The following is a 65,795-nucleotide window of genomic DNA, read 5'->3' on the forward strand; positions in this document are numbered from 1 at the left end:
GACAGATTTATCATAAATTGTTGGGGGCCTTTCAAACTATATTGGAAAATATATGTAATCAAAGTGAGTTTGCGTATAGGATTGAGTTTAGATTGAAATCTCATTTCCTCACGTACTAGATTGAATTGAAAAAAAAAATTGGCAAGTGTGCGTCCAGATAATAGAGAGATCCGGATAAGGGGAGGCTGGATAAGAGAGGCCCGAATGTAGTTAAGGAAGGTAAATTATACACTAAAATTGTTGCATCACAATTTTAAATTCAAAATTCTTAAGCTTGATTGCGCAATCAAAATGATACAGGTGTCATGTGGACAAAAATATTTATAACTTATCTGCATATTTTGATATTTTAAAAATCTGTGAAAAATCATTTGAAATATCCTGGGAATATCCATTGAAACCTTAAAAACCTTGAAAAGAAATTGATAGCCCTGAAGGTTGATGCACTGATAGAAACCAAACAATCACTGGATTATTTTTAATCAATTTCCCGCCCTTCCTACATTTAATTATTACTTTAGAGTTACTATTCTCTAGTGGATAGTACATCTATAAATACTGTAAGACCCCTTTCTCAGTATGCTTTCATGAAATGGTTTCCCTTAAACCAGTTTAAATCGCTTCGCTTGCGTCATTATCACCATCCCCTGAACTGGTGTTTATAAGCTCTTTAACATAAAGTGGTCTTGTTGCTATGGAAATACTCTCAGTATGGACTGTTGTCACATGATTTGTGTGAAATTTGAGGCCGCAGCATAAGCATTCTACACACATAACCATGCTCAATACTTCCATGTGAAGATTGCTTCCCGAAGAACGGAACCTTGTGTCCTCACCTATGTACCAGTTACAAAGCGAGGTGTTTTTTCAAACTGGTTTGGAAGACTATTTAAAATTGCTTTCAAAACCGCTTTGAGCATCCCTGTTACATGTTATAGGTGATTCCGCAGTCAGTCGCATTATACGTGTCTTTTTTAATACTTGGTGCTGTCAGTTTTACAGGGTGAGTCTTTCTGTCAAGTAATAATACTGTCAATTTACAATACGTACAGAATGGTTGTAGGCTGTGTATTGTGGATGCCATGACGTCCCAAAAAGTTAGTCACATTACACAAAAAGGACATGGAAAAAAGGTGACTGAGTTCTTTCAATTCAAAACACTTTTGCCAATTTCAATACCTGCAAAACAAGACATTTGAATTTGGGAAGCAACTTTGAGTTTCTCTTGTGGATAGAAAAACTCCAGTCAGTCACTTTACACTTTGTCCGTCACCAAAAATTTGGCATTTCTTAACCTTTCCCGCAACTTATATTTAAAAATTATATTTTAATTTGATGTAAAATGATGACTTTCAGATTATAAAAATAAAAGTATACATGTATAGCATTTATGAGGCGCTGATTTATGTAGTTTCCTATTCAATGGTGCATTATTACCCTAGTTAAGCTGCAGTTGGTAAAGGTGCTTGGTGCAATCAAGGAATTAATCCTACCGAGTAATTATTCACCTCACCTGAGTTGAGTGCAGCACGATGTGGTAAAATTCTTGCTGAAGGAAAACATGCCATGGCTGAGATTCGAACCCATGTACCTCTCATTAAAAGACTAGAGTTGTAACCACGACGCCCCCCACATTATCCAACTGAAAATTGTAAAAAGAAACAATAGTTTTTTGTTAAATTGAAAATTAAGTTTTAAAATATATGTAGTCCCATGTTTACATTTTTTTGTATGGTTCTGATTCTCCTATAGGAAAAAAAAAATCAGGCTTATTATGATACCCCTTCCATGTATTTATGAACTTTCATACGAGTTTTGATAAAAAAATATTGCTCCAGATTTTAAATAGAGCCAATATAAATTTTGGAAAATGTCCGCTTTTGCTTGGAATGGCCCTTATACTGGGTTCAACTTAAAACTACTTTCCACATTACTAGTTTAAACTAAAAACTACTTTCCACATTACTAGTTTCAACTAAAAACTACTTTCCACATTACTAGTTTCAACTAAAAACTACTTTCCACATTACTAGTTTCAACTAAAAACTACTTTCCACATTACTAGTTTCAATTAGAGACCTCTCTTTAAGAATGTCGAATAATCCGTTCCTTTGATTGGTCAGAATTGAGGTCATGTAAACGACCATGCCCGCAAAAAAACAAACTAAGGTGGTAACCACGGGCAATGACAATACGCCAGACGGTGGCCTGTACTTATAGAGAAAAAGAAGGCATAGTTAACAAGATTTCTGCCCGTTGCCCCCTGACCTGCCCCTTAACGACGGGCATAGCAAAATTTGGCTGAGATCCCCTTTTGATTGCATGCAAAATGTTGCTTTCTGCGGTGATTGCGGTTACCATAAATATCTGCGCGATTTGATCGAAAGTATTAGACAATTCGCGCATTTACGCCCTTATTGCGCAAGTGCGCTCAACGGATATGACTTATCGATGGAACGATGCCGATCTTTGACTTTTGCTTGTTAATTCCTGATAAAACATATGGCATTATAGAAAAGAAGACTAAGTAAATTTAAGGACATAACGGATGTATCAATAATCAAGTCTTGTTGAAGTTGTTCGTTCAATTGCATGCTCGCAAAAGGTGAGTCGGGTGAAACGGTCACTGCACTTTCTGTATATTAAACGTTAATACTCGTTAGACTTAGACAAACGACAACGTTAGGTAATGTTGTCGTGATCTCACGTTCGTTAGCTTAGTCTTAGAAGTTAAGAGTAGACTCTAGATCTAACTAGACCTAGTAATATTAGATCTGATGTAGGCCCTAGTCTAGAGATCTAACGTTAGATCTAAGTTAGACTCTATAAGTCTAATGAAGATTTAAGACTGTTAACGTTAATCTATTCAGACCCTAAATTTGATTCCTAAAATATTATTACGTTAAGTTTAGCGGTATGGACTGCTTTGATATTCGACTTCAAGACCTAATGTCAGGGGCAGGGCTAAGTTAGGGCCTAGATCTAGGCCTAACGTTAGCCTGGGGCCTGCTAGGGCTTTTAGTTTTTTAGGCCTAACTTGTTTAAGATCCAACGTTAGACTAAATCTACATGTAGGCCCTAGACCTACGTTTAATTCGGTTCATAAAATATATATGGACTGCTTTTATATTTGAGACACGGTTTTTCTTTTGGCTCGCGGGTACCACATCGGCCAGTCGCGTTGCGGTCCCCTTGAACCTCTAGAAACAACCATGCCTCTCAAAGCAGTCCATATATCTATACTACTTTCCACATTGCTAGTTTCAACTTAAAACTACATTCCACATAATTACTAGTTTCAGCTAAAAAATTACTTTTCACATTACTGGTTTCAGGTTGTAAATGAGAACGGGTCTAAGTGGAAATTTTGTGCATGTTTCAGAGATAGACAGTCCCAAACCATATGTTCCAAGAATATAATAGGAATTTATATTATTTAGTAGTGAAAATATGGTAAAGTCATATGACACACATTGTCAGTAGAGTTGATAATACATCCAATTTAAAATTCCCATGAGTAAATGTATTATTAATCCCAAGTTTAGTAAATTCATAAGGCCACTTGCAGAAAAAAAAAACTTTCATCTATTTTTAATAGGAGCGTGTTAAAACCTGGATTAAGATGCCACGTGGGAGTGACTTTAAAAAAAATTATTTACCTACTGCTGCTTGACACCAAAAAAGGAATACGTAAAACTGATAAATACAGTTATTAAAAGATTTCATAAAATCTCTTTAAATCTCTTTAATCTTTCTGTTGTTTTCTTTGATTGTTTTACAAAAATTTTACATGAAAATATGCATGATTATATACTGTATAACAAAATAAACTTAACTATAATTGTTGACTTGAGCCCCCATCATCTCTTCTGGTCTGACATGCCCCACTCGGCTCTGGTGGTCAGTCCAGTTCTTGGCCTCCGCAGCTTGCGATGTCTCTTCCACTTGGCCTCCGCAGACAGTGTTGCCCCTTGATGAGTAGCCCCCAGATCAGAGAGATGTGGCTTTGAGGAGTTAGTGGACGAGATCGAGCCCCAAATGATGACATGAATTTTGACAAATCATGTCGGTGGAGAACCGGCAGCAGCTAGGGTCGTTATCTCGTAACCGAGGATGAGGTAGTCCCTCAGTTTTAACATCTGTGGTCTGTTTGAGCTTAGATGGTTCTCCCTGAATTACTGAAATTAATCTCCTAATATACTCTACCGTTACTAGGACTAACTGTAAAATTTCTATAAAGTAGTTCAAAGAATTTCAATAACAGATGAGTGCATAAAGCAACACATTCTTTATAACAAAACACACTTCCTGTGCACTTGCACAGATCTATTCATTAGAGTGAACTGTATAACTATTTAAAACACGTCCACCTGATCTTGTATGTACCCAAAAAGGGGAGGGGGGTATCAAACGTTTTCAACACTTGCTTTTGAAATATTCAAAACATGTGTACATGTATTCTTGTCTATAGGCCTACCCTAACCTGGATCAAGTAAATATTTTAAACACATGTTTAAACTTTAACTGAAACATATCTATAACTGAGTGAATATTTTCACAAAATAGGCTATAAAATTAGAAAGTTGTGATATACATGTATTTAAGTTTCGCTCAAATTCACAAAAGAGTTAGTGCAAATCCTGGTCAGTATACAAATGAAGGGACTGATGACATCACCCACTCACTATTTCTTTTATATTTTTAATATGAAATATTCTTATTTTTTTCATTGTCCTGTGAAACAAGGTAGTATATTCCTCCCTGAACATGTGGATGGTATTACATTTGTTTTTTGTGGTTCAGTCAAGTGTTGGTAACACTATTGCAATCATTATTCCCAGTATAGAGATATTTGATTGATGAGCAATTCACAAGGATCAGCTGTGGAATATGATTGGAATCAAAATGGTTTTTTGTATGATGGACATGTTCACTTTGAAAGCTAAATTGAGTTTATTGATTTGATTGATGAGTCTATAATATCTGGCCAGTGTATGGTCAACTCTAGTTCTGTGGTATGTGTACATTGACTCTTTATAACCTTTTCTCACAGGCAAAATGTCTGTGATTACATACTTGTGTAGATGAAGTTTGGTTTTCACATTATTTAGCAGATGATATACTTGTAGACCCATCTTGAATAACCATGATATTCACATTCTTCAAAATGATCTGGACCAAGTCACTGAATGGTGTATGATTAATAAAATGCAAATAAACAAAATAAAAGACGAAGGTTAGGTGATGCGCATCCCGGTATTCCCTTATTGATACTACAGTGCATCCCCTAAAAAACGAAACATAAAAAAATAGCAATGACTTATCATAACTTAATCACAAATACAATATATGACCCATCATTGTCAAGCTTAGAATCTCCTCTTTCAGCTGGTTTATATATGATTTCTCATCCACACATGAGTGAGTAAAAACAATTTGAACAAAGGATAGCAAAAAGTCATTTGGTGGGGGTATCAAAATTTCACAAAGAAAAATCACATGCCTAAAAAGTTCAATATCTGCTCTTTAATTTGATAGCTAAATCGCAGACAATAGGGCCGTCTGCACCATCCCGAGTTTTCAAATTAGCGCACTATTTCTGATCCGGCAAATTATCCCGATCTGAACAATCTCGAGATTATTTGCAATGGAGACGTAATTATCGCGCTAGTTCGTAGGATTAATCTCGAGATTGCAATCCCAAGTCAACTTGGGATTATTTGCAAAATAGCGCGCTGTTTTACGAATTATCGCGCTAATTTGTAGGTGCAGACGCACTCGGGATTATTTATTCACAGCGTCAGACCATAATGCAGCGATGCCTCGCTCAAGCAGGAATCGCTCTTGCGATGGTGGAGATGGGGTTTCTTGAATCTCGAGATTAATCGCGAAGAGGGCCTATCGGGCTAAAATCTCGAGATTGAGCAAACTCGGGATGGTGCAGCACCGCCTATTGGTCAAGAAACAACAAAGTTATGTTTCTTTGAAACAATGCTAAACAATGCTTGTATTTCCATAATTTTATGAAACAAACATGTTTTCACCAGTTTCCCACCTACAGCACTGTACATGTACTGTAAGCTATCACACGGTTAACAACAGACTTTATGCATGGCTGATCTTTAACAAAATGGAGTGTCGAGTAAGTCTAAAAGCTATCCTGTAAAATCTCTTCATTTCATGATATTATTGGAATTCAAGCCTCATTTAAAATAAATAGAACTCTTAGTTCTTGACTGTTAGGCCTTTCTGTAATTGAGGTATCAAATTAAAGAGCAGATATTGAACTTTTTGAAAATGTGATTTTCTTTATGAAACTCAGATACCGCTTGTCAAGTAACTTTTTGGTTTCCTTCAAATTGTTTTTGCTCATTCATGCATGAATGAGGAATAGATGTACTCTTTATTTTTAATAGATGAAAGAGGAGACTCTAAGCTTTACAATGATAGGTCATTTGTCTATTGAATTTGCAATTAAGGTATGATAAATAAACAATAAATCTTGGTTTCTTTTTTTTTTGTGGGATGCACTGTATAATCAAACCAGTGTCTGAATTCAAATATCTACATGTAGGTGTCGTTTTGAACAATAAGCTGACGTGGCATAACAATGTTGAGTCGTAAAGCAAATCGTATGTTGGATTGTTGGGCTTTGTGTTTCGGTTACTAAATCACTAGCACCTTGGGTTGCAAAATTCCGGGGCAGGGAATTTTTGCAGTGAAAACTTTCCATGGGAATAAACAGGAATTTTGGCAATCATTTGCAATTTTCAGGAATTTTCAAAAAGTTCTGATATTTTCTGATACTTAGGAATTGAAAGTTTTTCGCCAAAGGCAAACATTATGCTAAAACAGACACGGAATTTTAAAATTTCCATGTAAAAGTTGCTTTGCATTTGGAATATACTTAGTTCATGGATGATGAATATATATTGGATATTCTGATCTTGTTGTAGATTATGAGAATCTTTATTGATCATAATAATAATAATAATAAACAGTTCTTGTATAGCGCATATCACGATTATGAATAATGTCTCTATGCGCTTCCAAAGGACTTGGATATTATAATAGCACCATTGTTGTTGTTATTAGCTTTATTATTACATGTATTTCATTATCATTGTGTTATTTATTTCTGCATAACAGAAGTATGAGAACTTGTTGGCGTCGTTGATTTGATGAGTATTACAGATTGCTGGTTCAAGGTCAAAGTTTATTTTAGTTCAATTAACCCTGTTTAATAGGAATAAATATTTTAGAAAGTCAAAAAGGGGCCTAAGCTTTCGATCCTAGCAGAATCTTCGTCGGAGGCAAAATGACAAACATATAAAGTGGAACAACCATAATATAGACCACAAACAAGCTACAGCAACACTTAGAAACAAGAGGTGGTTTCAAACCGCCTCGATCACAAGAATCCCCGTTAAATTATGAGAACTTTTTTAGGCTGAAAAATACCCATTAATTGGACTGCATTCACACCGCCCTGAAACATACCCTTCGGGATAAGTTCCTGAAGTTACGAGCATGCGCAGTATGGTCTGATAAGCAAGCAAGGCGCGAGATTCAAAATCACTAGCCCAGCAGCCACCCACGGCGCCGCACCCAACGACATGCTGGGCTAAAAGTTCCCGTAATTTGCTTTCACATCGCCAAAATACCTGCGACCTTGGAAAAATCCCCGCGAAAGTTCTCGTAATTTCGCCAAGTACCTACTATTTAGCGGGTATTTTCTTTCGGGGAAATTACGCGTAGTTTGCTTTCACATTACCAAAATACCTGGTATTTTCTGATCGGGGTAAATTTCCCGATCAGAGAATACCTGGAACTGACGAACTTCGAGGCGGTCTGAAACCACCTAAAGAGACAAAAGGGGCATTAGTGAGTAGAGAAGACCAATCAGGTTAGTGAAGGGGATGAAAGAAAAGGAGTAGGCAGACACAAAGTATTACTTGGAATTATATATAAATAATTAGAAATGTTATTTTATATAATAGTAATTATTTTCAAATAAAATGTAAATTATATATAAATAATAGTTATTATTTATTAAATAATGAGTATATAACAAATAATTGTTCTATATAATATTGGTACAATCGGCGCCTCATAAATGGATACATACTTGTACATGTATTACTCTATAATTCATGCAATTTAAAGAGTGAAGAATAGATTTATACAAATGGAAAGTTTTTGTGAAAAATTGGAAATTCTCAAATTTCCTGGCAGCTGAAAATTCCTGAAAATTAAAAAAAAAAATTGAAAGTTTCCAGCCCTTTGCAACCCTACTATCACCTCACACAATATTTTCTATAGTCTATAAATCATTTGTAGTCCCAATACTGTAGAAGAATACGGTCAGCCAGTCTGGTATCTGCACATACAACTTCTGATGAATAAAATTCAATCAATACATCTTCGAGCTACATTGTACTAGAATTGCACTCAAGCAAAGGTACCAACAAATATACTATGATCAACTGCAGCTCTTAACCCTAAAATGCCCGATTAATCCGCCGTGCGAAATTTTTTGACCGCACCGCTCACTTACTTTTTACTTTTAAGTCTTGCAAAACTTTGGAGACCAAATTTGCGATACCTGGGTACACGGTTACGAAATTACGCAACATTATGTAAGTGTATGTCAGACCCAAAATTGCTCAAAAACGTGAAATCATGTACAAATCCAATGCAAATTGTGTATTCAGCCAAAATTCATAAATGTATCATTTCTACGTTTACTGATTAGAATTAATTTTGTCTTGTTTATGATCAGAATTAAGTCTGCAACAATTTCCATCAAAAAACAATAAAATACATAAGAAAAAATTTGCGATACCAAATTTTATTTCATTTACATGTGAACAGAATCCTACAAAGAGTTTGTGAATAAAAAATTAGCAATTTCGTGCCATGATAAGTTAATTAGAGCAAATGTTTTATTTCATGCATAAATTAGCATAATTAATTCATTTAAAAAAAAATCTTATTTTCTTGGAAGAATAGATCATACAGCCTTGTTGATTTTATCGCACACTACCACTGTGCAAATTTTCGCGGTGCTCGTGCGATCGATGGCCGAGATCTCAGGGGGGGCCATCATTTTTCTGGGGTGGCCTTGACCTTTAATTGAAATAAATGTTTTCTAAGTGATTCATGTATAATTATATGATAACACTTTCGTACTGGGTTTCTGTACACTGGCGTAGTATAAGTCTTAGGGCATGTTTGCTTCCACTTTTCAGGCCAGAATCAGCGTTTTCATACTTGATTACTTCAAAACACGGTTGCGTCCATAATTACATTAATTTTAAGGTCATATCAGAACGCTGATTGTAAACTTACAAAAAGGTGCATTTCTAAACGTTTTTTGACCAGAATCAGGGTTTCTGGGGGAAGTATAAACAGGACCACAATCGTGAATGTGTTTAAATGACATCATTTGGTACATGCTTCCGGTGAGATGAAAATCAGCAGGCAATACAGTTGCATGGACAGGGAGTTGCCTCCACAGAATTACCTCTCAACTCCCAGGTTGACCAATTTGCATTTGCATAAGAGTTATTATTGAAAAATTTTAAGTACTCTCACCATCACGATGAATGTTGAGGGATTAAACAAAGCGGAACATGAGTTATGATGAGGACACATCACTGAACCAGAAACTCCAGTAGCATAAACAAATTTATGTCTTATTATTTTCTTATATACTTTATTTTGTCTTACTAATATCCTCACCATGGTGGAAATTCTATAGCTATGTCAAGTAGCTGCATGCAATTACTAAAAGATCAGAAATTGTTCAATGTTTAAAATTATGGTCGACCATAAACAACACTCGGAAAAGAAAAACTTTCGTATAATGGCATGCCCAATTTGACCTTGCTGTCCTGCTCAACGAAAAATTACGATGCAAAGCCAGCCGCAGATTGTGATTTCGCTTCTGAAAGTTTAAGCAGAAAAAGCGCTCCCAGAACAACATTTACGATAGCGTTCAGAAACGATGTTTGAAAATGCTGATTCTATGTCTGCAATGGAAGCATAAACACACCCTTAAAAAGGTTGCTTTCTAAGTATGGTTAGTACTAGTATGGATGTACTTTCTTCCTTTGCCTGTTTCACTTTTTCTTTTCCCTTTATTCTCTCTCTCTCTCTCCCACTATCTCCTTTTCTCCCTCTTTGTAACTTTCAGTTTTCTCCTCATTTCCAGTGTGTAGTGAGTGGGTGACATCATCGGCACCTCATTTGCATACCGACCAATATGTGCATATTTTGTGAAATTTTCTTGCTTTTTACACCCAATTTTACTGATATTTTCAATATTCCCCTTGTATGTAATATTTTTATCTTTTTATTCAGACTAGCTTTTTTTAAGGCTTGGTCCCACTGCACTTACGGATGCAAAGAGGTTGTAAAGCGTAAAAAAAATCGTGCCATCCGTTGGAAAACTCTATGCATCCGTTGCAGACCCATTGCATACGTTTTGTTGTATGATCCATCGAGCATCCGTCCAATTTCATCCACGTAAAAAGTTTTGAGTTGCACAAAGCTTTTAGAACGGATGAACTTTAATTCCGCCGTGTACGATATAAATCTGCAACATATACGAGCAACAAACGTCCCATGTCTGTTTATCATCCGTTAAACGTCAGCTGTATCGTCTCTGCATCTTCTGGGTATCCTCGTAATTTGCATCCACTGCAGTTGAACAAAGGAAAGAGGGAAGAAAGATAAGGTACATGTACATGGAACTTGTATACATAGTAGCACAGAAAGAGAAAGGATGTAAAGTGTATGAGTCTCGTACATACAAAGTATTCAAACCCCCGGTAAGGCCTTCGGAACTATCAGCCACGTTCATCCGCTTTCATTCGCTTGGCTTCTGATGAATATCCAAGCTGAATACTACCCACATCCATTCTTTTCCGTTATGTTTTCACTAATTTTTTTTGCTAATTTTTTCCATTTCTGGAGCGGAAAAAAACGGAAAGAGCCATTCCTGACATTTTGATCGTCCGCTGTATCCTTTATGAATATGTTTTGCGTCTATTCACCAGTGGGACCAAGCCTTTATATTAGGATGAACTCCTCCTTTATTGATATCTGATATTAAAGGAAAATATTAGGAACTACATTTTTTTGCTTCATAAATGAGGCCCTTCTCACTACGCTTTCTAAAACTAGTTTACTGGAAACTGATTCAGGAAACCAGTTTGGAAGATCACTTTGCTAGCGTTCCCACTTGATCACACGAAAGTGGTTTTCAAAATCACTTCACGTAAAGCGATCTTGTTGCTATGGAAATGCCCTCAATGGGGTGACACGTTTCGCGCAAAATTCAAAACTGCAGCGTAGGCATTCTGTTGTATGTAGTAGCGCGCTCAAAATGTGCAAAGATCGCTTCCCGAAGAACGGTTGTGTCCTCACTTGCGCTAAAACCAGTTTACCGAGGTGAAGCGATCTTGAAAACTACATCGCATGGTGGTTTTCCAACTGGTTTGAAAGATCGCTTCCAAGACCGCTTCGATCGTTCTCACTACGCGTTTAACTAGTTTCCACAAAACTTGTTCCAGTAAACTAGTTTTAGGAACGTAGTGAGAACGGTGTCTATGGTGATGAAATCGAAAGAGGATATTGATAGTTTGTTTTAAAAATAAGAATGATGGTAATATAGTCACACTTTTTCAAATTGCATATTGAGAGTAGATTATAATGAAACCCTTAAAACAAGTTTGATAGCTTGTATGAAACAGAAACATCAAATGAAAATTTCAATAAAAGGGCTACAAAAAAATAGACAAACAACAAGAAGTTATGAGCATTTTTGTCAAGATCAAAATGCTATAGAGTTTCTCCCACAAGTAAAACGATCACCCCTTTAAACTGCAAATATACCTGAAACATATTGTATGTAGATATTTGCTTGTTTAATGATGGTAGTGTAAACTCTTTGTCCATGGCATATTTTTAAACCCCTAGTGATCTCAACATTAAAATGATCGCAATGAAGCGCTACTGTGAATGCTCAATAGGCATGCTTTTGCCAGTATATGGCCTATAGTTAGCCCATAGTTGGAGCACCCACGCACGTGTGCTGCAAAGCCTGCAATATGTTATGGGTCTCATTCCCTCATTTGATAGTGATCTTAGGGCGTGTTTATGCTTACACTTTTCAGGCCAGAATCGGCGTTTCCATACGTGATTAGTCCAAAACATGGTTGCGTCCATGCTTTCATATAAACAACGTTTCAGAACGCCGATCGTAAACTCACAAAGAGGTACGTTTCAAAACGTTGTTTGACCAGAATCAGGTTTCTGGGGAAGTATAAACAGATACGATCGTAAACGTGTTTAAATGACGTCATTTGGTACACGCTTCCGGTGGGATGAAAATCCGCAGGCAAATACAGTCGCGTGGTTCTAACAGGGATTTACCTCCACGGAATTACCTCTCATCTCCCTGGTTCTAATGACCAATACACATTTGCATGTGAGATTATTAAATTAAGTACTATCACTAGTACTACTCTTCTAATTTGTCATCACGATGAATGTTGAGGGATTTAACATGAGTTATGATGAGAAGACATTGCTGAGCAAGAAGCCCCAGTAGCATTTATGGATGTCTTATTATTCTATTATGCACACCTTAATATTCTTTATTTTGTCTCACTTTTTTCCTCACCATGATAGAAATGCTATGGCTATATGAAGTAGCTCCATGCAATTACTAAAATATCAGAAATTGTTTGATGTCTAAATAATAGTCGATCATAACAACACTCGGAAAAATAAACTTTCGAAAGAGGGCGCGCCCAATTTGACCTCGCTTTTCTGCTCAACGAAAATTACGATGTGACGCCAGCTGGAGATCGTGATTCACCTCTGAAAAGTTAAGCATAAACAGCACTACCAAAACCACGTTTACGATCGGCGTTTTGAAACGACGTTTGAAAGCACTGATTCCGTCTACGCAGTGGAAGCATAAGCACACCCTTAGAGAGCTGATTGAGGTATCGATTTGACCAGAATTATATCATTAATGCATACCGTAAGTAACGGACTATAAACCGCACCCCCAACTTTGGACTTAAAAAAAAAAAAAAAAAAAAAAAATCCTTCTCACATTTACATGCATATTTGAGGTACGAAGAAACAAAAACTAAGTTAAATATTTCAAAGTATTCAAAGAGATTACCGGTATGCGGAAATCTGTTGTTCTTGATCAATTCATCTACAAATGTTAGCAAGAAAGAAAGGTCCCGACAATATTGGCCACTTACACACTCACTCACCTCACAGTCACAGTGTACACTCACAGCACTGCCGTTCTTGTACATTGCAAACTTCGATACGGTACCACTACCAGTACATCTTATCAAATTGTGATCTGTGTCTTTCACATTTCTTGCATCACAACCTCACAATCACTTTCAGAATTTGTGTAGCATTCGATGTCTTACATGTAGCATGAATTTTGGATACGGGATTACAGGAAGGTTCAAGAAACAAAGAAATTTGCATTTTTTCCAGTTGTTTTACGGCTTTGTGCCGTCTCTCTCGTGCACGTGGTGCACGGTGTACATGGTATCTTATGAAAAGCAAACGGGAAAGAAAATATAAGCTGGCGCGAAACGGGACTTTGAGAGGGGTTAAAATGAATACAACGCAAGCTAGCTCTCGGCTCTCGCTCAGCTAGCTGTGACAAATTATTACCGAGAATGCTTGGCGTCTCTTTGAACTTAGCCAGGGAACTTCGCTGCTTTGAATCGAGAATAAAGTCGAAATTAGTGTCATGAAGGTGGGTGCATTTGTTATGGACAGTGTTTGATTAAGATCGTAATAATCACTTCCCATTACCCGCAGCTCATACCCCTCTAAACAACATTGCCCTGGGCGGCTTCGCCCGGCCACTCGATGTGTTGTGAACTGGCAGACTTCTACATGTTCGGGAGGGGTTACGTGGGTCAGCTCAGACCCGTCACCGTGGATAAACCGCACCCCCGACTTTTGCTTATATTCCGCCGAGAAAAAGGTGCGGTTAATAGTTTTTATAATACACCGTTACTTACGGTACACATAGAAAAAACAGCAATTCTATGTTGCATAACGATGTTATACATGATAAGTATGCCCATACGTGTGCGCGCAAAATGTTAAAATGCTTAAAGTGACCTGAAACATATCCAAAATCAATCATGGGCAATTTGTATTTACGCACGCATCATGACCTCTGCATGACCTTTGATGATAAAGTTTAACTTTCTGTAAATATAATTGATGATCTGTTATGATACATGTATGATCAATTAAAGAATTTTTCAAAATGGCGCCTGGATGACGCCATACTAACCTGATGACCTTGAAAAGCTTATTTGGTGTCTCTATTATAGACTTTATACATGACATGTTTTGTCAAAGAAATTGACAAGACAGATTTCTCAAACTTGGCCACAAACATTGGCAACAAACATTGGCCTTAAAAATGAATAATAAAGAAATAATTATTATGACAAACTTGATAGGTGATCTGACATAGACCACCTAATGAAATAACATTCAAAACATATTTGGGGAGGGGGGGCTAACATTTGAGCCAAATTGTTTTTACATTGCATTCCAATTTATAATTTGGACCCGCCCTATAACAGGAATTTCCGCTTCTCTTTTTTAGTTTTCCAGGGCTCTTTAGGGCATTTGATTTCCTCTACTGTAGCAGGGAAAAGATACTGTATATATTTGAAGGGGATGAGAACATTGTACTGAATAAACTCAAGCATACAGTGTACCTATATCATGTATTCCTCTTTCGTTCCAATTTTTTTATTCAGGATTTTATTCCACAGTTTATACATCACTTTGCAACAATCTTCTTGCTTGGTTTCTCATGGGCATGTAACTTCACCAGGATCGGCTGCATTGTTTTACTCACTCATGATGTGGCAGACATATTCCTTGAGGTAAGGCTATTAAATACAAATCATACCAATTCTTTGACTGGTTGCCAACACCACAAGACAGAAGAATAATATTATTATACAAGACATGACATTAGTGATACAGTGAACACGGACTTTCAAAATAGACTTTAAGCCAAAAATCATCCTTCGATTTCAGAATACCTCAAAGGTAAAAGACAGTAGTTGCAGCAAACAATTATTTCATTCATGAGAAAGTTATTACCGGTATGTTGAAATATTTTCATACGTATAGATCTGGTATATTAATGTGAACTTACTTTTGTAAAATCTTAGCCCAAAATCGATAATTCTGATATCACTAACACAGAAAAGTATATGTGGGACAGTTTATTAATATTGCTTTTTAAAAAAATTATTTACTTCGAAAAATACCTGACATTTGATGGAATTCCATGCTTATTTTGCTAATTTCTCAGCAATTAGCACATTTTCTTGCAGAGCTATTTGGCACATATTTTTTTATTTATACATACAAACACTTTGGTGGTAATTAATTGGATTCTGTTTGAACTCATCTTGAGATCGTTACCACAAATGGTATTTAACTTTAAAACCAATTATTTGGTCATGTTTAATAAAAATGCCTCAAAGAGAACTGGAAATATTCAATTTTCATTATGAGGTGAAACCTAGACTAGATTTTACATATCCAGGGTTGAAAAGTATACTATTTTCCATGAATTTGCAATTTAGATCATCTTTTTTCACTCTACTGCCGGGAAAAACAATCCTTTTTGTAATACATTCAAAAATAATACATTCAAAAATATTTTTTTAAAGGGAAGGGGCCACATGCCCCTTTTTTTACCCTCCCCCCTATTTTTCTTGTATCCCTGACTGCAAATATACATGACTGTATTGAACACTAAATTATTGTGCCCAACTTGAAGTGTGTGATCCCTGTACGAAGCCTTTTGGAATAACATAATAGCTTACAGATTTGAGTGATCAATATGAATATGAATAGTGATTCATGTTAATAACGGAGATCTTCTCGTACAGGTGCAGTGCAGTGTAGTAAAATTACAGTACTCATTCTATAGGAAGTACACAAATGCGTACAAAACAATCATGTATGATATGTGAGATTACAGTAGGTGTATATTAAAGGGACATTGGGAACATGTTTTAATGTTTTGCACTCTTTATTACACCTTATATGTACATCATATACCCAAGTAATACAGTATTACAGTATATTAAAGATTGCCCCAAGAGTACAATGTTATTTTTTAATACTAGTAATATCTTCACTAAAAAGTATACAACAGTTAGTATAAATTAAGTAGAATAGTTTAAAATCATGGTCCAAGCCTTTCAATTTTGAGCATTAAAAGCTTGTCACTATTCACCCCCTCCCCCTTCGTCCCTGTAAAAAACAATGACAATGATATTAATATATTTAAGGAGAAATATATTCTGATTTTGCATTGTAAGTGGTAAATAAAATATTTCAAATAAATGAAATGCAAATGATACAGTTAATATATGACGTAATGATGCTTTGTGAAACTATGTGTGAATTGAAATGTCTCAGTTTTATGGGGTTTTCTTTCTCTCTATTATGCATTTAGATATTTTGTTGGGAGGACTTAGCTTTCAAAAGTTTATATGTATGGGAGATTAAACTATGATCAATATATTTTCTGTCCTACAGCTTGCCAAAATATGTAATTATTCAGCATCACATTCTGCAGCTAATGCGTTATTTGGAGTTTTTAGTCTTGTATTTTTCCTCTCGCGGATTTTATTCCTCCCATTTGGGTAAGTGCATTATTGAATTTGTCTTAGTTTAATCTTTCTTGTTTTCTCCCATTTTCTACTCTTGCACTTTTTTCTTTCTTTCTTTCTTTCTTTTTTTCTTTTTTTCTTTCCTTCCTTCTTTTTTCCTTCTTTCCTTCCTTCCATCTCTCTCTGCTTATCTCTCTGTCAACCTATCTGTCCATCCTGCTCTTTCTTCTCCCCCTCCTTTCATGTTGTCTTCCGTTCCCTCTATTTCTATCTCTCGTTCTTTTTTCTGTATCTCTCATCTTCCCTTTATATTCCTGTCTGTCTCTCTCTCCCTCCCTATTCCTAATGGACAATGTACAGATTGGAAAGATGATGAAATACGCTCAGTATGAGGCTGGAGCTAATTGCTTGTTTGCTGTATTCACTACTGCATTCTTTTTATCACGCATAATCTTTCTTCCATTTTGGTATGTATGTTTAACACTTATGCAAGGCCGACACTTGCACGACTTTCGGTCACGATTTTGTCATGGCAAGTTGTGCCATTTGGGACACGAACTGGGAGGCTCCCGCACTGTTCACGACTAGTTCACGACCAGTTTATGAATACTTCACGAATGCGTGCCCATCAGTGTCCACATTGACACGACGAGTTCATGCATACATGCAGTTTGTGCATTCCCCGCATTGGCACGACTAGTTTGCACAATTGTGTCATGCCGACTTTGGCACGCCATATAAAAATGGGCCCCCCCCAAAAAAAAAAGCCCAACCCCTGGTCATTTTTTGATTGGCTGTGGAATGTCAGAGACACAATCATTGCAGGGAAGAGAAGATGCCTGTACCCGGCTGCTGCTCTAGCCATTGTTGAAAAGCAGCAGAGAAGGCTGGAAGAGGAAGAAAAGGCAACCCCACCTCAAAGAAATCCACAAAGGAAAGTGTGGGTCAGGGAATGAATGACCAGAAGGCACGAGTTTGGACAGCATGACAGTCTAATGACCATTTTTTTTTTCGGTTAATTTTTTTTCCATATTCATCTCTTTTTTTTTTCTTGGGGGGAGTGATGGAGGGGAGTTTTGTTGATTTTGTTTTGTTGTCCTTTTTTTTCTTTTCTAGAATTGCGAGTAGTGTCCGGGAAGCCCTGTATATATACCACTGGATCGACATGAGCGCCACTGTCGCGCAGTAGTCCTGAACTGCTTGTTAACTCATCGTGAAATGCTTGTGCCATGTGCAATTTATTCATGAAGAGTGTAAACTAGTCGTGAACTGCTTGAGCATCAATGTGTGAAGTACATGTGTCAGTGGGAAGGCATGGTCACCTAATTCGTGAACACGTCGTGACCTACTTATGAACTCGACGTGAGCCGTTCGTAAACTGTTCGTGACAGTCATGGCATGGCGCGCACTGGCACGCTTCCTCCCTCGTCCCAACGATTTCGCGAACAGTTTGCGCATAGTTCATGATCCCGTCTCTAAATTTTGTCCTGACCAAAATTGTGAACATTTTTAAACTCTTGTCCCAACATGGCATTGGCACGGTTCCGTGGCACGCATTGGCACGACTTTAATCGTGCCAGTGCGCAAATTAGTCTTAAACTGGAGTGAAGTGTGCGTCAACCTGTCGTGCCAGTGCGTGCCACGGAACTTTAACGCTTCAAATAATGTGATCATAAAACCTGTCATTTTGTTTAACACTAATGCTGGGTAGTTGGGTATGTATCTTGTGTTTTTTTTTAAAGGAGGGAGATGTTATTAATTTTAGCTCTTATTATCTTACTATTATAGTTGTATTGATGTAACTCAAAATGACTTCAAATGATTAAATTGATTAACTATTGCCAGCTACTTTTATTGTATTCATTTTTGGGGGGGAGGGGTGGTAATGGTGAATAGATTTGTGATAACTTCCATGTTAACTCACATTTCCCACCCAGGATTGTATAGATCATTTGGTTGTCTGTAAAATAAAGCCAAGGAAGGATGGTGAGGGATCATAGTGTAGTGGTTCTTGTTGATCTGGTATGTCACAATAAGAATAGACCCTGATGAGTCCCCAACCCTTTTCCTTTGCTTATCTTTTATAACTTTTCCCTCCTTATGTATTTTTTTTTATAATGTACACATTGGTATTAACAGTCATGTTGACAATTACCGGGGTAATAAATCATTCAAATGTCACATACCAGCAAATTTTTTCATTTGTATTTTCATATCTTTGTGATTCAGTACATGTATTCAATTCAATTCAATTCATTTATTTTCTCTTTCAATCTTTATACATTTACAATGATAGTTCAAAATACATATTTACAAAATATAACATTTAAATCATTTCTATAATACAATAATACTATGAAATCGAAAGAGGAGACCAACTAAAAAGCAGAGCTTGTAGGGTGAAGGCCCCCTTTCAGAAGTACATTTTATGAATAAATAAATAAGATAAAATAAAGAAATAAACAATATATATATAATGAATAAAAAATAATAATAATAATAATAAAAATAAATGATTCAGTATACACTGTATACAGAAATCATAAAATGATTAAGCATATGGGGACATCCCGATAGACCGCGGGTCCGATAGACCGCGGGTCCGATAGACCGCGGGTCCGATAGTCCGCGGGTCCGATAGACCGCGGGTCCGATAGTCCGCAGTGTGTGTAAAATTATGATCAGATATATCAAATGTCATCGAGAGGTCCAAAGGTCAAATGATACGAGGCCATGGGGTTCTATCAGGTGCGGATCCATGGAGGGCCGAGGGGGAACTGCCTCACCCCCCCCCCCCACCCCCAGCTCAAAAAAAAGAGGGGGGAAGAGGGGAAAAGGGAGAGAATAAAAAAAAAGAGGAAGATGGGAAAAGAAGAGAATAGAAAAGAGGGTAAGAAGGAGAAAGGAAGAGAAGAAAAAGGGGAAAGGAAAGACAAAGAAAAAAGGGAGAAGAAAAGGGGAAAGAAGAGGGAAAAAAGAGGAGGGAAAAAGGAAGAGAAGAAAAGAAAGGAGAAAGGAAAAGGAGGAAAAAGAAGAAAAAAGAGGAACGAAGAGAAGAATATCTAAATAGAGAGGAAGATGGGAAGAAAGATAAGAAAAAAGAGAGAGAGAGGAAGAGGGGAAGAAGAGAAGAAAGAGAGAGAGGGAGGAAGGGGAGAGAGAGAAGAAAAAATATTAAAAGAGAAAAAAGGGAGAAGGAAAGAAAAAGAAAAAGGGAGAAGTAAAGGGGAAAAGATAAAAAAAGTGGAAGAGGGAAAAGAACGGAGTAAGGAAAAAGGGAAAAGAAGAAGAAAAATGAGCGAGAGTAAGTGGGAAGAGAGGAAAAACGAGAAAAGAGGGAAAGAAAAGACAGCAAAAAGAGAAGAAAAGGGGGAAGATGGGGGAAAGAGAAGAAAGGGGGGAAAAGAAGAGGGGGAAAGAAAGAGAGAAAGAAAGAGAAAGGAAGGAAGGGGAATGAGGATAAAAGAAAGAAAAGGAGATGGGAAACGGAAGAGGGAGATGTTGACCTGGGGAGTGTTTCATCAACATTTTCATGCGACAAGTTTTCAGATCTGACATCTTTCTCTGATGTTGATTGGCTGAGAGGTACTGTTACTATGGTAACTGTCGGATGAAATGGGACTTGTCGGATAAAACGTCCGACAAGTCCTTTCATGAAACGCCCCCCTGGACGTCGATTTGATGGCGCCAAAATGACGTTCGAACTATGGGGCGCCGAATTGATGTTCGATCTAGCGGGGCACCAAATTGATGTTCGAACTAGAGGAGCGCTAATTTGAATTTTGACCATAATGCGACAAATACATGTTTCAGAGAGGGGAGGGAGGGCAAAGTTATATTTCACATGATGGGGGCGCCAAGTTTATGTTCAACCGAGGGCGCCAAATTGACCTTGAACTTAGAGGGCTTCATGCAAATTCATTTTCGACCGGGGACGCAACATTGCCTGTTTATAGTAAAATATATGTCCTGCCAAAAAACTTCAATTAATGCGGCTGAATTAAAATATCCCGTTCTTACGATAACAGAAAAAAAAATGTTTTCGAGTTTTAAGTCTGTTTAGCGAGATAGATATATTGTCAAATTCAGCTCGCGCTACGCGCTCGCAATATTTGATTAATGAGGTATGCATCCTCTGCTTCAATCCCACATGTAAGTGTTAGTGTTTTTCAAGTCAACATACATAGGTCGATCCAGGGGGCAAAGATTTTGCCCCCCCCCCCCATGGTGGCACAAAAAGGGGTAAGAAACAGAAAAAAGGAAGAGAAAAGGACAAGCAATTAGAATAGGAATTATACCTTAGTCCTTCTTAAGTCAGTATATAAATACAGCTCAATAGGCTGATATGTAGTTTAAAATATCAAGTTTTGATATCAATATACAAAACATAATTCAGCTCGGACATCGATCTTTCATTATTTTGTTTTATTTACCAATTTATGTTTTAAGTGCTCTGGAAAATGTCCGTTTTATGGTTTGAATCAACATTTGCAACATTTTGTGCGCTCGCACTATATGCCAAGTAGGCCTATGTATTGTCTTTTTATATTTCATATAAGATTCTCTAAATATACCTTTTCAGGTGTCTCGATTATAAAAAAATAATAATAAAGGCCTATGAGCTAGCGCTGTGCGCTCGCGTTTTGATTGGTGAGTTATGTATACCTATATATTAATTTTATAACAAACTACTTAAATCCCCCCATTAAAAGAAAAATCCGGATCGCGATTTGCGCTCGTATTATTTGCTAAAAATATATCAATCAATGAATCCTATTCATGATTACAAAAATACTTAAAATATCCAGTTTTCAGGCCTCATGCACTGTCAACAAATTTCACTCACTCATTAGGCTTAACAGATTAATAAATATGAAATAAAATTTGTATAAATTCATTATAACTAAATTGTCCCTTTTTCAGAAATAAATTTTTAGGAAAACAAAGAGAAGATAGTCATCATTCTTATATGATGACAAAATGTCCTTAGGCCTAAAATGTCTCGACCCTAGGTCAAATAAATAATAAAATATCAGCTCGCGCTTCGCGCTCGCATTATTTATATAGTGCTATCAAATTTCCCTATATACACAGTGCTCTAAACAGTGCTTAAATTGACCCTTTTCATATCGGAATTTCAAATATTATTTTCAGCTCGGGCTCTGCGCTCGCATTATTGATTTTTATGATGAAAAATGAAATGTATTCAGATTGACAGGATTCTGTCTAACTCTAAAACACGCGCACGCATGTTTTTAGGATACAAAGCTTGATCTTATTCAAAACGTGCTAAAATTATCCAGTTTCGAATCAGAATATCAAAAAAAATTTGCTCGCGCTTTGCGCTCGCATTATTATTGTAGGAAGATACCAAAAATAACCCATCCTTTTTCATGATTGACAAACATGAATCGAATGTCCCATTGGGGGATTTGAAATCTCATCTTTTTAGGTTGGAATATCAAAAATGTTCAGCTCGCGCTTCGCGCTCGCATTATTTAATCGTTGAAATATGTATCGTCTTAATGGCTAACTGCAAAACATCCTTAACATGTCCCTTTTCGACCAGGCCAGAACGAATATTTAACATTTCTGCTCGGCTTCGCGCTCGTGGTAATTATCTAGTTATATACGCTGTTCAGGTTCACAAACATTGCCCAAAATGTTCAATTTTCAGGACAAAATACATGAAATTTCATTTTGTCTCACCTGCATAGCAGAGTGAGACTATAGGCGCCGCTTTTCCGACGGCGACGGCGGCGTCAACACCAAATCTTAACCTGAGGTTAAGTTTTTGAAATGACAGCATAACTTAGAAAGTATATGGACCTAGTTCATGAAACTTGGCCATAAGGTTAATCAAGTATTACTGAACATCCTGCCTGAGTTTCATGTCACATGACCAAGGTCAAAGGTCATTTAGGGTCAATGAACTTAGACCATGTTGGGGGAATCAACATCAAAATCTTAACCTAAGGTTAAGTTTTTGAAATGTCATCATAAATTAGAAAATATATGGACCTAGTTCATGAAACTTATATATAAGGTTAATCAAGTATCACTGAACATCCTGCATGAGTTTCACGACACATGACCAAGGTCAAAGGTCATTTAGGGTCAATGAACTTTGGCCGAATTGGGGGTATCTGTTGAATTACCATCATAACTTTGAAAGTTTATGGATCTGATTCATGAAACTTGGACATAATAGTAATCAAGTATTACTGAACATCCTGTGCAAGTTTCAGGTCACATGATCAAGGTCAAAGGTCATTTAGGGTCAATGAACTTTGGCCAAATTGGGGTATTTGTTGAATTACAGCCATAAATTTGAAAGTGTGTTGGTCTAGTTCATAAAACTTGGACATAAGAGTAATCAAGTATCACTGAACATCCTGTGCGAGTTTCAGGTCACATGATCAAGGTCAAAGGTCATGTAAGGTCAAAGAACTTTGGCCATGTTGGGGGTATTTGTTGAATTGCCATCATACATGTATCTCTATAAGTGTATTGGTCTAATTCATAAAACGTGGAAATACGAGTAACCAAGTATCACTGAACATCTTGTGCGAGTTATAGTAGTTTTCAAAATCAGCACTGCTGCTATATTGAATCGCGTGATGCAGGTGAGACGGCCAGAGGCATTCCACTTGTTTAGATTACGTAGGGCTTAAGAGATTATTACACATTTATGTTGCTTATAAAGTAAAGCTAGGAAATGACTGTTAGGACATGGGTGTTTTGCCCCCCCCCAAAAAAAAAAAAAGAAGAAGAAGAAGAGAGAATCAAGACTAAGAAAAAATAGAGAGAAAAGGAAAGGGATAAGGATGAAATATAATATTATTTTCCAAGTATTATGTCAAAATCTATCACAACCTTGTATTTTTGTAATAAAAATGTCAGCATATTTGCTTGCTCACTTCGCTCACTGGCAACTTCTTATTAATTTTATGCGATACACCATATCGAGCCCCCTCGAAATTGTTGGCTCATTACGGCACTGGGACAACCCCTTCAAAGAAACCAAAAAAAATCAACTTTGAGCGGCCGATCGGGGAAAATATGGGTGAAAAAATGGCCCCTCCCCCTAATGGCGGAAGCTGGGTCCGCCCCTGACTTAGGCTTTCAGGATATAATACATGATAAATCTATTTTAAAAAATCAGATCGCGCTTCGCGTTCTCATTATTTATTTAGGCCTTGTGAGATACCTCAATTTGTTTTTAAGAATGAAATATCAGATTTTCTTTGACGTCTACCCCCCCCATTTCATTTATTTTTTTTAACTTGGTGCCCTCGCCACCCATCCCCCCCCCCCCCCCCCCCCGTGCACCCATGCTGAATAAATACGCCACTGATGAGGAGAATTAGTCGATTGCTTCGAGATTGCATTATTCCCAAGAGGTTATCATTAATATTATTGAAGGGTATTCTAACACAACAGTACAGAAACTAAAGCTCCCATTCACAGAATATTCTAGTAGGGCCTACTCTGGTAAGAAGTTAAACCAAATTGAACCCCCCCCCCCAAAAAAAAAATAAAAAAAAATCGCTCGTGCTTTGCGCTCCCATTGATATTACATTATATATTCATGGATTTTTTTTTTCAAGAACACATGAAAAAGTGGTCTTTTGTTTTTTTTAAATGTGATTATAAGATAATTCAAAATCCATTTAAGGCACTTTAGTTAGCATGGCCGGGAGGGAGTGGGCGCCATTTTTCGAAAAGTACACATATGGGCGCCAAAAATCAGGTCAAATTTGCCCCCCCCCCCCCCCCCCCCCCTCCCCACGAAATCCTGGATCCGCGCCTGGGTTCTATAACAATAACCCAATTAGGGCATTCACCCCCTGACAACTACTTCAAGGAAAATATTATCCCCATATTTTTACCGGCGGGGACTGATACACCCCCCCCCCCCGGAAATTTACCCTCCAGATAATTACCCCTAGTATGGAGCCTTGAAAATGCTATTAACGTGACGACATGGCGTGGTACTTTATCTTGCCATGTCTTAATTAATCATTGGCGGCGGAAGGCAAAAAAATTTAGGGGGGTCCACCTGAAATTTTGGGATGGACACAGGTAAAAAAATTGACAAGCAAATCAACCAAAATTTGTAGGAAGGACCACCAATTTTGAAAAATTTTTGACAAGAAAAAAGGTTATAAACCAAAATTAGGGGGACAAAAAGATTTTAGGGGGGGTCCACCTCAATTTAGGGGGGACGTAGAAAACAAATTGACAAGCAAAAAAAAGGTTCTCAACTAAAAATCTAGGGGGGACCGTCCCCCACCTCAAATTTAGGAGGAAAGGTCCCCCCCCCCGCTTCCGCCGCCTAAGTAATTAATACGCTTATTATTTTGACATAGCGATATATTCTATCTTGTCAGGTCGATATGTCCACATGGCGAGATATGAAGTGTACAAGCCCCGGCGAGAATCCCGATATATCGCTATGTTGACATGTAACTTATTTAAGTCGACTTGGCAAGATAAAATATCTCGCCATGTCGTCAGGTCGATGGCTCCGTATGGCGTCTAGAGGGTAAATTTCCGGGGGGGGGGGGGGGGGGGGGGGTAACAGTCCCTGACGATAAAATATGGGGATAATATCTTCCTTGAAGTAGATGTCAGGGGGTGATTGTCCTTTGGGTCATCGTTATAGAACCCCAATGGACTCGTATCATTGGCCTTTTGACCTCTTGATGGCATTGGATCTCACTATATCCTGACCATAATTTTACACACACCGCGGGCTATCGGACCCGCGGTCTATCGGACCCGCGGACTATCGGACCCGCGGTCTATCGGACCCGCGGACTATCGGACCCGCGGTCTATCGGACCCGCGGGCTATCGGACCCGCGGTCTATCGGACCCGCGGTCTATCGGGCTGTAACCAAACATATATACAAAGAGAAATTACTAAATACATTTACATATTAAGTTCTGAATTACATTACTTTGTGAAAAAACAATAATCTAGTATGAATTCAGAAGATATTTTTTAAGTTTTCCTTTGAAATTTTGTATTGAATGACATTGTATAATATCCAATATGTATGTGATGGAAAAAAGTAAACATGGAAATTATGATCATCATAAAGAAGAAATTGCTTTATTGTTTATTTTCAAAGTCCAACTTAATCTTGTATACAGTGCGTATCAATAAAAACGGGACAGTTTAGGAAAGTCTATCAAAAGTTTTGTTTGAAATTATGATGTCTATTTTTGTTATGTTAATATATGCCCTTAAATCTTATCTTTCAAATGATGTTAGAAAAACAAGATTCGTTCATGCTTGAGCAAACACGAAACGTTTTTGTCAGGGGTTCAAAAAAAGGCTTGCGCCAGAATGGCAGAAAATGAGAGTATATATTGATGATCAGACTTCTAGCTAATCAGCAGCCTCCTCTTAAACTTTTCATTATCTTTGTCATAATTCTTGAATTATTTTGTCAAAATTCATTTACAAAGCTACATGTATTGATTTACTTGAATCAGGGAAGGAATTAATTTCTATTCTTAAGGGCTAATTTTGCCATATTGGGGCGACGGCTGAATTTCGGGGGTATTTCTTTAATATCAAGGGGTAGTTTTTTTTTCCCCCAATGAGTAATTATGCTCTGAAAGCATATCTAATTATTCTGATGTACATAGAATATTGATTTTCTTGAATATTGATGGGGCAGATATTGCGGCAACTTTAAAAAAGGTGGTCGCCCCCAAAGCATTCCATTTTGCACATTTAAGGGCGATTTCGGCTGTCATGAGGGCGAAATCGCCCTCATGTTTTCCCTACACTGGCCTGAATTGTTTTGTGTTTACATTTAAATAGGTTTTCTTTTAGCATTGAATATTCCTCCATAAGCAACAAAGATTATGATGACTTTGAAAGAAATTAATCATATTGTCAAGGGGACATTGATTTCTTGAACAAGTTAAATTGTGCGCTTGACAGGACAATATTAATTAACAGGAAAGGATTCATGTTTTTTAAAGGCACCATGAAATTGGTAGCACAAAATGAAATGATTTTAAGAAATTACATGCTCGCCCATTAACAAAGCAAATCCCCTTACCTGGGTTAACAATTTTATGAAGGAATATTCAGTGCTAAAAGATACATGTATCCCCACAAAATAATTCAAGTAAATCAATAGGTTTGTAAATGAATTTTGACAGAATGATTAAGAATTATGACAAAGATAATGAAAAGGTTAAGAGGAGTCTGCTTATTAGCAAGAAGTCTTGATAATATTTTCTCATTTTCTGCCATTTTGGCGCAAGCCTTTTTTGAACCCCTGACAAAAACGTTCCGTGTTCGCTCAAGCAGGAACTAATCTTATTTTTGTCTCGCCCACCAGAGGTGAAGGCGAGACTTAGGGATCCAAATGTCGTCCGTCCGTCGTCTGTCGTCCGTCCGTCACAAACCTAATGACACATAACTCCACAACCGTAAGTCGTTTTTCAACCAAACTTGGATGGTAGATGGACTTGGGGGACCTGCATGTTATGCTATAGTCGGAGGTCACATAGTAAGGTCAAAGGTCATTTTCAGGTCAACGTTAAAGTTTACATGCAAGACTCTCTTATGACACCTAACTCCACAACCGTAAGCCGCTTTTCAACCAAACTTGGATGGTAGATGGACTTGGGGGACCTGCATGTTATGCTGTAGTCCCAGGTCACATGGTAAGGTCAAAGGTCATTTTCAGGTCGACGTTAAAGTTTACATGCAAGACTCTCTTATGACACCTAACTCCGCAACCGTAAGTCGCTTTACAACCAAACTTGGATGGTAGATGGACTTGGGGAACCTGCATGTGATGCTGCAGTCGTAGGTCACATGATAAGGTCAAAGGTCATTTTCAGGTCAACGTTAAAAGTTTACAAGCAAGACTTTCTTATAACACCTAACTCCACAACCGTAAGTCACTTTTCAACCAGACTTGGATGGTGGATGGACTTGGGGGACCTGCATGTCAGGCTGCAGTCAGAGGTCACATGGTAAGGTCATAGGTCATTTTCAGGTCAACGTTAAAGTTTACATGCAAGACTCTCTTATGACACCTAACTCTGCAACCGTAAGTCGCTTTTGAACCAAACTTGGATGGTAGATGGATTTGGGGGACCTGCATGTTATGCTGCAGTCGGAGGTCACATGATAAGGTCAAAGGTCATTTTTAGGTCAACGTTAAAGTTTACATGCAAGACTCTTATGACACCTAACTCCGCAACTGTGAGTCACTTTCCAACCAAACTTGGATGGTAGGTGGACTTGGAGGACCTGCATGTGATGCTGCAGTCGGAGGTCACATGGTTAGGTCAGAGGTCATTTTAAGGTCAATGTTAAAGTTTACATGCAAGACTCTCTTATGACACCTAACTCCGCAACCGTATGTCACTTTTCAACAAAACTTGGATGGTAGATGTACTTCGGCGACCTGCATGTTAGGCTGCAGTCGGAGGTCACATGGTAAGGTCAAAGATCATTTTCAGGTCAACATTAAAGTTTACGTGGAAGGCTCTTATGACAAGTGTTATTCCATCCAAGTCATTTCACATTAAAGTTTCGATACAATTTTGTTGCGTGCCCTCGCAAATCACGATATTTCTTGTTCTTTTCATAAGTGGGCGAGACACAAAATCGCTTTTGCCTTGTTTCTAATGGCGTTTGTAAGATAAGACCTAAGAGCATCCATTAACATCAAAATATAGACATTATGATTTCAAACAAAATTTTGATAGACTTTTCACAACTGTCCCGTTTTTATTGATACACACTGTAGATTCAACATGTGGCATTTGCTGACTCCATAATTCCTAGATTATACAAGTATGTCAAAGAGGGATAGCCTTGGATCCTCACACATCCATTAAAAGAATCCTTTTCAAAGGATAAGAGATGAAATCATACAATGATGCATCTACTAGACATACATCACTAACAGAATCAATGCAAGACATGCAATCAGGCAGTCATGATCAGGAATCAATAATCTGTTACCTTCTGTGAAAACAGACTTGCAATGTGTGGGTAGTTCATATCCGAAGGGTGGGGCCCTCTTAGATTTGTATTTTGTTATTATTATTAGAATAAAAAAGGAGTTCTATGACAAATCAACTCCTCCATGTACAAGTCTTGAGATGGTTAGGATGTTCATAGTAAATACGCACTCACTCAAGTGAGATGAGATTAATCTTTACTTTAAAGGTCAAGTCCACCCCAGGAAAATGCTGACTTGAATAAATAGAGAAAAATCAAACTAGCATAGTGCTGAAAATTTCATTGATTTTATATTGTTTATTGGTTTTAATAAATGAATTTGAACTTGAACTCAACTCTACTTGGGAAAGAAAGGGGTATGCTTAGGATTTATAATTTGCATACTGCATTTTAAACATGATACACTCCTCTGGTTGCATGGAAAGTCACCATAATGAATGAATTGTGTAGCAGTGTCTCATATGCATAGTGTTGTGCTCGTCCCTCTGTTTAAAACCTCGAAATATGATAGTTCATGTGTTTTACACATATTTGCATTAATTTTGCATAAATTTGCATTAATCAACATTGAAAATTTATTGATTTACTGATTTGGGAACTGTACAGAAATCAATGTAGATTTGATGCCCCATCAAAATGAATCCCAAATACCCCCCCCCCCAAAAAAAAGGCTTCTAGAAAAGTTTAGGTCTGTACTATACATATACAGTAATTTACGGTGAATAGTGTGATTTTGCATAATTTTGCATAAATTAGCACTATGAAATAGGATTCCAGTCATTGATATCGAGGCATCCTATCAAGAAATAATGCTTTTGGAACCAGTGACACATGTGGAAAAATAATTGTGATTTTGACAATTCTATATGTCAAGATTGATAAAATATGTGTTTTTGCATATAATTTGCATAAAATTTGCATAAATTAACCTTAAGAATTGATTCATACTCACCAATTTTATAAAAATCGACCTACAGTTGAATATTTAGCAAAAGAAGACCCAAATACACAAAAATTGGGCATTTGAAAATTATTTATAGTGAGATATGGTGAATTGAGTTTTTTGCATAAAATTTGCATAAATTAGCATTTTAAAATAGGGTGCCCTTCACCGATTTCGGGGCACCCTATCTAGAATTAATGCTTTTGATAGCAGGGACCCACATGCAAAAAATGGCGCTTTTGTAAATTCTGTCCCCAAAATTTTGCTAAGGCCCCTGACTAATGTGTCAGGAAATTAAAAGTACTACCAGAAGAAATAGCTTGTCCTTCTATGTCATTCAAAGCATTAAACATTTGTATGCAAATATTACAAGATGTAAGTCATATACCTTTACCAAGTTTTCCTGACTGCTTGAAGGTAGGGTTACACTGGAACCAAATCAGCTACAAATTCATCCAAATACTCGTTTTCGGGAGTATTCTGTTCTCCCTCCGCGAATGTGAGAAAATTCTGGAGGGATTTGGGGACATTCAAATCAGGCCGTATTCAGGCAAAATCGGTCCGAATTTATTTGGGAGAATACGGTTTTGGTGTAATACTAGCTTTAGAATAACGCAAATGATGGAAATCACTCTGAAGCTTTGAAAAAAAAAGCAATCCTGAAAGCGTATATGAATGGAACTGGAAGATGGCAAATCTGCATATTAATTCCCATCAGCAATATTTGAATATTTGTCAGTTTTATTTGGGTCAACAGAAAGTCAGTCCCACTTCAAATGACAAAGGGGGATATTTTAATATCTTGGTAGGCACCAAACTACATGATGCTTTTGTTAAGTTATTCGTAATTTTCCTCTGTATGAGCTTCATGAAGCTCCTCTCCGGTTGTATTGTAAGATTTCATCTGAATGAAACAAAATGGGGATACTTTTTAGACTGGTGGTTCTTACACACAGCTTCGGAACCTTGTCCTCCAAATTATATTATTAAAATATTTAACATGGATTTAATTTTCTTTTTATTTATCTTTATTTGAATAAACAGGTTGATCTTCAGCTCTCTATTCCAATCTCTTGAAATCGTTGGACCATTTCCTGCATACTACTTCTTCAATGGACTTCTCATCACTCTTCAGATTCTCAATAGTTATTGGTTCTTCCTCATCTCATGTATGGTCTACAGAGCTATTACCAATGGCCAGGTAAGTTCTTCCTTATCTCATGTTGTCAACAATGGCCAGGTACATGTAATCATGTGTATAGGTGAAGTTTCCAGGCTTCGAATCACAAGGTCTGGGGTTCAAATCCCACACAGCACTCTCGTCCTTTGCCAAGCCGTTTATCTACATTTGCCACTCTCCACCCAGGTGTAGTAAATAGGTACCCAGAAGGAAGGAATTACTTGAATGCTCGAGCACCTGATCAGGATAGCCGTGCTATAGATGGGGTAATAGTATACAGTACTCAGATACATTCACCTGTATTCTGAAGTCAGGTGTAATTTACAGTCTGGTCTGAAGTTGCGTTTTTGTCTCACCTGCATAGCAGAGTGAGACTAGAGGCGCCGCTTTTCCGACGGCGACGGCGGCGGCGGCGTCAACACCAAATCTTAACCTGAGGTTAAGTTTTTGAAATGACAGCATAACTTAGAAAGTATATGAACCTAGTTCATGAAACTTGGCCATAAGGTTAATCAAGTATTACTGAACATCCTGCCTGAGTTTCATGTCACATGACCAAGGTCAAAGGTCATTTAGGGTCAATGAACTTAGACCATGTTGGGGGAATCAACATCAAAATCTTAACCTAAGGTTAAGTTTTTGAAATGTCATCATAACTTAGAAAATATATGGACCTAGTTCATGAAACTTATACATAAGGTTAATCAAGTATCACTGAACATCCTGCATGAGTTTCACATCACATGACCAAGGTCAAAGGTCATTTAGGGTCAATGAACTTTGGCCAAATTGGGGTATTTGTTGAATTACAGCCATAAATTTGAAAGTGTGTTGGTCTAGTTCATAAAACTTGGACATAAGAGTAATCAAGTATCACTGAACATCCTGTGCGAGTTTCAGGTCACATGATCAAGGTCAAAGGTCATGTAAGGTCAAAGAACTTTGGCCACGTTGGGGGTATTTGTTGAATTGCCATCATATCTCTATAAGTGTATTGGTCTAGTTCATAAAACGTGGAAATAAGAGTAACCAAGTATCACTGAACATCTTGTGCGAGTTATAGTAGTTTTCAAAATCAGCACTGCTGCTATATTGAATCGCGTGATGCAGGTGAGACGGCCAGAGGCATTCCACTTGTTGAAGTATGGACGCCAATTGTGACATAAATCTCTAGCAGTAAAGCATTAGCTCATTTGACTCACAAAGGATGAATAAGATACATGTAGTTGTCTTAAAGAATTAGGAAAGAGCACAGTGAACATTACAAGCATACAGTGTAAACAATATTTTTTGTTATCTTCCTAGGGCTGGGACTAAAACCCGGGTACCCGGGTCCCGCCCGGAAGCCTCGGGTACCCGGGTACAAAAATCAATACCCGATACCCGAAAATTGCTTACCAGTATAACGTATGTGTATTTGATTTGTATTGCATAGTGTAAGACATGATTGTAACTCATCACAAAAGTACACAAGTCTCATTTTGAATCTCACCAATTACCCTCGAAATATCCATAATTGTACACGCCTACTTAGTTTGTTGTACCCGAGCAAATGGGAGGCTGATTGTCAAACATTCGTACCGTTGCACACAAGACGTACCATCCAAAATGTACCGTTGCACGGCTTTAGGAGATGACATCACAATACTAGGATTTAATTCATTGCGCTCAGTAAAAATGAAGGTGCAATACGCGTATAAGCCTGCTGGCTAAATGTGCAATGCTGCCCAAGTTCATGTGCGCTTGTGGGAATTTGCTTTTTGCTTTCAATATTTTTGCTCCCTTTTCATAGATTACTGCAGGGAAAAACTCTGTTTTTTCACATTTTTGCTAAATTCCGAGGCGTTGTACAACACAAATAGCGAATATTCTTATTCGTGCAATGGTGCAAGATTTCGCATTCGGTGAAAGAAAGAAACGCTCTATTAGAGCATCTTTCTTTCACCTCATGCGAAATCTCGCACCATCGCACTCATGCCTATTCGCTATTTGTATAATATACAAGTTTTTCAAGTGATGATGTGACTGAGATCGTTCGATCGTCGCCATGTTTCTTTTGCAGCTTAAGCATAGCCTACGAAGCGCCAGCCATTCACGTTCGTGTTACCATTTTCAGTTCATTATAAACCGACAATAAGGTTTATCGCTAATCAGAATCGCAATGCATCATGGGATCCAAAAGGGGGCCGTTAGCTAGCTCTGCACGTGCGCAGAGCTAGCTAATGGCCACCTTTTCGATCCCATGATGCATTGCGGTTTGGATTAGCGATATACCTTATGGTAACACGATCGTGATTGGCTGGCGCATTAGGCGCTCCGAAACTACCCGGAAATCAATTGACTTTGTGCATGTAGCGATAGATTCTACAAACTCACGAACACGATGTAATATCAACGCTACTTCGTAAGATTTTGACGGAAAAGCAAGAAGTAATCAAAACTTGCTTACCTGTGTGGTATCAGTGAGAAAACAGATCCTCCGAGAATACCTTTCATAATTAATATGAAATATAGGAAAGTGGAATTCTAGGTCGATTTTGGTACAAGGTGACAGAGTATTGCAGACTTGTTTTGATGGAATACTGCATGGGGCACGAGAGGCTTGCACTGCGCATGCTTACTATATTTTCATTCATAAGTTTGCTTGCGGTGCAATGGCTGGATGACGTCACCTTTGGGGTTTTTCAACCAGTCATATTTCATGCGACATGAATTTCGGGTACCTGGGTACCCGCCCGAAAATTACCACGGGTACCCAAAGACAAAAATACCCGAAAGTCACAGAGCTTAAGTTAAACCTGACTTCTGAATATAGGCCATTGTATTAAGTGCAATACAAATTTGCATATTATTATTATTGTTTTTATATATAGGTACATCTAACCAGAACAAAGTGGCTTCTTTAACTAGCTATTGCTGATGACATGGATAGTGTATAACATAGCCCACTATTTTGCTCAAAATACTCTGTCTGAAATATCATGTAGCTATTTCCAACCCACTTGACTGTAAACCTTGCCACCATTTGACAGGGAGTCCTCATCATTATTATTATTATTATTTATTCGGCATAATCAAACACATAAACAACATATACAAACAATAGGAATATGAGAGTCACATGGATGCCGGGAAAGGAAAAAGATTAACTAAATAACTATGACCCGAAGGTCTTCCTTTCCAATCCATGTGACTTTACAAAGATAACATACATGTAATACAAATTAGTAAAATACAACTATTTAGTTGTTGAAGATGACAACAAATTAAATTAGAATCAAATAAAGAATCAAAAAGAAGAAGTGTCAACCTGGGTAGAAGTAGAGCTCACAAGAAAAAGATAAAAATAATAATTATTAAATGTGAGCACGTGCCCAGATTGACACAATCTGAATGAAGAGGGCGCTGTGCAATAAATGATTTAGCATGCATGTATACAAAATGATTGGCATATAAATTAAGTTTGATTAGACCCTATACATGTAGGCTGAGAAGCCAACATTATGATTGAGACAAGAGATTACTCTCCCCCCCCCCCCCCCCCGCAATATATGACCAAAAGCAAGTTTTACAACTTCATTGATGTAAACTGAGAATAATTATGATCAATGTAAGGAATTTGGAACAATTAATTCAGAAAAAAGAAAAAAAACACACGTCAGAGTCTCATGTACACTGCACAACATAAAGCTTACAAAAATCTGGAAAGCTGTCAGAGCTTAAATTTAAATTAGTTGAAGAATAAAATGAGTTTACATTTAACCGGTTGATAATACATGTTGTTTTAATTTATTAAGCCAGGTGTGAAAGGACAGTACAATATCTACCTTTAAAGTAGAAGGTAGTGAATCCCACACACGAGGAAATGTATGAATAGCAGAACCATGCAATCTTTGGGTGCGAGCTTTTAGATGTTTGAATTGAATCACTTCAAAATATCTGGGATTAACATGGATATTATATTAAACAGCTTCACATTTTATAAGGCAAAATAGTACTTTAACAATAAAACTCATCAAAAGATAATTCCGTCTAGAATTGAGTGTGTACCACTTCAAGTTTTGAAGACGTATGGGATACAGTGGCGGATCCAGGGGGGTGGCGCAAGGGGCGCGCGCCCCCCCCTAATATTTGAGCGGCGCCGAAGGCGCCGCTCAAAAAAAAAAAAGTAAAAGAAAGAAAAGGCTGCTTGAAAAAATAAAATAAAGGAAAGAAAAGAAAAGGCGCCGCTTAAAAAAAATATACACTGATATAATATTAGCAACAGTAAGAAAAGACTATCCCCCAGCAAAGCACAATCATATCATCTTCCTTATCATTTCTTTTAACTACCCTTTTCCCAACAACTTCGCCGGTTAAAAATAATCAGCAGTGCGCTGCCTGCATATAACTGGCGCCAATCAAGAATAATCAGCGCCACCTTAATCTAAATCGGGGCCGGACAAGAATAATCAGCGCCATCTGGTTATAAATCGGCGCTGCCAGAGTCTTAACCGGCGCCGATCAAGAATAATCAGCTCCACCTAAATCTAAATCGGCGCCGGGCAAGAATAAACGGCGCCATCTGGTTATAAATCGGCGCCGGTAAAGAAAATCGGCGCTGCCTGAATTCGTAACCGGCGCCGATCAAGGATAATCAGCGCCACCTACATGTATATCTTAATCGGGGCTGGTCAAGAATAATCAGCGCCATCTGGTTATAAATCGGCGCCAGTCCAGAATAATCGGCGCCTCCTGGTTCTAAATCGGCGCCAGTCAATTATGAATTGCCACTGCCTGAATCTTACGTGACGTCGGTAAAAATAATCAGCACTACTTGTTCTAAATCGGCGCCGGTCAAGAATAATCAGCGTCCCCTGGTTCCAATAAATAGGCGCCGGTAGAATAATGAAGAAGGGCCTATTGCCAACCAAATCTAGATCGGCGCCGGACAAGAATAATCAGCACCACCTGGCTAAAAATCGGCGCCAGTCAAGAATAATCGGCGCCTCCTGGTTCTAAATCGGCGCCAGTCAATTATGAATTGCCACTGCCTGAATCTTACGTGACGTCGGTAAAAATAATCAGCACTACTTGTTCTAAATCGGCGCCTGTCAAGAATAATCAGCGTCTCCTGGTTCCAATAAATAGGCGCCGGTAGAATAATGAAGAAGGGCCTATTGCCAACCAAATCTAGATCGGCGCCGGTCAAGAATGATCAGCGGCACCTGGTTATACATTTTATTGTTGAATGGTCATAACAAAGCTTATCGCATGCCCTTACAGAGTAGACTTGGGCGGGGCAGTTGCCCACAGAATGACAGATGTCATGAAATCTTTAATTTATTTTAAAAATCCCAGAATCATACAAAAGCGTAGAGCAAATCCTTTAATTTGATCTTATTTTCCAATGCTTTAATAAAAAGAAGGTCAGTCACTTTTCTTCTTTACACATTCCACATTGTGCCACCTCTATGGCCTTTAGTTTAAGACAGCTTCTATAGTGTTTTATGAAGATGATTCGATATTTTAGCCCAAAACTTTGCTAAAACCCGTTGCTAGTACCGGGAGTGTATAATTACGCAAACAGACGTATATTGAGATTGAGCTACACAACTCGTTCTTTATTTAAAATCGTGCTTAAATTATCCGCTTCTCAGATTGGAATATACAAATTTTCAGCTCGCGCTTCGCGCTCGCATCATTTCTGTGGCAAAACCCCATACTTTTTATGATTAAATAGGTGAATAGAATGTCCCTGTTTCAGGACTAAACGTCAAAAGAACTCCCGCTTCGATTTGCAATAATCTTTTGCTGGATACAATCTTGTTCTTTATTACAAACGTCCATTAAACTGTCATTTTTTTCAGATCGAAATATCAAAATTTTAAGCTCGCGCTTCGCGCTCGCATCTATTGTCTTTTTAGATACCCATCTTAATCATTGGTACCAAAAATGCATAGAATATCAAGCTTTCTGGTCAGAATATAAAGAAATTTCAGTTCGTCCTCGGCACTCGCATTATCTGTGTAGTGAAATATGTATCCTCCTCATGAGTTACTACAAACAGTCCTAAACAGGCACCTTTTTCTTGTTTTCAGGTCAGTATACTAAAAAATTTCAGCTCGCGCTTCGCGCTCGCATTAATTTGTTGGTGAGATATGTGTTTCTATCTCATGAGTCATATAAGTATATATATATATATATATATGCATATGTGTGTGTGTGTTTGTGTGAGTTTTTTTGTTTTGTGTGATATTGAGCGCCTTTGGAAAGTTGATTCATGATTTTGCCCCCCAAATCTTAAAAAAAGGATCGACGCCCCTGTGTATATATATATATACATATAGTAAAAAAAACTTGTATCTCTATTAATATTCAAAAGTATTGGCCTCATCGCAATAAAAGGGTTATTACACGATATTTTGAAATCGCACATAAAATGCATACTTTGTGTTACTTTTTGCTTGTTTCTTTCTTTAATAAGTTTTTCAATCTCTCTCTAAATATGTTTTAGAAAGATTATATGTTTAGATTGATGTATATTTATGTTATAATGAGATATGTTTAAGTGGACTTCAGGGAATTGTCGTTCGCAGCAAGGGGAAAGGGGGGGGGCACATTCGCGATCTGCTGTTGTGAAAAACATTTTTTTTTCATTAACATTTCATGAAAACTATGAAAAATGTGCAAATGTGAGATGTGCACCAAATTTTCGAGTCTTGCCCCCCCCCCCCCCCCCCGGAAATATTATCTGCGTGTGGTCATGCAAAATGGCATGACTGGAAATCCTACATTTTGAAAAGAGCATTTGGTAGGGTCAGACTTTACCCCCTTTTTCAACATTTTCTTTTATGGCGCCGGTGAAGTGCAAAAATATGTGCGCCGCTCGGCAGTGCGCCCCCCCTTTCGCCAAAAGCTGGATCCGCCTATGGGGATACTCCATTTCCTGTCTTCTCTGCTTGAGAATAATGCGCGTTGCTCGCCTTTGTATTTTTTCAATTTTATCAATATGTCCCTTACTATGTAAAAACCTGGCTGGTTGCCCATATTCAATGAGTGGGAGAACAAGGCTCTTGTACAAACACATTAAAGTGTCACTGGATAGATGTTTTGCTACACTGATAGACCAGGTTCTTATGAAATATAATGATCTAGTAACTGCCTTTAGTATTGAGCATGCCACATATTGTTACATGTAGCACAAGCTTTATACCTCATATAAATGCATGCCAGATTTGGGCTTGAGCTTGAAATTTGGTATAACTTTGCTCTGATGAAGGCACAATTCAAAGTGAATCTCACTTCAGTTGATTTTCATTGAAGCACACTAGATTAAGCAGTTCATTCTGATGGAAACAAATCCCAAGAGAATAATTCACTTTAGCTCTTGCTCTGTCCTGTTTATCATATACATGTACATGTATCCTGTAGAAAGCCATCTATTCCAACATCTAGATTTACTTCAATATTATATATTATATTTATCTACCTGCTATGCTAGTTCATTGATATAACTTGCTGCCTGAATATAAATTCCAACATCTAAATTGCAAACATTTGTTTTTTTGACTTTATACACCCTGTATATGATTGTTTTGAGTTTTGACTATATACACCCTGTATATGATTGTCTTGACAGATCAGCATGTTCCTTCTTGTTTTCATAGGGAATGAGTTTATTATATAAATGACATAAGTGAAGCTTGCCAATCTTTTAAGAGTGAGAGGGGAATGATTTTTTTATTGCAAATGTTACTTCTGAGGTGAATAATGTCTCTTCTTAGCCTTGTTAAATGTACAGTGCGTCCCAGAAAAAACGAAACCGATATTTAGCGATGATTTATCATAACTTAATCACAAATACAATAGACAAATGACCTACCAATGTAAAGCTTAGAATCTCCTCTTTCATCTGATATTACTTAGATTATTCCTCATTCACGCATGAGTGAGCAAAAACAATTTGAAGGAAGGATACCAAAAACTCATTTGGCGGGGGGTATCTGAATTTTAAAAAGAAAATCACATGCCTAAAAAGTTCAATATCTACTCTTTAATTTGATACCTTAATCACAAAAAATGGTCAAGAAGTAAAAAAGTTACGTTTCCTTGAAACAATGCTTGTATTTCCATAATTTCATTAAATAAACGTGTTTTCACCGGTTTCCCACAGAAGCTATCGCATGGTTAACAAAAGACTTCATGCATGGCTGATCGTCAACAAAACGGAGTGTTGAGTGAGTTTGAACGCTAGCCTGTAAAACCTCTTCATTTTATGAAATTATTGAAATTCAAGCCTTATTTCAAATAACCAGCACTTTCTTATTTCTTGACCATTTTCTTTCATTGAGGTATCAAATTAAAGAGCAGATATTGAACTTTTTAGAAATGTGGTTTTCTTTTTGAAACCCAGATACAGCCCACCAAATGACTTTTTGGTATCCCCTCTTCAAATTGTTTTTGCTCACTCATGTGTGAATGAGAAATAATCTAAGTAATTTCAGATGAAAGAGGAGATTCTAAGCTTTACAATGGTAGGTCATTTGTCTATTGTATTTGTGATTAAGTTATGATAAATCATCGATAAATCTCGGTTTCGTTTTTTGGGGGACGCACTGTATATGATTATATTGTACATTATAGCTTTAACTTTGATCATATATGACCAGCCACCCTAAAATAAGTCACCAGGGAAGGCTTTCTGTCAAAATTAAAAATAGTAAGTTGGTCTTAAAAAACTGAATATTAGATACATGTAATTATCTCCTTGATACTATCAAAATTTAAAGTTGTAAACTTATTAATAAATAAAAGACAAGATAAGAGGAGTTTTCACACCATTTTTAACGACTGCTTGGGTGTATCATTGAGATTGCACTGACTTTCTTCTACATTCAGTCAAGTACTGTGGGTTATTGTTGATAAATTTTGACAAGTTATTTATATAATTTTGAAGCTTAGAATGTTTTTTTTTTGTCAAGATGAATTAAAACTTTTTTTCGGTAGCCGGGCAATCCAACAATTTAACAAAAAAATGTGATTGATTTGAAGTAATGATATTATGTGTTGTACTCCCTGTTAGGTTACCAAGGATGCCAGGAGTGATGTAGAGGAGAGTAGTTCAGAAGATGAGTTGATCAATGAGAAGAATGGTCAAATGAATCACAATCATAACTTCCCTAATCATGTCAATTCCAACTACAAAGCAGTAGCCAATCACCATTGAGCATCATTTGAATTCATTCAAGCAGGATGAAGCATCGGGCAATCTCAGTTTACTACACTTCGATGGTAACTTTTTTTATATTTCATAATTGATACAGAACCTTGCAGGAAATCACCTTCCATTATCATTTCATTTTTTATTCAACCAATATTCCAAGCCTACATGATGTTTGAACAGTGGTTATAAGCTTTGTTAAGTTGAAATGAAATAGGTTGATATTTTTTACCATTTTATGCATTCTGTATATTGGATGATTTATGTATTCTCCCTCAAGTTTTCTTCTGTCTTTCTACCAGTATGATATCTTTTATGTTTAATGTCAAACAGAATCTAGGTTGTTAAATGGCTGTCTACATGATGCAGGTTGTGCACTGTTGAAAGACAGCTTTTTATTAATAGGTTCCAGAACGGCATGCTTTGATGTAAGGTAATTTGAGATTGAAAGATTCTTGAAAGTTAAAAGCCATTCAACACCAATATGTGTGATACCAGTCTATGAGATTCACCCTAACTCACCCCCCCCCCCCCTCGAAACCTTATAATGCTCTGTTACTATTACCGGGAATACGTTACACTGTTAAACAGTATGATAATGGTAAAGTAACATCTTTGATAGTATCTGAGGTTGGCATTTTTTATACCAGATATTTTAACTCTCCGGTGCTTTAAAAGGATTTTGTTCCACTATCAGATGTTAATCATTATGAAAAGAGTCTGTCTTATCTGTAAAGGAAACTGGGATGAAATAAACATTCTTTACAAAGATTCTTAGGGGGGTGGTGTGAAAGTTAGAGTTAATTAAGATTAATTGTTATGTACTAGAAAGATCATTTTTGTAAGCAGATGATTAGAATCTCCTGTAACTCGGGTTCCAGGAAAGCTTTGAGAGAATAGCTATTACTAGCCTTTAGACAAGGCCCTGTGTCTGACATCATGTGTATAACAAAACTTGAGCAAGTAGTAAAAAGAGACTTAACTAGGCTTGAGTCCGCTAGTTGAGTAGCCAATTAGCGAGCATATTGTTCGCATCAATGAGCTCCTTAATACAGGAGTGAGCACATACTGGTTCCATGATGTCATTCATTGACAGTACGGATTGGTACATTGGCCTGATGACTCATTAACCTGGTTCTCACCACTAATCTTGATTCAGCCGTTACTTGACTAAGACCATGTCACAAGGCCTTGTCAAAAGGCAAGGGTATTGCAGTACACCGTTTTTCCTCTGAATGAAAACCCAACATTGTCTATACCATTATCTGTTGATTGATTGATTGCTTTTATTTCTTTGTCCAATGCACCAGATATAAGTTTACAAGGTAATGTGTACAAATGTAAAATATAACAAATTAATAATATAGTTGTAGTATCAGCATTGGATTAATAATATTAAAAACAAGTATTACTCATTAAACAAAATGACAACTTTAATAAAAGAATGCAGGCCACATTGGGAGTGATTAAACTTGATAATGGTGGCCTCATGAAAAGGTACATGTATTTCTTTCTTGATTTGTAACATCCTATTCCAGGAGTAAAATCTTTAAATCAGGTGAAAAAGAAAAATAATAAAACCAGCAAATATTTATTCAGGAACTGCTCCATTACTTATAGACCAATTACTTTCACATCATGTTATACTTTCTGACCCTTTCCTTGCTATTTACTGAGTTGAAGCCTTACAGAGAGATCTCCTTTACACCAATTGATAGTATAGAGATATTCTGATTCTTGGTCTCTTAAATTTTGTCATAATGCTACATGATTTCTATGTTTAATTGAATTCATTCATTTATTTGAAAAGGTTTTATTGTTTGATCAGATATAACAGCTCCATTACTGCATTTGATTTTAATACATTCAAGTGCCAAAATACAATGTCATATGACATACGATTCAGCAGCTGCTTGGAATACATTATTATTATCACATGTTGACAGAATTAGCCATACCTATTTACTTTATACTAAACCAGTCATCTAATACCATATTGCAGATCACACCCAGGTGAAATTCATAACCCCCCCCCCCCCCCCACCAACCTCACTCCAGATAGTGGTTATGAATATTTTGACATCAAAGTGCCTATAAGTAATATTTTTTATGAAAGCTGCATTCATGGTAATATTTGGAGAAAAACATCTCGCTTTGAATTGAACAAGATTATTTATCTACATGTACTTTATCTGAAATGTTATTAATCTGTACTTCTATCATCTGAAATAATTTCTTCTTTTTCCAATGATTCAAAAAGTCTTTCTATACGATGATTGTTTGAATAAAGGTTTTTCTAATGCCAAAGAATGTTTCACAGGATATGTGAAAAAAAATAATTCTATGTAAAAAGAAAATTAAAGAATATTGGATGGATGATCAACAGAACGTTGATGTAAGGGATATTTAGAGCAGAACTTCTTGAATTTCTTTATTTCATCTCACATACTCTCTTTGCTTATGTGTGTATATATATCTGGATTTAACAGATCAATAATCTTGACAGTATTTTGAGGTTGGAAATTTATTTTGTTTTTTGAGCTATGTTGCCTCATATCTACCTTGGTTTTTCATTTGTATGTTTATTATTAGTATAGTGTTGAGACTTTATGGAAAATCAGAGAAAAATTGTAAGTTCTCATGCAGATTATGCTTTGCAAACACTGCAGTTATTTCACCTGTGCACATTTTTTTTTTTTTTTGCCTGAAAAGAGTTTCATAAAATTCTGTGCATTCTGGGATTCTGTTTTTTCATATCACAGGAATTTGTTGACTCAAGTGATATGATTTGAATCATCTAATGTGAAGAACATGAAATTATTTTTAGTTTGATGTATAGGGTGTTATATTGCAATGAGTATGTAATTAATTCATTTTGTTACATGCTTACATTTTGATTTTTTCTTTCATTTATCCAGATATTATGGTTGTTTAAAAATCAAGATTGCAGTGTATTTATTGCATTAAAAAAAAGATAGTTAGATATACATATATGTATTCTACATAGGCTCTTTGTACGTGTACTTCATTTTCAGTTAAAAACGACTTATAATAATACCATTTGTGCTTTTTTCTTAAAGACTAAAATACCAAATATTTTGTAAAAGCATGACTTCTTCACAATTCTGTCATGTCAAAAATGTCTTTATTCCAAGTGCTATTGATGTGTATTATGCCCAGGTTCTGTTTCTTATTTCAAGACCAGTTTTTTATACTATTTTAATTCCAATATTAATGCAGTATGGCATATGATATTAATGCCTCCGCCCACCTTAGGTTGTTCAGTCCGTCCCATTTTTGTCTCACCTGCATAGCAGAGTGAGACTATAGGCGACGCTTTTCTGACGGCGGCGGCCTCAACACCAAATCTTAACCGAAGGTTGAGTTTTTGAAATGATAGCATAACTGGTTGAAAGTTTATGGATCTGATTCATGAAACTTGGACATAAGAGTAATCAAGTATCACTGAACATCCTGGGTGAGTTTCAGGTCACATGATAAAGATCAAAGGTCATTTAAGGTCAATAAACTTTGGCCAAGTTGTGGGTATTTGTTGAATTACGATCATAACTTTGAAAGGTTATTGGTCTGGTTCATAAAACTTGGACATAAGAGTAATCAAGTATCACTTAATATCCTGTGCGAATTTCAGGTCACATGGCCATAGTCAAAGGTCAATGAACTTTAGCCATTTTGGAGGTAATTATTAGATTGCTGTCATAACTTTCAAAGTTTATAGATATACATGTAGTTTATAAAATGCGGATATAGGGGTAATCAAGTATCACTGATCAGTCTTAGGTCGCTCCCCTCGTTTGTTCTTGTGATAAGAACCGTTAAACAGATAAACTTCTTATTTGGATCATGAGAGTTACAATGATTTCATTAGTTTTCTAGGTGTGGATGTCAGAGGATAAAGGTTATTAAATTAATTCTCATGATAAATATAGACCTGTTGGTCTAGTGGTAGTTACCAATTTGCTTGAAGCAAATCAACGAAAGTTACATTGTAGAATTCAAACTAAACACAAAGACTTATCTTTGGCAACAAAGCATTTTTGTCTCACCTGCATAGCAGAGTGAGACTATAGGCGCCGCTTTTCCGACGGCGGCGGCGGCGACGGCGGCGGCGACGGCGACGGCGGCGGCGGCGTCAACACCAAATCTTAACCTGAGGTTAAGTTTTTGAAATGACAGCATAACTTAGAAAGTATATGGACCTAGTTCATGAAACTTGGCCATAAGGTTAATCAAGTATTACTGAACATCCTGCCTGAGTTGCATGTCACATGACCAAGGTCAAAGGTCATTTAGGGTCAATGAACTTAGACCATGTTGGGGGAATCAACATCAAAATCTTAACCTAAGGTTAAGTTTTTGAAATGTCATCATAACTTAGAAAATATATGGACCTAGTTCATGAAACTTATACATAAGGTTAATCAAGTATCACTGAACATCCTGCATGAGTTTCACGTCACATGACCAAGGTCAAAGGTCATTTAGGGTCAATGAACTTTGGCCGAATTGGGGGTATCTGTTGAATTACCATCATAACTTTGAAAGTTTATGGATCTGATTCATGAAACTTGGACATAATAGTAATCAAGTATTACTGAACATCCTGTGCAAGTTTCAGGTCACATGATCAAGGTCAAAGGTCATTTAGGGTCAATGAACTTTGGCCAAATTGGGGTATTTGTTGAATTACAGCCATAAATTTGAAAGTGTGTTGGTCTAGTTCATAAAACTTGGACATAAGAGTAATCAAGTATCACTGAACATCCTGTGCGAGTTTCAGGTCACATGATCAAGGTCATGTAAGGTCAAAGAACTTTGGCCACGTTGGGGGTATTTGTTAAATTGCCATCATATCTCTATAAGTGTATTGGTCTAGTTCATAAAACGTGTAAATAAGAGTAACCAAGTATCACTGAACATCTTGTGCGAGTTATAGTAGTTTTCAAAATCAGCACTGCTGCTATATTGAATCGCGTGATGCAGGTGAGACGGCCAGAGGCATTCCACTTGTTGATAAAAGTTTTGGTCTGTTCTTGGATAAAGTATCTCAATGTCACCTTTAAATTAGACTGAGTCATTAACATTCCAACAAGTGTTTACCTTTCAGTCTCATGGTTAAAAGCTTTTCCTTGTGATTTTTTTTCTTTCCTTTTTTTTTCATTTCAAATGTTGAAAGTAAATCAGAGAAAAGTATATGGACCTAGTTCATGAAACTTGGACATAAGGGTAATCAAGTATTACTTAACATTTTGCTTTAGTTTCAGGTCACATGACCAAGGTCAAAGGTCATTTAGGGACAATGAACTTTGGCCAAGTTGGGGGTATTTGTTGAATTACCATCATAACTTTGAAAGTTTATTGGTCTGGTTCATAAAACTTGGACATAAGAGCAATCAAGTATCCTTGAACATCCTGTGCGAGTTACAGGTCATATGACCAAGGTCAAAGGTCATTTAGAGTCAAATTTTGGTTATGTTGGGGGTATTTGTTGAATTGTCATCATACATGTAACTTAATAAGTTAATGGATCTAGTTCATGAAACTTGGACATAAGGGCAGGAATGTATCCCTGAATACCCTGTGCGTGTTTCAGGAACACGGCCAAGATCAAAGGTCATTTTAAGGTCAATGAACTCTGGCCGTGTTGGGTAATCAAGGGTAATCAAGTATGATTGATTGTTTTGCACCTGTCTTAGGTCACATGATCATGATCAAATGTCATTGTGGGTCAATGGACATAGTTTCTTCTGTGAATAAATATTAATTTGCTGTTTTCAAAGGCAGCACTGCTGCTATATCGAATTCCGTAATGCAGGCGAGACTGCCAGAGGTGTTCCACTTGTTTTATTTTTTTATCTTAGTATTTTTACTTATAGTATTTTTACTATGTTGAACCCACCATGTATGTACATTCAATTCAATTCAACATTTATTTCCAAACTTAAAAGCATTAATACATTTTTAATAATTCAACAATGTAATGGAGGTAGCAGCTCTGTAAGCATAGCTTGTGACAAGTGCACAGTGACATATAGACAATAAAGACATTAATACATGAAAAAAACTTATCCATAAAAAGTCCATTACATAACAAGGGAAAAAACAAAAACGAAAACAAATCATGGCAACATTATACACATTATATCAAATGAAACAGTAAATAAATTATCAAACCAATCAACCCACAACTGAAACTAAGCAAATCTCTCAATTTAGGGACCAAATGTAAGTTTTTTCTTAAGTTTGTCTTAAAGTTATTCAAAGATGGTGCATTTCTGATGTCTGTAGGTAAATTGTTCCACCTTTTCGGACCTATAAAACAAATATTGTTGATAAGAACACGTCCTGTGTCTTGGAAAATAAATTAATGAAGAGGAGCATGTATTGTATTTTTATAAATTCTGATTTGTATCAACTGAGAAAATGAACAGGCATTAGCCGATTGATACAATGATAAATAAAAATACATTGCTGGTAGGTTGTAATATCCTCTAAAGTAAATAGCTTATAAAGCTCCCCAGTATAATGTGTTAACTTTTGATCTTGGGCTTGCTCCAGCTATGATTCCAACTATTCTATTTGGTTACTAGTTTCTTTTGATTAGACTGAAAAGTACTACCCCAAACTGAGTTACAATAAGACAATGCAGTGCAAGTGTGGAATACAACACTCGCAATATATCAACTGGTTAAAAGTAAATTAATCTGGATATAATACCAATATTCTTTGATATTTTCTTCTCTATATTTTGTATGTGAAATTACAAAGTTAATTTCAAATCAATGGTTACACCAAGAAATTTTGTGTTTGCAACTTCAGGAATATCAATACTATTCAATTCTAATTTTCTAATTTTAAAAACTCTGTGTCATATTGTTTGTTGCGATTACTTGAAATAGTGAAGTTACATTTAGGGGGTTAACAGTATATTTGTATCATCAGCATAAAGTATGAAAGATGGGATATTTGACACATTTGCAATATCATTTATGTACAATATAAATAACAAAGGCCATAACAAGTACCCTTGTGGAACTCCACACACTATTTTCTTAGGTTCTGACAAGCAGGTATTATATTTAGTACAATGAAATTGATTGGAGAGGTAGCTACTATACCAACTGTGTGCTCTTCCTCAAATCCCGGAGTACTTTTATTTAGCTAATGATATCATGATTTATAGTTCGCTGCCTTTGACGAATCAACAAAAACACCAATAAGAAAAGAATTGCATTCAAACTCATCTACAATCTTGTTTACAATATCAGTAAGAGCCATACTTGTTGAAAATTTGTTTCGGAGGCCACACTGATAGCTACCCAAAATAGTACATATATCTAGGAACTTGACAGTGCGTTTATACTGTGTGAGTAAAAAAAAAAGAAATCTTGACACCTCACAAATCCCCAAGTTAAAAAAAAATATATGTCATGAATATATAATCATTATGTATGACTGGAAAGGGTATCTTCTCAAAAATGATTTGCACCATATTTATGGGGTATGTGTTACTTAACGCTTGTGAGATAAGGAGGTATTTTTTGCAGTGATATAAATTTTGATTTATGCAAAAGTAAGGTATGAATGCAATGAATGAACCTCAGATGCCAATGATGTCATCCCATATGAGTTAGTAGACATATTGGCAAATCCCTTTTCAATGAAATTAACATGAGAATTGATACTAAAAGTGTTTATTGAACAATTATAATGTAAATTACTAAAAAGAAATGTTTTGAAATGGATTTTAATGCAACTCTTGTAGAATTATATATGATGATACAGGATTCTGTTATTGTAGACAGTGGCGGCAAGAGAAAAGGAGAGGTATTACATAATCACTTCCATGCCGACGATGACCCCAAATGGCTTACCGGGTAGAAAAGACACAACAGGCCTACTTTAATGGGGTTTCCCCCCTTTTTTTTTAATTCCAAACAGTTCATCGGTTATATTAATCAGATTAGCAAGTCCATAACAGAGTTGTATTCACTCACAGTGCTTTCATTGCAATATGCTTTCATACAGAATATTTATATCTACTTAATAATTGATGATACATGTATTTCAAATTTCCCTTAACCGATAAGGATTGTCTTCCTCAACTCAATGTCTAAGTTAAACAATAATGAAGATATAATATGCATGATTCAACAACTCTTTTTTATTATGCTAACATTTTAAAGGACAAGTCTACGCCATCAAAAATTTGATTTGAATAAAAAGAGAAAAATCTAACAAGCGTAACACTGAAAATTTTATCAAAATCGGATGTAAAATAAGAAAGTCATGGCATTTTTAAGTTTCGCTTAAATTCACAAAACAGTTATATGCACAAGTTCATACTTGTGTGAATAATATGTCTCCCTTATAATGAAATAAGTTGCAGCAATAAATATCTAATGCACTATTTAGTTGTCAATCCAATTTTTCTAGTTCTTGGAGGAAAAAAATTTGAATAAACCTAATTTCATATAATAAAATACAAAAAAACAAGTGGAGATGTGACATCATCAGCCCATCTAATGAATATTCATGACGACTGTTTTCACAAAATATTGCTTAACTTTAAAGTTCAATAACTTTGGTATTTGATATCCGATTTTGATGAAATTGTCGGCATTTTGCTCAGTGAATTCTAATCTATTTATTAAGCTATACATACTTTCAGCCCGGACCATCCCCTTAATGACCAGATGAATTTGATGTTTCTGAAATCGTTTCAGTTATTTTATATGTATTCCCTGTCTTATCACTTAAAAACAATAAAAATTGTTTTCCTCCTTTTTTGTCTCAACTGAACGATATTCAGCAAAAACCTATTTTATCACCTTTCCCGTTGGTCCATGAGTGTTTTTAGTCTGTTGGTCTGTTTGAAAATTTTAAAGTTTTTGTTCAACTTGCTCTCATTTCTTTATTTTTGCATTAATTATTGCGTTCATAATTGGTATGGTACAAATGATCTTTGGGTAATACCACACATGTGTTCTTGAGGATGGTAAGTTCAAAGGTCATATAGGGGTCAAAAGATCATATTGAATATTAATCAGGCAAGGCTTGTGGTTCGTGAACCACCTTGTCATATAATCCTTAGCATTAAATGCTATACGTGACTGACCAACACATTTTCGCTTGTTATAATTTGTTTTGCATAGAGATCTGCATCAAAGTCTATAAAGTACAATAATTACCTTGATCTCAGATAGAGGAATGTTACCAGTGCTATACCTTCCAAAATAATACATTGTGTGTAATTTATGTGTTTTATTATGTATAAAGTTGTCTAAACTCATTTTGTATGACAATTTATCCATCTATAACTGTTTATATATATTATGTTTTGAATCGTTGAAGTTATTATTATTGCTTTTATGGTGACAAGTATTTAAAACGACAACCTTTGTACAAACACTCATTGGCAGTGTGATTTTCTTCAGTGCTAATCATATTTGACATCCATTATGCTAATATAAATCTATTTCCATGCCTACATGAAAATGATCGTGTAAGCACAAATAAGTCAGTACTTTCTTTTAAATGATTACAATTAATAGAGTTTTATGAAGACATATAAGCCTGTAGTTGGTAGTAATACTGTCTATACTGGAGGGAATGATATCAGGATTGTTTTATCATAGTTATGCCCCCATGTATACCCTCTGAATCTATATCTGCTATCCAAAATGAATTAGTGACTATAACAATTGTTAAAAATAAAATTTAACTCAGTGATTATTTGAAGTGATTGTGACTTGTGATTGGATACCCTGTAATGATGTCTTTCTTGGATGGATGTATGACTTGATGAACACTCTTAAAACAAACCTGTCAAAAAATGACTACATGATTGTATAGGCTCAGCTGAATGCAACTATTATTGATTATTTTAGTCATATTTGACTGTATACTCTAGTGAAATTTACCAAAACACATTCATTTATATTCAGTAAATAGTGGGAAAATTAAATCAAATATGACTACTTATCAATGACACCCAGCTGACAAGCTATTTAGTCATTTTGACTCTTGTTTTTAGAGTTTTTTTAATCAAGGATTAATTCTCCAGGAAGATTGATATGGGTAAAATGCAGATACTTTTGGGGTTTTGTTTTTTTTTCTCTGGATTTTGATTTAGAAAATGAGTGTTTGGTTTATTTAAAAGTGAAAATGATAATACTTCAAATGTGTGTAGATCTTGTTAAAGTTTACTGACTTGTATGATGGACCATTTATATCCTGTTTTGACTTATCAATTTATATCTCGGCAATCATCAAATCTAGCAGTACAATTAACATTCTCATTAATCATTGAAGTATGTGACATTTCATATTTTTGTTCTCGTTGTGCTTCTATTCCACCTTTGATTAAAGAATATTTTTGTATGTTTCAGTAAATTCTCCAGCAAGGGGGGCAGTTAGCCCCCTCCCGTCAGAAATTTATAAAATTACATTTTTTTTACTGAAAATTTTCACAAAATCCACCAAAAGTATGCACGAAGTCCTTCAATTTCACTTTGCAAAATGCAAAAACTCCCAAATGACAAACTCAGTCGATTTGCTCCCTTGCTTTTCTGAGAAAATTTTTTTTGTAGGGGTGCAGATGAACAAGGAAAGGGAAACATACACATGTATGCTTATAATGACATTCTATGGTAGGCAAAGTAATCAAAATGCACAATCAATATGATAAACCTTACACAAACTAGATAAAAGAAAATCACATAACTGTAACTAAATATACACTATGCAGAATAATAGTTATGAAAGAATGATTTAGAATAAACATAGTTGATATATAATAAATACATGTATGTCTGATGACATCATTATTGGAATTAAAGCTAATACACAGTAAGAATGATAAGTTATCTCACTTTGATAACTGTAGCAACTGTAATAGGGGAGCTAATATACGATAAGAGATAGTTCATAGAGTATCTTATATACATGTGATTAAATGAAACAAAAATAAAACGCCTGAAAGAAAAACATGCTGACTCAAAAGAGAATAATGAATAAAAAAACATCTTCCACCAATCGCAACAAACCAACCTTATCAAAATTAATATTAGAGGTGATGTTTTTAAGGCTTAGGTTTTACTTTTTTATGAAGGGCCATTCATGTTACAAAATGACAATCAAATACTATTTATTCATTTATTTGCATACATACACTTGCAACCACACATCAAACTTCGTGCATACTTTCTTACTGTGAAGTCTTGCTGCGTCCTTAATAGTAACTTGATTCACAACCAATGACTTTCTGTACGGGAGGGGGGACTTAAAGAACGACTGGTGATCCTTACTTGCGTGCTTAATAATCACCAATGAACATTTAATAGTGAAACGTTTACCACAAGAAAGGATCACCAGTCGTTCTTAAAGTCACTCCTAACTTACGAACAGCTTTATGAAACGACCCCTGGGTCTTTGATGTGAAAATATATTGAAAATTCTAATTGATTATAGTTTTGTATGTTGTGCTTTCTGTGATTTAAAAAAAAAAAAAACTTTGTTGATCAGTCCATGAACTGCTAATTGAGGGTTTGCAATATTGAAAAACATTTCTAACATCAGACAAAGCTTGTAAAGTATTTCTGTGTCGAGGAGTTCACAAACGGGTGAAATTTCTGAAGAATAATGTTTTGATGTTTGGAATAGGTTTGGAACTTTGTAAAACATCTCGATTGCATGATATTTTCCATTCGTGATCAGCAATACATTGTAATATCTCTGTTAGCCATCTTTAGGGTCTTTTTGCTATGTTACTTTCTGTATATTGTGTGATGTTTGTTTCTTTTGATCAATAAAGGGTTCTGTGTATGCTTTTCATAAATCCGGTGTTTGGTGTGCCTTATTTGGAGTAAAACGGGGAGTTAAAGAGTCGGTAAATAATACAACTCGGTTCGAGTTGGTTGGTGATCCTCCTTATCTTCAAATCATTGAAAATATTTAAGAGGTACTATTAGTGTGGTACGGTATGTCACTGACACAGCTCCCGTAGGACTCTTGTGCCAAAATTGATTTATTATTTTTTTTTTTTTGGCTTCAATGGGGACCCCTTAGACTAATAATGATGGGGTTCAAATTTTTAGACCCCTCCTTCCCTTCGTGGGGGGTCTTTTTGGCGCCATATTGGCCTGTACAAAGCCCAATAGGATAATCCATTGTTTTCAACCTTATATCTCACTTTTCTTCGCCAATTTAATTTTTAGTTGTCTGAGGTGTATAAGAATGAATATTTGATGACGTTGTGATGTCAATCTTTTTTCACTTTTACCATATGGGGGCGGACTTTACTAAAAATGCCCAAAAATTGTAAAATATTACCCCAAAAATGTTATTTTCCCCTTTTTTGGCACTAGAATTAGGACAAAAGGATTACAAAATGAAATGAATATGTCTTGTTATACAATCCAATTACAGAGGAATATATAACATGTAATTAATATCATTATTTTGGTCAATTGATGTAAAAATCAACCCCATTTCAGGATTTTATGCAGTGAAAACCTTACTACAACACTAGAGGGCGTCATAACTTATGATAAGCACTTCCCTTAAAAAGTATCAAATTCTAGGCACTAATTTTATCAATGAATTTGAAAGCTGACACATTTCAAGAGCAATTATTTCCAATGCCATTTCATAGAACAGGCATTTAATTTGTTTTTATTCTACCCCCCCCCCCCCGGGGGGGCGCCCAAAATGGCTGCCTTAGGCAAAAAATCCATGATTCATGTTTTTCCTTACTTAAGTGGCCTTGATTTGGTTTCTATTCAAATGTTTTTAAGGGTGAATAAGCATATTGAGAAAAGTTACAAGGACAGCAAGTGGTCTCGTGAGTCCAGAAATCCAAGATGGCTTCCAAAAATGGAGTTTAAAATGGCTGTTGATACTTTAAATGGACATAGCACATTTTATATCAACCTGAGATAGATGGAATTGGTGTCTAGACCATGGTTTCAATGATCAAAATTGGGACAAGTTACAAGGACAGTCAGTGGTCCGGTACGTTGAAAAATCCAAGGTGTGTTGGCTCAGTTGGTAGAGCGTCTGTCTCACAACCGGGAGGTCGGGGGTTCAAACCCCGGCCGCGTCAGACCAAAAGATGTTAAAAGATGGGAGTTGCTGCTACCCTGTTTGGCGTTCAACGATTAAAGGGATAGAGCCTCGTCGATCTGGCGCTGCACAGCGGCTGCCGGGCCCACGATCAATTGGGCAAAGCAAATTTTCGGAGTATTTCATTTCATGTCTATTTCGAACAATAAAATATGGATAAATTTTGAAATTGCTGTTGCTGCTTGAAAAACCGATATAGTTTGTAAAATATCCGGGAATGTGATTTTTTTGTGTCTGCCATGGTAAATTGGGTCAAATAATACATAAGAATAAGTTACAAGGAGAGTCGTTGGTCAAGTATGTTAAACAATGGAGTATAAAATAGCCATTGTTATTTACAAATGGACATGTGATATCCATTAAGGATATGGTTTTGATGTCTTAACCATGATTTTTTTAAAGTCAGAAAATTAGTTACAAGCGTTGGAGCGTTGTGGCCCAGTGGATTAGTCTTCTGACTTTGAAACAGAGGGTCGTGGGTTCGAATCCCAGCCATGGCATAATTTCCTTCTGCAAGAAATTTATCCACGTTGTGCTGCACTCAACCCAGGTGAGGTAAATGGGTACCCGGTAGGAAGAAATTCCTTGAATGCTTGAGCGCCTAGGCAGCCCATCTAAAGCAGGGGTAATAATAATAGCAGGGCCCGCTGGGAGAACAGTTTTCAGAACTGAAAGGGCTTACCTAGGTAAATATACCTATATTATTAATATTTTTATATTATAACAAGGACAGTCAGTGGTCTATGTCGAAAAATCCAAGATGGCTTCAAGAAATCTGAGTCTAAAGTGACTGCTGTTACTTAAAAATGGACATAGTTCATTTAAAATCCGTCAAGGACATATGAATTTGGTGTCCACTCAATGGTTTCATGATTAAAAGGATATTTTCGACTGGTTACAAAGATATGCACTTGTCCATTTTGCCTAAAAATCAAAGAAAGTTTTCAAAATGGCATCTAAAACGACTCTTATCACTCAATAATGGTCAGAGTTTATACAATATTAATCTGTGAGATATAATTTTGGTGTCTACATGGTATAAAGGGTCAGAGGGGATAATACATGATTCGAAAAGTAACAAGGATATTTAGTTTTCCATTTTGTCCAAAAAATTCATGGTAGATTAAAAAATTCATCAAATGGGTGCTGTTACAATCTCATGAATCAATACGATAACTTATCCCATAAATTTAAGTGTAGGCACCAAAATATTTCTCACATTTGGATAATTATTGTATGAATGATGTGTCCACTTTTAAGTAACAAAAGTCATTTTTAGAACCCATTTTGGGAAACCAACATGGATTTTTAGGGCAAAATGGATAACTGCATAATCATTGTAACCAGTCCTTAAGTATTTTAACTCTTGAAATACTAGTGTAGACACCAAAATAATATCCCCAAGTGTATGTTTAATGTTCTATATCCACTTTTAAGTAACAGCGGTCATTTAAGACCCCATTCTTTAAAGCAATCTTGGATTTTTGGACAAACTTGACACCCGACTGTTCTTTCGACTTGACACTATATATTACTTGACCCTTTAAACTCTAGTGTAGACACCAAACTCAAATCCACAATGTGCATTTCTAATGAACTATGTCTACTTTTAAGAACCACAGTCAATTTAGACTGCATTTTGGAGGCAATATCGCATTTTTGGACATACCAGACCACTGACTGCCCCTATTAACTTGTCCTAATGTATTATTTGACCCTTGAAACCAGTGGTTTAGACACCAAAAGGACATCTCCCACGCCGATATAAAATGAACTATGTCCGCCTTAAGTATCAACAGCCATTTTAAGATCAATTTTTGGAATTCATCTTGGATTTATGGACATACCAGACCACTGACTGTCCTTGTAACTTATCCTTATATATTACTTGACCCAAACCAGTGGATTAAAGTTAAACATCGAAATCACATTTCCCTGGTCGATATGAAATCAGCTATGTCTGCTTTAAGTTTTAGCAGCCATTTCAGAATAAATTATTTGAAGCCATCATGGATTTTTGGACCCACCAGACCACTCACTGTCCTTGTAACTTTTCCAATTTACTACTTCACCCTTAAAATCATTGAATCGAAACCAAATTGTGGATTTTTAGCACACGGCAGCCATTTTTTTATGCCATCTTGGATTTTCAAGGTACCCTGGGGTCCTTATATTCACTCTACCCCGTGTCAACAAATTATTTACCTCCTAGACCAGCGTTTATCAAACGGTGGGCCGCGAAGCTCTCTCAGGTGGGCCGCGAGAAGCTCCAGGGGGAGACGAAAAATAGGAGAAAAACTATAGTATATTTCACAGACCTGTCCGAACATGGTATGTCCGATCAGTCTATGCGGGTCAAACAAAACGAAAGCACGCCTAGGTATCATGCATGTTGCAAAGCAATGGTTTTAATGCAATTGTCGCCGGACATTTGCGAATGCAGATTAGTTCTCAATATGTTTGTTTCAAATGTGATTCAGAGCTTTGTGTTCAAATTTCACGAAACATTTTTTCATCAAAATGGACGTTTTCTTAAAATTTTGGTAAGTGGGCCTCGAAAACAATTTGAGAGTCAAAGTGGGCCTCGAAAAAAAATTTAGAGTCAAAGTGGTCCTCGAGTAAAAAAAAGGTTGAGAAGCGCTGTCCTAGACCATGGAGTATGAAACCAATTAGGATTCTAGGGTGGATGAGTGAGTCGTATTCATTAATTTTCAGTGAAGGGTGGCCATCTTGGATGCTATCTTGAAAATAACCACTTTCCCTGATGCGGATTTCGTAGATTTTTAGTATATTATTCCTGAGGTCAAATAGTACTAAAAACTGTTGAAAAACAAATTGTTGCAATTTTTTCCGGGTCGTACATTGAATGGTCTATAGGCCCTACCTTAGAAATTGAGGCACAATGCAGGTTTGTATTAAAGTTCGGAAGTTGTGAAGGTCAATTAATAAAACATTACATATCATTTCAATACTGATTATGTGCATGTGTGTGCGCGTGTGTGTGGGGCGGGGCCATAAAAATATAGTCTATGTGTTTCTTTCTGTCTATCAGTAATTGGAAATTAGCAGAGAAGTATATAATTGACAATTTGAATAGAAGTCATTTAATCGTAAATTGTACTCTAGAACGAGTGGCCGATAGTGAAAGTTGTATGCCATTCAGTTGGGGGGGGGTAGGGGAGGGGGTAGGGGATATGGTTGGTGGGATGGTCATCTAACTGGAAGTCTTCAGATATATAAGCATTCTAGCTGTCTAGGGATGATAAAAAAACTTTTTTAACCAGGCGCAAAATTGCTAATACACCTGATTTTAGGGGGTCTTGCTATAGGTGATCCCCCCCCCTCCCCTCAGGCAGTGGGTGAGGGTCGGGAAAATTGGAACCCTATCACATCCTGATAGATTGGACCCAAGTGAATCCTAAATGAAAAAAAAAATCAATTTTTATTGGCACAAAAGTCCTACAGGAGCTGTGTCATGACATAGCGTACCACACTAATATCATCATGATAAGTTATGGCGCCATCTAGTGTTGTAGTAAGGTTTTCACTGCATAAAATCCTGAAATGTGGTTGATTTTTACATCAATTGACCAAGATTAATCATATAAATTACATGTGATGTATTCCTCTGTTATTGGAATGTATAACAAGACATATGCCTTTCATTTTGTTATCTTTTTGTCCTAATTCTAGTGCCAAAAAAAGGGGGAAAATTACATTTTGGGGTAATACTTTAAAATTTGGGGGCATTTTTCGCAAAATCCGCCCCATATAATGGTAAAAGTGAAAAAACATTGACATCACAACATCATTAAATATTCATTCTTGTACACCTCAGACAACTTAAAAATAAAATTGGCGAAGAAAAGTGAGAAATAAGGTTGAAAACAATGGATAGTAGTACATCATGTCTTTATTAAAGATCAAGCATAACAAAAACCAGGCCCGGCAACCTATCAGGTTGCACGGGCCTAATCACAACTGGCAGGTCATAGATATTTAATTCAATTCAATTCAATTCTGGTTTTATTGTGAAAATGGCACATGACAAAAGTCCGAAGACTCATATTATCATATTTACAAAGTAAAAATGTACATGTATATTATTAAAAGATTACAATATATCACAATTCTAGTGCTAGACAAATAATCAACAAATAAAGCCAGAAAAAATAATTTTGGACAATCTCAAAAAAAGATTAAAATTGATTGAAATTAATACATTGTAAAACTATGATCGTCAAAATTAAATCAGCAAAGTTGCGAGTATTAAAAACATATATAAATTAACATTTACACTTTTAAAATATCATCATATTCAAAAGAAGAAAATATGTATATAAAAAAATTTGTAAATAGCAAGACAAATTGAATAATATAATTATAAGACCAAAAAAATATAAACCAGATCAATGTAATTTGTGAATAATTGCAATTTCAAATTAGTTTGAGAATACATGTATGACAGTCATAAAACTAAAGAGAAATAAATACGATGTTACAATAGATTGGTATGAAGTCTGAAATTAACCATGTGATATACTGTAGATAGTACACCACCAGTCACAATCCCTTGACCACCCGTTCGCCTGCCTAAACCAGAGAACATATTCAGTGCACTGAATCCTTTGTTCCCCGGCCGAAACAGGCAAACAGGTAGCCAAAGAAACGTGACCGGTACTGTATGCTTTATAGTAAAAAAAAAGATAAACGAACCAAAAAATTATTAAAGTTGGGCAAAATTACTGATAGAATAGTTATATTACATGTAGGTGGAACTCAAGTAAGTAAAAAAAGAACATTGGAATAAAAAGGTGACAAACCTAACATAAAATCAATAAGATTAAAGATAAACAATAAAGGGGAGTACAAAAAGTGTTACAGTTGCTAAAAACAATAAAGATGCATATAAAATTACCGGTACATTATATTACAGAGTTCAACAATTGCACAAAGTGGGGGATTGGCGACTGTTGGTATCTTTTTGTTCTAGTCCGAGGAATCTCAAGATGATGTGCATTTCTTAGGGAAAGACCAGTTCTAACCCTACGGGTTTCAGGCAAGAAGTGGCGATGTCGTTTCGATTTTAGCAACGAGCGTGCAAATCCTTCAACAAGTTCACTCCGTCTGTCTTTAAGAGATGACACATTCATACTTTGTAGAAGTTCAATGTATGGCAAGACATTTGGCCAGGCAATGATACGCAGAGCCCTCTTCTGAACCCGCTCAATGCTAGCGGATTGTTGGCAGGTAATGCTAGATGCCCAAACAGGCACGGCAAACTCAATCAATGGCCTGATGTACATCTTGTAGATCGTGACAAGTTCCGGACACATCACGCCATTTCTCTTCAGCTTATTAAGAATGAACAGCCTACGAGAAGCATTGCTGATGATTTGACGAACATGCAGTTCCCATCTCAGGTCGTTTTGTATGATGACACCAAGTAATTTAATAGATGTCATGATTTCCAAGTCCGTATCATCAATCCTAAGCTGTAGAGGAGGCGGATTCGTACGGAGAAAGCTGATTTGCATTGCTTTACACTTTGCAGCATTCAGCTTCATGTCATTATCGTTGCACCAATCAACCAGTGAGTCAACATCATGCTGTAGGCCAGAACATTGATCTTTTCTGACAACCTCAACAAGGCTAAGATCATCAACGTATTTCCATCGATTCTCCGTGGAGCAGGCAACATCATTCACCATGACGAGAAATAGGATCGGGCCCAGTTTCGTGCCCTGTGGAACACCACAGGTGATGTTAAGTTGAGCAGAAGTTGTCCCTCTGTATCGAACAGCCTGTGAACGGCAGGACAAAAAGTCACATATCGTTGGAATGATAGATCGATCAACACCAATTCTAATCAGTTTTTCGATCAAAATTGTATGGTTGATATGGTCAAAAGCCTTGCGAAAGTCAATAGCACACAAATTGGCGATACGTCCTTGCTGATCAAGGCCCTTGACTATGGTATCAAGCATGCTGATTAGGTAGTGATTCAGAGAACTTCCCTTCATATTGCCAAACTGTTTGTGATCGACAGTATGATAAATGTCATCCATGATCCATCCTGCGAGGAATCCTTCAAACAGTCGGGCAATGATAGGTGTTATTGAAATCGGTCTAAGTTGGTCAAAGTCGGTGACCCGAGGACCCTTAGGTATTGGGCACACCGATGCTCTCTTCCATAGCGTCGGAAAGTAACCTTTGTCAAGACACTCATTGAAGATTTCAGTTAATGGCTCAGATATCTCAAAAGCAAATTCCTTCAGGAGACGTGTTGGACAATCAGCTGGATGCCCGGCTTTAGATGTATTCAGCTGCCTCAGGCGTTTATACACTTCATAACGTTGGATTACCGGTGGTGAAACTGGTGCTGGTAAGTAAGCACTCAGTTTAGAAGTGTCCAAAGGAGGAAGCCTTGAGCAGATTCCAGAAAAGAATGAGTTCAAGTCATTGGCCAAATCTAGTGGAGATATATCACCAGCAAAGAGGGGTGCTTCTTGTTTGCGGAGTCCACTCAGGGTGCGAATCTGCTGATGCCATTTCCCTGGTTCGGAGTCCATCAAATTAGCAACCTTAGTTTTGTAGAAATTTGCTTTAGATGATCTTATGGCTCTTTGAACTTCGTTTCGTAGAGACTTGTAGGAATCGGCTTTCTGTTTGAAAGCTCTATCTCGCTTAACGATGAGACTGCGAATTCGGCTATTCATCCATGGCTTGTCGTTCGGCCGTTGCTTGAAGGTTACCAACTGAAAGTGTCGTCTATATTGAGTGTTGAGCAGATCCTGGAGTTGTTCAACCTTGTCATTAGTATCGGCGCATCCATGAAGTAAAGACCAATCCATGTGCGTCACCCACTGACCAAAAGAACGCACTGATGATTCACGAAAAGGACGTAGAGAAACTTTCCGTGAAGTCCTTCTCGGGATGGCTTCAACAGGAAGGTAAGTTATTACAGCATGGTCACTGGATGCAATGGGAGCAGAGATGACTGGGTCATGGTAATATCCAGTCAGGTTTGTCAATATCTTGTCAAGAATAGCTGACCCACGGGTAGCGTTCTTTACAACTTGGGACAACAAGGCATGTTGTTCAACCTCAGTTGTGGAGAAGTCGTTAAAGTCACCCATTTATTCGAGCCAACCCATTGTTCAATTTTTAAATTTGATATTGCTGATTGACAAAAATGAATGAATGTGACTAACAATCTAACACTGATTTTAGGGAGGTTACCTACTGAACTTACTTTTTCCAAATTGGAAAGATATATCACCACTATGGAACTATATTTTTACTGGCGGAAGAATTAGGGTCATTTTACTCTCTCAAGTGATGAATTTGGTCCCGTCAGGTGTAGTCTTCATAAATGCTGATTTATTTTTAAAATGAGCCGGTCGAGATACCCTTTTCTGGTCAGATATGGAATGTCAGAGATTTATCCTATCCATAGGTAGTAAACATTCAACCCTCGAATTTCCTCCTTATTTTTTATGAATTCTTTAAGTGCCACTTTAACACACGAGTCTATGGGAAATGAATTAGGCCTGTGAGCCCATCAGGTTGGCCGGCAGGTTAAATTTACATTATTACATGATACATAAATGAGAGTACATTATACATTACAATCATAATACATTATTATATTACTATTCGATACAGTAATAAAACGATTATAACATTAAATAAATACATTACACATAAATTCAAACAACGATGGATGCATTCACATGGTACACGGTAAGATAGAAAGAGATAGTGAGAGAAAGAGATAAATAGAGGGAAAAAAGAAGTGAGAGAGGGGAAGAGTGAGAGAAAGGAAGAAACGAAAAAGCATTAGATAGATAGGATCGAGGAAGAGAGATTGGAATAGTACATAATGATACAGTTCAAAACAATAATATACAACAATCCTATTGGGCTTTGTACAGGCCAATATGGCGCCAAAAAGGACCCCAACGAAGGGAAGGAGGGATCTGAAAATTTGAACCCCATCATTTTTGCTCTAAAGGGACCTTTTTGAAGCCAAAACAAACAAAAATCAATTTTGGCAAAAAATACGGGATTACACACCCATACCGCACTATATAGCCTCTGTGATTTAAACAGATAGAGTAAAATCAGACAAAGCAAACAATAAAAATTTCATCAAATTCGGACCAGGATTTACAAAGTTTGCATTATGTCGGTGAAATAGTTCTACAATGAGCGAGCTGTAAAAGGGGGGTAATAAATGAGAAGGTGAAAGAGAAAGTTTGACGTAACGAAATATTGTGAACTCTTCACAAGAGGGTCAATTTGCAAAGACAAAAAAGGAGAAATTTGAATAAGAAATGGAATGTTGATATGGTGGGTTAAAGTAAAAAGGAAGGAAACGCTACCGACCTGTATCATTATCCAATCCATTCGGATATTCCGGTAATTCTTGAAACCGGAGTCCATATATCCGGCAGCAATTTTGTTGGCCAGCGATAACTGTCACTTTTCATTTTCGACAATTAAAGTAGTTGAATTTAAAGAGAAAGAAAGGAATACCCTGTATATTCATTAATTTAAACATTCAATTGAGGAAAAGGTTATGTTGTATTTCACTTTCGAATCTTACCATTTAAAGGGATACTCCGGGCTGAAAATAATTGTGTTTTAATAAAATAATAGAGAAAAGCAAAACGCTGAAAATTTCATCAAGATCTTATGAAAATAACGAAGTTATTGACTTGTAAAGTTTAGCAATGTTTTGTGAAAACACTTATACGCACGACGCCATGATTATTCAGCAGATGGCTAATGTTATCACGTTCCCGCTTTCATTTCCCCTAATGTTATTACATGAAATCATAATAATTTATATTTTCATTCATGTGAGTGTTTTATGTCTCCCTTCAAAAAAAATAAGTTGCATCAACAAATATCTTATGCAATAAATCAGTTGTCAATCCATTTTCTTTTTAATTCGAAGTGGAACAATCTGAATATGATTTCTTATAATAAAATACAAAAGAATAATTGGGGATATGACATCATCAGCTTGTTCATTGCATGTTCCCGAGGACACGCAGAGAGCTGTTATTTTTTTCGAGATATTGTAAAGTTTTACAAACGTCATAATTTTGTTTTTCCTTGTCCGATTTTGATTTAAAAAAATCTCCAGTGTATTGTACCTTTCTTTGTACTGTATCTGTTCAAATCACTGGCGTAAATCCCGGGGGGGGGATGGGGGATATATCCCCCCCCCCCACTTTTCGAGGAGGGGGGGATGGCCTGTACAAACATCCCCCCCCCCCCACTTTTTACGAAAGAAATGAAAAAAAAAAACATCACAAGAGATAATTGTTTTATTGGTGAAAATTCTTCCTGAAATACCGCTTAACAAATAAAACAATATTATTGAATCATAACATGCAAATAAAGAGCCAGTTCACCATTTCCAAACGAAATACTTCTGTCCTTATCATAACATTGAAGAGAAACTCCCGTTTCTTCCAATTCATCAATGTTGGTGTCTTTGGGAAGGGATTAAGATGGAATGTCAATTTTTTTTTAATGTAATCTCTAATAAAACCATTAAACCATCATGAGGTAAAAAAGATGATAATATTGGAGGGGTATTTGCCATATGGACATACAGTGGCGTAACTACGGGGGGGGCATGGGGGCACGTGCCCTCCCAATCGGCTGACCAAAAAAAAAACGGGGAAAAGGGGAAAAGGAGAAAAGAGGGAGAAATGAAGAGAAGCGTATAGTGGGAAAGAAGAAAATATTATTCATTATAATGTTATATTATAATTATGTTATGTTGCATTACATAAGAAATTTTTTTATCATAACTTCATGAAACATAATTTGCCCAGGGCCTACGTCTTCATTGTTCCTGGTGCTTGTATTGTCTGCTAACGAGATATATAATCCTGTTGTACTGAAACATCCCGTTTTCAAGTCAATATAAACAAAATATATTTCCTAGCACTTGAGTTATCATTGTTTTATGTAATGACATATGCTTCTTTTTCATGACTCAAAAATTGATTGCCCCATGTTAAGGTCTTCTTATATATGAAACATTTTCTGTCCGTGATTACGTTCGCATTAGTGGATTGGTGAAATATGTCTGCTCTTCATAAATTCATAATATCAGTCCTTAAAATGTCCCTTCTGATCTGAATATCAAAAATGTTCAGCTCGCGCTTCGCGCTCGCATCATTTGGATATTGAATTACGGATAGTCCTAGTTAATTCCTACAAAGAAACCTTAGAATGCCCCACTTCAGGTCTGAATTATCTAAATTTTCAGCTCGCGCTTCGCGCTCGCAATATTTGATTAGTGAGATGCGTATGATAATCATGATTGCAATGACTACAAAAAGTGTTTCATGTGTTCAGATGTAATTCTTATAAACCAGCAAGCGCTTGGCACTCGCATTAGATGACTATGGTGAGATATGCATACTCTTCTCGCTGTTTGGGGTAAAAATATACGAAAACTTCAGCTCGCGCTTCGCGCTCGTATTGTTTAGCGAGACAGGTACCTATCATGATTACACAAATTTGATTATAATGTCTCTTTTTAGGTGTGAGTATAAAAAAAATTCAGCTCGCGCTTCGCGCTCGCATTATTTGATCAGTGAGATGCATATCCGTTTAATGACATTGTCCAGAAAATGTCTCTATTAGGTCAGAATAACTGGCAACTGAGCGCGCTCACTCAGTGATTCAAACATTTTGCTGGTGCCCCCTCCCCAATGCCGTGACCCACGGTACATATCAAGACAATTCCTTGCATATCTAAAAACATGACTGCAAAAAAAAAAGCCAAAATATTTCAGTCATCCCCCCACCCATCAACACGGATTTACGCCAGTGGTTCAAATCATATTAATTTCAGTATGGAGTATCCCTTTGAGCCGCCCTGATTAGTCTGAAGTACCCTCAAGATTTTCCCCAGTGGGTGCTGCATGTATTAGGCAGCATCCCTTGGAATTATGATAGGTAAGTCAAATTGGAAAAATGTTATGAAAATGGCCACTATTTTGTGTTAAAAACATTTAATTCAGCACCCCCAGCAAAACAATCGTTCAGAGCCCTGATTGATGAGCCTATTCCACCCCCCCCCCTCCTCCCCCCAATCCCGCGCTTTGTAAATTTCATTTTCATTTATTTCCATTTCCAACGTTTACAATCTTTCTCTACGATTGATATACAGATACTTAAGCAATAAAGGCACAGAGCAAATTTCTACATAAAAAAATGACTGGACCAGCAATGAGAGTCAGAATTCAATAAGTTATTATTCACCTCCAATTACGTGATGTACAAAGTCCATCAAACTTTTGTAGGGTGATAATGTGTTTCAAATGGTCTTTCCCATGATGGGTTTAGAATGTTGACGAGATACCTCAATTCTTAATTTGTACTTTGTTAATCGAAAATATTACATGCATTTTTGTAATTGATTGGTTGACTGGTGACTTTAAATCATGTCCCTCTGTCGCTATATTGCATGATAATGTCGCCCTCCTCACCCCCGTCCAACTTAAAAAGTGAAAATAAAAATCGACATCCCTGAATATCAATGACTTTGTATTAAATGGACTCTGCCGAAATAAAAAAAAATCACACCAAATTCTGATTCAAATTGTTTTATCAGTACATCAAGCACCGCATGAATGCCCGGTTAGCTCAGTCGGTAGAGCATGGGACTCTTAATAATAATAATAATAATAATACATTGTATTTATATAGCGCTTAATACATGGTGTTTCTAAGCGCTTTACAACACGATTAAGTAGCATACATCAATAACATTGAACAGTATAACACACATAAACAAACAAGAAATAAATTAGGAATAATCGTTTGATATTGACAAAATTAACTTAAAACTTAAAGGAAGAATTGTATAGGTAAGTTTTGAGAGAAGCTTTGAATGATTCGAATGACGGGGCATCCCTCAATTCTATGGGAAGGTCATTCCAAAGCTTTGGAGCAACAACACTAAATGCTCGGTTCCCATACCTTGTCCGAGCTCTGGGTCCTTGGGCCAGTTGCAGATGAAGATGTGTGGAAGATCGGAGTCGAACGGAGGTTGTCGGGATCCTGGGTGAGAGAAGGTCGGTAATATAAGAAGGGGCTTGACCATGTTGGGTTTTGTAAGTTAGAATCAAGATTTTGAAGATGATACGTGCAGAGACAGGAAGCCAGTGAAGAGAACGGAGGATAGGGGTGATGTTGTCGTGCTTTCTGGAACGAGTTACAAGCCGAGCAGCTTAATCCCAGGGTCGTGGGTTCGAGCCCCACATTGGGCGACACTTTTGTTTTTCTCGCCCTCTCTCTCTCTCTCTCTCTTCATACGCTTTTCTCTCTCGAGGGGGAGAACTGTCAACGACTTTTTTTTTTACTTTTAATACTGATATAGGGCCTGGTGCGTCAAGGCGACCGCACACCTTGCGATTGGTCTGCGACTCAATTTTGGAATAAAACGTAGTAGAATTTGATGCTAATATTGAGACTTGGAATATCTTACTGTGTAATATTCGAAATCATCGTACAAATCCCTATGTTCAAATCTGTGACTATGCTGTCATTCTTCTT

General features: G+C 36.7%; 1 protein-coding gene and 2 long non-coding RNA genes across 3 annotated transcripts in view; all 3 read left to right on the plus strand.

The window, feature by feature from the left end:
* Window positions 1-3,677, plus strand: part of LOC129274791 (ceramide synthase 5-like) — a 9,048-nt gene extending 5,371 nt beyond the window's left edge. The window contains exon 4 of the mRNA XM_064108884.1: window positions 1-3,677. This exon is cut by the window's left edge and continues 824 nt beyond it. The gene's annotated coding sequence lies outside the window, so the exon portion shown is untranslated.
* Window positions 3,678-14,816: 11,139 nt separating this feature from the next.
* Window positions 14,817-19,650, plus strand: LOC135156397 (uncharacterized). Its single transcript, XR_010295523.1, has 3 exons — window positions 14,817-14,966; window positions 17,079-17,185; window positions 17,835-19,650. It is a non-coding gene; the product is annotated as an uncharacterized LOC135156397 (long non-coding RNA).
* Window positions 19,651-30,716: 11,066 nt separating this feature from the next.
* Window positions 30,717-44,116, plus strand: LOC129274790 (uncharacterized). The gene is made up of 2 exons (XR_010295386.1): window positions 30,717-30,874; window positions 39,918-44,116. It is a non-coding gene; the product is annotated as an uncharacterized LOC129274790 (long non-coding RNA).
* The last annotated feature ends 21,679 nt before the right edge of the window (window positions 44,117-65,795 follow it).

The sequence above is a fragment of the Lytechinus pictus genome, chromosome 13 (genome assembly GCF_037042905.1).
Source record: "Lytechinus pictus isolate F3 Inbred chromosome 13, Lp3.0, whole genome shotgun sequence".
NCBI classification, from domain to species: domain Eukaryota; kingdom Metazoa; phylum Echinodermata; class Echinoidea; order Temnopleuroida; family Toxopneustidae; genus Lytechinus; species Lytechinus pictus.